Source organism: Ranitomeya variabilis, chromosome 2, assembly GCF_051348905.1.
Source record: "Ranitomeya variabilis isolate aRanVar5 chromosome 2, aRanVar5.hap1, whole genome shotgun sequence".
NCBI lineage: Eukaryota > Metazoa > Chordata > Amphibia > Anura > Dendrobatidae > Ranitomeya > Ranitomeya variabilis.
Window position 1 is genome coordinate 1,057,731,345 of NC_135233.1, and position 72,089 is coordinate 1,057,803,433.

At 44.8% G+C, this 72,089-nt stretch overlaps 1 protein-coding gene across 1 annotated transcript; it reads right to left on the bottom strand.

Annotated features, from left to right (window-relative positions):
• Window positions 1-23,894: 23,894 nt before the first annotated feature.
• LOC143804043 (microtubule-associated serine/threonine-protein kinase 4-like) lies at window positions 23,895-45,376 on the bottom strand. Its single transcript, XM_077281786.1, has 18 exons — window positions 45,149-45,376; window positions 33,360-33,461; window positions 32,809-32,902; window positions 31,934-32,004; window positions 31,492-31,565; window positions 30,472-30,680; window positions 29,871-30,009; window positions 29,638-29,770; window positions 29,333-29,498; window positions 29,101-29,202; window positions 28,736-28,858; window positions 28,473-28,582; window positions 28,288-28,379; window positions 27,871-27,969; window positions 26,104-26,202; window positions 25,676-25,764; window positions 24,990-25,079; window positions 23,895-24,223 (listed from the first exon to the last, which is right to left on the bottom strand). The coding sequence occupies exons 1-18, from the start codon at window positions 45,374-45,376 to the stop codon at window positions 24,075-24,077; spliced, it is 2,169 nt and encodes a 722-aa protein (XP_077137901.1). The 3' UTR covers window positions 23,895-24,074.
• Between the last annotated feature and the right edge of the window lie 26,713 nt (window positions 45,377-72,089).

Here is a 72,089-nt window from a genome sequence, read left to right on the forward strand (position 1 = left end):
GTGGTTTTAATATGTAGTCTGGACATGATGTGGCGGTATTTGTTTTTTGTATGTGGTATTATAGGTCACTATGTGGTGGTAATATGGTGTCTGGTCATGGTACGGTGGTATTTGTCCCTTGTGTGTGATATTATTGGTCATTTTAAAGATTTAAAAATACACTTAAATTGCGTTGCATATTTTAACAAATGTTTAATAGGTTAGAGTAGAGTAGGGCCCGGCCAAAAGAGTCTACCGTGTCGTGGTGGCTGCTTAAAAAATCTTTTGCCCAAAACAAAGGCTGCTGGTTATATGTGTGAGTTAGCTCACCAGAGTTAGCCATCTGCTAAAGCACAGGATCTACATGTCACCTACTCCAAGAGTGACACAGTGCAAAAATGCCAATATCAGAACTTATTTTCCAGAACACACACGTGGACTAGTAAGTGACTAAGTGACCAATCATTACTGTATATTAGGTCAGACTCAGAGTTCCACTTGCGAGAGCCTCGCATCACTTCACCCTGCACAGCCGCCCTTTCTTTGGACAAGAGTGAGCAGCTGCATAGAAATACAGACGTTTCGGGTGATGCAATGCAAGGCTCGCGCATCGCTCTTGCATAATTTGCATATAAGTGGTTGACTTATACAACGTCCCTCTGCTGTATGGTATTGTAGAATTTACAATAGCTATCACTCATGTAAGAAGTGAAATCTGGCATTGTGCTAGACCTATATTTCTCTGCTGTATCTGTGCATCATGAATTGTGGTATGTGTTAAAGGGGGGGCCCACTGAGACTCTTTCGCCCGGGGCCCTCAAAAACCTGGAGCCGGCCCTGGTTGTGGGTCCCAGCAGTTGGACATCTAGCAATCAGCAAATTATCCACTATCCCATGCACAGGTGATAGCTTGTGATTTGGGAAATTACCCTTTAACTGTAAATTCCATAATGGGGTGTTCAAATAGGACATGTCTTTAGGTCAAAAGTGAACAGTTTTTTTCTCTTATTTTATTCCCTAAAAATTCAATTTTTATTTTTTTTTAAATCTTTTTATTTGGTGCTAATTTTTATGATATTTACAAGGGGTGTGGCTCACATGATTCCTCAGGGGCGTGTTTTAGGCTGCTCTGAGTTATTACGCTGTGGGCCACACCCCCAGTAAAGACCATAAAAATCAGTACTAAATTAAACCATGTGGCAGGTTTCAATAATATTAAAAGTAGAATAATAAGGGGAGAGGCGAGAATACAACAAAAGCAAAAACTGGACACTATTGACCTGGTTACATCTCCTCTTTAAAGCAGTTTGTCCGAGTAACAGATTAAAATCTGCGACAACTAGAAATGAGCCGATCAGTTGATTGTCATGCATTTTCCAGATTGCTGCTCGCTGGCCTTAAAGAAGCAAAATGCCTCCCATTAAGAAATTATGGTTTTCTCCAAAAAAAATCAACTTGACGTTACAAGTCTAAATAACTGGAGGTGCGTGTGTACGAATTCTCTTCATGGCTTCATAGAAAATAATTCTAGAACAACAAATAAACCCCCATTATAGTATTATCCGGAGCTAGAACCAGACTTTAGCCCTGTGGGAAAACTGGCTGTTGCTATGTTATAAATTCTTTGACTTTGTGGGTGGTATTGGTCAGAACAATGTGAAAAACCACAGCCATGCACATTGTAAGTGACAACTACGGCCATTTCTTCCTGCACACACGTAGAATCGGAGGAAAATACATCATAATTTGGGGGGTGAATCAGCCCCAAGTCATCTTGATTCAATCTTGATGCAAATAATTGACTTTAATCTTTCCTTTTTTTCACATTGTTTTTACCTTTCTAATACATTAGCAGATCTCAAAACAGTTTGATTTTTTAAGGTTAATTATTACCCACATTTCTTAGATGAATCAGAATCCGAAATACTTCATTCTTTCATGTTCTATTTGTTCTCGAAAGTCTCTGATTGCAATTATTACTTGAAACAAACACAAAACTCATTGACAAAAACAATAAAATATAATACAAGAAAATGTACTAAAATAATGGAAAATACATAAAAGATACCTGACATGTTGGAAACAAAAATACAATGTAGAATATTCTAAAGCAGATTGGGTTAAAAAGATTTTCATATTTCGGCTACAGCTTTGGTATCGGTTCACTTGTCACATCACTTTCCCTCCATATTTTTTATACCATAGAGGAGGGAAAAAATGATGCATGACGGCATACAGTATAAGACCTTACAGAGGTTTTCCAGTTTATAAAAAAAACTTCTATCCAGGCTGCAATTTCTTTATTTTTTTTACCTCTTAATGACACAGATACGCCTTTTAACGGCAGCAGTTAAGGGTATTTATTCCACAGCGCTGCTTTTTAACGGCACTGAGAAACAAGGGTATAGCGCCCCCCCAACGTCAGAAAATCTCCGGGGTCTTGGTTACCGGGGGTAGCTGAGACCCCGGAAAACATGATTCGAGTTGGTTTTTACCGTCCCCTGTCACGTGATTGCTGTTATTCACTGAATAACGGCGGTTGTAAGAGGGTGAACTGTAGTCACACTGAGAGAGCACTAGGACCCTGTGGTTTCTGCCTGCTGCAGCAAGGGACAAATTCTGATACTGCCAGAATCCCGGAGACAATCTGGGCTGGTGGGTGGGGTCTGGTGTCTTCTGTGTAAAAATGAAACAAGGAAGTGAGAGAAAAAGTGCGGGAAGAGAAGACAGAAGCTGCGGTGATATTGCAAGGAGTCAGTGTGTGGACTTTACTGCGAGTGTGTAGAGAAAAGAAGCTGTGGAGAGACTTAGTCTTGCTAACGTTCCCCTGGAGAAGAGCCAATCTTTTGTTAACCTTTGAGAGACTTCGTTGCCAGCGTATTCTGAAGAAGAGCTAATCCATTATCTAAAAAGACTGAGACTTGACTAAAGACCCACTACGTGTTTGAGAGTCTGTGATTCCCTGTGCATTGATTGGAGAAACAAGTCTGACCGATTGCTGATACAGAGACTGACGGGTTGTCGTGGAAGCATTCCTAGGAGCTACAGAAGAAGAGACAATATCGTGAGGCCACTAACTAAGTCCCCGGCGTTTGGGCTCGGCATCCGCCGATCAGACAAGAGGAGCTTGCTGTAACTTATTGGCGCTGAAGATATAGACTGGGCTGCAGCCTGTGCGGATTCTTACCTGAGAGGAGATCTATCTCAGGATACGGTACCAATAGTCATAGATACCCGGGTATCCCTGCGCAGAGTGTTTAATTGTTACTTTAGAGGTGTATCTAATATTAGAGTTGTGTAAGTTATACTCAGTGTGCCGTTCCAGGGACTCCCTTTATAACATTACAATCAATTTACACTTGTTCCTGTTTTAGTTTCCTTGTTAGGTAAATTTCTTACTAGTCTTTTGTAGCATACAGTTCTCAGGAGACCTTGGAGTGGCAAAGTGATTTCAGCTGATGCTGAGCTGGTGTATCTTTGGGGTGCATCTACTTTAATATTCTCCATATTACCTTTATTATTTTGCCTTTGAGTAAATACCGTTTGGAGATTTCTGCCTTAGTCTTGGTTTGTGACTCACTGGATCTTATTCGGACCTCTGGTCATTACATTTTTGGCGTAGTCGGCAGGATCCAGTGTTTGTCATGGACGAGGGCGAGGGTAGAAATGACCCCGCTGTATCCGCATCCTCCTCGGGGGTTGGGGTTCCCCTGGCAGCCGCGGCGATTTCGGGAGGGTATGTGCCTGTAGGAGCTTTACTTCAGCACATGCCGAAATACGACGGGCGCAATATGGCGTTGCAAGATTGGGCTGAGAGAATCCGGAGTATTCTGCGCATGTGTAATTTGACCCCCGCATTACGTGCTGAGCTGGCATTAAATGCACTGGAGGGCGATATTAGACGTATGGTGATGGTGCGCCCAGAATCAGAGAGGGATACGTTAGAAAAGATTTTGGAACTGTTAGAGGGGAGTTTGGGGGGCCGAGCGCGTGTGGCCCAGCTTCGGTCCCTATTCTTTAATCGCCCCCAGAGAGAGTGTGAGTCCCTAATGCAGTACTCTAATATCTTGCAAGAGACGCTGAATGAGATGCAGCGACTAGACCAGGGGGCCATGGGAGCGTTCCGGGAGGTAGACCGCTTGCTCCGGGATCAATTCATCACCGGTTTAGCTAATAGACTTCTCCGGGACAAACTGTTGGAAATGGCCCGGGCTGCACCAGAATTATCCTTCTGGCAGATTTACAGAGCTGCAGTGGAAAGGGAAGAGAAATCTGCCCATGTGCCCGAGGGGTCAGTGAACAGTGCCCAGCTGGAAGAAGGTGGGTCATCAGGGTCAGGGGGAGAGGGGCTGGTGAGCGTGGTACAAGCTTTGCGTGCTGAGGTCAAGGAGTTGAGGCTGAAATTGTCTCAACTGACAGTTGATCTCGCCTCTACCCCCTCACGGGGGCCTCCTGCCCCACCCCCTGGAACGGTGACCCCACGGACGGCCAGGTCGTCCTATCAGAATGAGTCAAGCCCTCGTCCACGAGGAGCAATCACCTGCTGGAAGTGTGGACGCCAGGGACACATCTCTCGTTACTGCCGGACGCTTGCAGCCCCAGAAACTCCGTCGCCAGCTTTAAACTTCCGGCCGCTGCCATGAGAGGGCAAGCAGCAGCGGCCCCACTCACACAAAGCCCTCGACGGAATGAGCAAGATTTGTTTGCATGTAGTCCAGTGATAGAAGCAGAATTTGAAGGGCGGAAGATGAGGTGCTTGGTTGACACGGGATCCGAATGTACTATAATGCCACTAGAAATATATGAGAGATACTTCAGTCGACTAGTGATTCCAGAGGATGGCCGAGTGATACGACTGACCGCCGCAAATAATGGTCAACTGTCAGTCAAGGGAATCGTGTGGATGCAACTAAAAATGTTTGGTCAAGAGCTGGGGCAGAAAGGGGTAGTACTGGTGGATCACCCCCCTAGAAGAGGGATGGAAGTGACGCTCGGAATGAACGTGCTGCGAGACTTGAATCACCAGATGTATGCCAGTGAAGGACCCCGATACTGGGCCCGTGCGACAAGACACCGACCCACACAGAGAATTCTACACCGTCTAGTGCTGAGTTGCGACTTGCTGAAAAGTGCGGTCCCAGGCGGCCGGGTGGGCCGGGTCCGAGTGCCATCGAGGGCCCCGATCCTGCTGGGACCAAGACAAGAGGAACTCTTAATGCTGCCTGTGGGAGCTGCACAGAGATTGAATGGGCTTGAAGTGCTACTTGAGCCCGTCCGAGAGGGTTCCTCATTCACCAAGGTACATGTGGCCCGGTCTCTGGCGATTGTGAAGAATGGACGAGTGCCGGTCCGATGCATCAATGTTTTAGATGAAGCTGTTGCAATTCCTGCTGGAACCATACTGGCTGAACTGTTCGTGCCGACAGAAAAGGTGCCGGAAAATGCCGGATTCGAACTGCGACCAGACCAACAGTCATCCTGGACCTTTGCGGTCGAGGTAGGCCGGGCTGAGCCTCCTACGGAGTAATGGAATGGTCATGTGATCATGGAACAGATGGGAGTGGATCGGGAGAAGCTGACTCCCGCGCAGTTGGAGCAGTTGGAGAGAGTTTTGTGGGAACATCAAGAGACCTTTTCCCGACATGGAGAGGATTTCGGGTGTACCCAGATGATTGAGCATGAGATTCCAACGGGGGATACTCCACCCATTAGAGAAAGATATCGGCAAATTCCTCCAGCGCTTTATCAAGAGGTGAAGAGCATGGTGGCCAGTATGCTGGACAACCAAGTGATCCGAGAGAGCCGGAGTCCCTGGGCGGCTCCTGTAGTCTTGGTCCGCAAGAAGGATGGGACACTCCGATTTTGTGTGGACTATCGGAAATTGAACGCCCACACCGTACGGGACGCATATCCTTTACCCCGTATTGAAGAATCCCTGTCGGCCCTGGGTCGGGCCAAGTATTTCTCAACGTTGGATTTGGCAAGCGGGTACTGGCAGGTCCCAATGGCTGAAAAAGATCGGGCCAAGACGGCGTTTGTCTTGCCAATGGGGCTCTTCGAGTTCAACCGGATGCCCTTTGGCCTCGCTACCGCCCCGGGAACCTTCCAACGACTGATGGAACATTGCTTGGGCGATCTAAATTTTGAATCAGTCTTGATATATCTAGACGACATTGTGGTGTTCGGAACCTCATTTGAAGATCATCTGGAGAAGCTGCGTCAAGTTCTCCGGCGGCTCAAGAGCTACGGCCTGAAAATAAAGCCAAAAAAATGTCAACTGTTACGAAACCAGATTGAATATTTGGGGCATCTGGTGACCCCGGACGGGGTACTACCTTTAGACAGTAAGATCAAGGCGGTACAAGAGTGGCCACCTCCTTGTGACTTGCGAGAAGTGCGGGCCTTCCTGGGTCTAGCAGGATACTATCGGCGGTTTGTGCCTAAATTCTCACAAGTGGTGAGTCCCTTGAATGAACTTTTGAGAGGGACAGCGCTGGGTCCTTGAAATCGCCCCATCCCATGGGGGCCCCTACAGAAAAAGGCATTTGATGAAGTGAAAACCGCCCTAACGAGTGCCCCATTGCTGGCCTACGCCCGGTTTGACACCCCTTTTTTGTTGTATACCGATGGTAGTCTTCATGGGTTGGGGGCAGTGCTAGCACAGGTGCAGGACGGCCGAGAGCGAGTGATTTCTTATGGTAGCAGATCTTTAAGAGACTCCGAGCGAAATCCGGCTAACTACAGCTCATTCCGGCTGGAATTGCTGGCCCTGGTGTGGGCAATGACAGAACGCTTCGCCGAGTATCTAACAGGAGCGGAGGTGCTAGTCATGACAGATAACAACCCGCTAGCTCACTTAGAGAATGCAAAACTTGGGGCGTTGGAGCAGCGGTGGGTCGCCAGACTAGCCAAGTTCAATTACCGCATTAAATTTCGTTCTGGTCGAGAAAACGGCAATGCAGATGCATTGTCAAGAGTGCCCCTTGGGTCATCAGGGGAAGATGTTGACGAACAACTGGAGGACACTGAAACTCCAGTTTTGGGGCAGATACCTATCTTCCAAAGTGTGGTACACTCAAGTGGGGTGGCCACCGGGATGCCCTGTGTCCTGGGTAAAACATCCTCAGATTGGATAAGAGTCCAGGATGAGTGTCCGGACGTTGCACTTGTGCGCCGTTGGGTACAAAACAAGGCCTGGCCCAGTGCAGAGGACAAGGCTCAGTTGTCCATGGAAGGAATGAAACTCCTTCGACAATGGGATAAATTGTGTGTGGAACAAGGTCTTTTGTATCGTAAGGTGTACCTGCCATCGGAGCTGCAGCATCGGTACCAACTGATAATCCCTGTGGGGATGGGTCCAGTGGTCGCTCGTGAGGCGCATGAGAAGGGCGCCCATTTTGGAAGTGAAAAGACACTCCAGTGGTTGCAGCGAGTCCTCTACTGCCCTGAGTTGGGAGGGATGGTGGCCGACGCGTGTCGGCAGTGCCGAATTTGTGGGCTCAACAAAAGCCCTGAGCAGCGGGCTCCCACACAATCTATTAAAACTTCAGCTCCGCTGGAGCTACTCATGATTGACTACGTGTTGATAGGGTACTCTACGTCAGGGTACTCCTATTGCCTGGTGATGACAGATCACTTTACCAAGTATGCTGTAGCGGTGCCGACAAGAGATCAGACGGCCAAGTCGGCGGCTGAGGCAGTGTGCCGACATTTCTTCCAAGTGTTCGGGTGTCCGCAGAGAATACATTCAGATCAAGGGGCCTGCTTTCAGGGGACGCTGATGAAAGAGTTGCACCAGCTCTATGGTATCGAGCAGTCGAGAACAACGCCTTACCACCCTCAGGGTAATGGGGCATGTGAGCGTTTTAATCGGACCTTGTTGCAAATGTTGCGGTCCTTAGAGAGTCAGCAACAGACATGCTGGCCTGAGTATCTCCCCGAATTGATGTGGGCTTACAATAACAGGGTGCATAGTACTACTGGTTACTCGCCACACATGTTGATGTTTGGTAGACCTGGCCGAGACATTGAGGATTTGAACATGCCAGATCCCTCCTCCGTTCCCCCCCGGACTGCATCCGAGTGGGTACGAGAACATCGGCGACGGTTAAGGGTGGTGCATCAGGTGGTGGGCGACCGTCTTCGCCAGGTGGTTCATAGGGACACGCGACCCGTGCAAACAGAATTGTTCTCTCCGGGAGGCAGAGTGTTGGTGAGGACAAAGCGACGGTCAGGAAAGCTGAGTGACCGATGGGAGGCGATACCGTATCTGATAAAAAAACAAGTGAATCCTGAGATTCCAGTGTACGAAGTTGAACCGGTGGGGACAGGGGGGCCAACCCGTAATTTGCACCGTAACATGCTACAACGGTGCTGGTTTGAAGATTCGGCGCCTATTCCCCCAGAGCCAGAGGCCATGTCCCAAGGGGCGGGAACTCTGAATGATCTTGAGTTTGATGGTGTGCTTATTCCTGCGCCTGCTTATTTGCCCCCTGTGACCAATCTTGCCTCGTGTGATGAGAATGTTGAGAATGTGGCGGATGCTGTTGAGGAGAGCGCATCAGGTCAACTGCTTGGTCCTGACGCTGTATCGCGGAACATCGAGCCGCGGAAGGAGGCAACTCCACTTGCGCCCACTAACACGATCACGGAAGAGACTTTAGCTCCCTCTAGGGTTGCACCTGTTGATGTAGGACTCAGGAGAACTACACGATCTACGGCAGGAATACCGCCTCAGCGATATGCTCAGGATGAATTTGAGTGGGAAGGTGTGTCGAGGACGCCAACCTCTAGTGGGGTGGCATGTAAGAGGGTGAACTGTAGTCACACTGAGAGAGCACTAGGACCCTGTGGTTTCTGCCTGCTGCAGCAAGGGACAAATTCTGATACTGCCAGAATCCCGGAGACAATCTGGGCTGGTGGGTGGGGTCTGGTGTCTTCTGTGTAAAAATGAAACAAGGAAGTGAGAGAAAAAGTGCGGGAAGAGAAGACAGAAGCTGCGGTGATATTGCAAGGAGTCAGTGTGTGGACTTTACTGCGAGTGTGTAGAGAAAAGAAGCTGTGGAGAGACTTAGTCTTGCTAACGTTCCCCTGGAGAAGAGCCAATCTTTTGTTAACCTTTGAGAGACTTCGTTGCCAGCGTATTCTGAAGAAGAGCTAATCCATTATCTAAAAAGACTGAGACTTGACTAAAGACCCACTACGTGTTTGAGAGTCTGTGATTCCCTGTGCATTGATTGGAGAAACAAGTCTGACCGATTGCTGATACAGAGACTGACGGGTTGTCGTGGAAGCATTCCTAGGAGCTACAGAAGAAGAGACAATATCGTGAGGCCACTAACTAAGTCCCCGGCGTTTGGGCTCGGCATCCGCCGATCAGACAAGAGGAGCTTGCTGTAACTTATTGGCGCTGAAGATATAGACTGGGCTGCAGCCTGTGCGGATTCTTACCTGAGAGGAGATCTATCTCAGGATACGGTACCAATAGTCATAGATACCCGGGTATCCCTGCGCAGAGTGTTTAATTGTTACTTTAGAGGTGTATCTAATATTAGAGTTGTGTAAGTTATACTCGGTGTGCCGTTCCAGGGACTCCCTTTATAACATTACAATCAATTTACACTTGTTCCTGTTTTAGTTTCCTTGTTAGGTAAATTTCTTACTAGTCTTTTGTAGCATACAGTTCTCAGGAGACCTTGGAGTGGCAAAGTGATTTCAGCTGCTGCTGAGCTGGTGTATCTTTGGGGTGCATCTACTTTAATATTCTCCATATTACCTTTATTATTTTGCCTTTGAGTAAATACCGTTTGGAGATTTCTGCCTTAGTCTTGGTTTGTGACTCACTGGATCTTATTCGGACCTCTGGTCATTACAGCGGTCACAAAAAAGGTCAGATTTTCCATTCATTTCTCTCTCCTCTGATATGATTTAGCACACCAGACAAAAGAGAAATGGGGTCCCCCGAGCCCACCCAGTACCTCTGCCATGCCCATATCCTCCTGCTCCATCCCCGTATCCTCCTTCTCCATTCCCCTGCCCTCCACATCATCTTCCTGGAAGAAAATGGCGGGCGCATGCGCAGTGTGCCTGCCGACATCTGCCGGTCAGTACCCGGCAACAATCGGAGATTTTTCCTATTGGTTCATTTTGATCACTATGATAGACCCTATCAGAGTGAACAAAATAAAAAAAATTGAAAATTAAACCCCCCTTTGTCACCCCCTTAGTTAGATAAAAATAATAAAATAAGGTTGGGGTTAGGGTTGGGGTTAGAGCTGGGGTTAGGGTTGTGTTAGTTTTAGGGTTGTGGTTAGGGTTGTGTTGGGGTTAGGGTTGTGATGGAGTTATGGGTTAGGGTTGTCTTAGTTGTTTTTAAATAAAAATGAAAAAGTGTGTTTTGTTTTATTTCTAATAAAAGACTTGCTGTGTGTTTATTTACCATATGACTTTAGGATTAGTAATGGATAGATGTCTTATAGACACCTCTTCATTACTAATCCGTGGGCTTGATGTCACCAGACAATACAAAGGTGACATTAATCCCACAAATATTACCCCACTTGCCACGGCTACAGGGCCAATGGGAAGAGCAAGGCAAAGCTCCAGAATTGGCACATCTAATAGATGTGCCTTTTCTGGGTGGCTGTGAGCTGCTATTTTTAGGCTGGGGGGTCTATAGCCATGGCACCATACCAGCCTGAAGTACCAGCCCCTAACTATCAGCTTTAGCTTGGCTGGCTGTCAAAAATGGGGGGACCCCACACTGTTTTTTTTTTAATTATTTATTTATAGCACAGGTGGCGGATGATGAATACTCCCATCAGCCACCACCTGCTCACACTGTTATTAGCGGCAGCAGGTGTATGCTGATGAGAGTAATACCCCCAGCCTGCTGTCATTGTTATGAGTTGAATTCAACTCTCATCATTCTCCCCTGCTTGCGCTGATTGCCAGCAGAGCAGGGGAGAATGATGAGAGCGGTCTTCAGCACCCGGCATTGCGGAACAGCGCTAACTGTACAGCTGCTTCTCAGACGCCAGTGCATGTTGCACTGATGCGGCACATGGGCGGCACACAGTTGCCACATGTGTGCTACAAGTGTTACACACACGGACATCTCCGGTACCGTTTTTCCCAGTACCGGAAATATCAGTACTTGTGAAACCGGCCTTAGTTGGTTGTTTCTACGGTTACTGAAGTTCAATTATCAGCATTTCATACGTTTTTACACTTTAATTCACCATTACATCAAATTTATGCAAAGACTCAATATTTACAGCGCTAACCTTTATTTTTCAAGACTTCTGCCCTTCGCCCTGGCATTTGGATTTCAGCTTCAGGGCCAAATACTGACTGATAACCACCCATTCTTGTCTCATCAGTGCTTGGAGTTTATCACAAATTCTGTACTTTTCTTCTCAGGTGCGATCATTCTTCTAGATGTCCCAAACAGTCTGCAGGGGGCTTCATCAAAGAAAATAACTTTACAGAAAGTACAGGGATTGGACTACAGAGGATGTAAAGTTTTGCACAGGTAATATGTGACCCATCGAAAACTGCAGTCACATTCTGCAACTCCTAGTGCCTTTAACTGCTCCCTAATAAACTCTTTGGACTTTGTGTACTTCCATACAGGCACTACGCAAATTTGCCATATGCATTAGGCCAATGTAAACATTAACATTTATTAATACGTTTAGCCCTTTATCTCAAGTGCGGACTTTCCATTGGTGCAACCTGTGCACAGGGACCTCAGAGGTAAGGAGGTCCTTTTTCATCTCCAAAACAGGTGGATTGGTGCCTCATGGTGAGCTATTGCACTGCAAAGGGCCCATACTTTGTTCTTACACAAGGACTTTCTTATCTCTTTTTCCACCAATGCAATATCCAACCAACACCCTTTACACGAAATAAGGTTATGGCTTTATGACCATTGCAGGATTACAGGGAACACTATGCAACCTCAGCAAAAGGTGTTCTTGCCTACCAAGCTGATTTGAAGCAGCATGGCATTCCAAAGAGCCCTTGTGGTCTGAAAGAAGAAGAAGAGGTCGAGATCTGTCCTGAGAGATATGTTGACTTTTGTCATAGCAGGGTAAAATAATGGTCAGAGGAGCGCTAGGAACTACAGGACACAGGTGTATTAGATGAATCCAATCATTAGGTGGAAGACGGAGTATCGTCGAAACGCATTGTGGATTCATCTAATACACCTGTGCCCTGTAGTTCCTAGCGCTCGTCTGACATTTATTTGACCCTACTATGACTGCATCAATCCTCCGCTGGAGGCACACGGCTGGAGCTGCGGTGGACTTTTCACTCTACCTGACGTATCTGCTTCCTCTGTGCTCCCCAGAGACCGCAATCTACTTGACTGATGTTGACTTTTGTGACTTCTAAGAAACCAATCTGCTATTGGAGAAAGTCAGATCACGGACACCCATTATAGACAGAAACTGAGCCTGGTGATGTTGAGTAAAAGCTGTCAATCCAAACTTTTATTTTTACATCCATACCTCATGCTCACTAGCTCTTTCCAAGCCAAACAAATTTTTAAGGTGTCTGTTTATTAGACTAACATGATACCCATCTATTGGGTGTGCCTAAAAGGACATTACAGTAAACTTCCAAAAATAGGAAGGAGTAACTAATATTTTTTAATAACAGAGTGATACTCCTGATCATTGGCTGTCTCTCAGGTGCTGCAGCTAAACACAATGGTCATAAATTTGGCTGAGCTACAATACCAGTCATAGTCCATGCACCTGAATGGTGATCTTTTTTTTGGAAAAAAATATAAACCCCTTTTTTATAACTCTTTTTAGCCATTTTAACCCATTACTTTATTTTGGGATCTCCCATGGGGCCACCATCTCATTTTGTGAGCTGAGTGTAGTCCTTGGTGAAATTACACAAAGCCACCCAGGTCCTCAACCATCCATGAACCTCTTCTATTCAGGATAGATGGACATTATAATATAGTTACACAACTTTCCTACCATTGACTCCATTCTTAAGTGTCTTTGCACCAAAAATAATGACATTTAATTGAAACCCGTACATTAGACTCCATTCATTTGGCGTTTTCCAGGCAACTTTTCTTGTCATTGCTAGAATGGGGAGGTAACTCAATATACTTGTCCAGCTTAAAGAGATTTGCTCCGTATTTTTTTGTTTACAAAGGTCTTTTCTCACACATGTATTGTGTTGGGTTTCTTAATTTGATGACCTGCTGAGCTCCTGCAGGTTCCCACTCACACTTTATGTCAACCCAACTGAACATTCAACTCCGAGACTTTCTTTTACAAATGGCTTTTAAGCAGATGTGTGGCACACTTTATTAACTTAAGTACCCGCTAGTTAAGAATTTAATTAGTTTGAGGGAAAGGGGATATGTTCCTCCACTGTAACCAGCATAGGTGGACTCTTTGTGATAAAGTGACCCATATCAAAATGGATTATTGTTGTAAGTGAGACAAGTGACCTAATGTTGGGCCAGCAATGTAGCAGTGATCTACAGCCTTTTAAAGATCTAGTGTGGGAAAACTGCACACTTCACCGAGTTCCCAACCTTGAATTCTTTACACGGAGCAATCTCTCACCTAGCAACATTTCTTTTACAATGTCTGGATCAGTATATGAATTATCAGAGGTTACAGTTTCCTACTAGGTAGGTATCCAGGGAAAATCTAGGATGGTAATGAGGAGGACATTTCATAAAAGGGTTTTCTTCGGGTATGTGAACTTTGTCTACACAGTAGTGCCACCATCTGACAAAACACCCAAAATACATGATGGTACCTTTACGGTTATAGGAAACAGACTTATGGTGGTTCATAAGAGCATTTTGTATTTTTTATGTTGTGTCAGGTTGGAGTATCAAAAGGCCTCCATACACATTAGATTAATGTCAGCTGAACTCGCAGATATCGACAGGCTTGACTGACAGTCTAATGCCTCATTCACACATCATTTTTTTTCTTGTATGAGAAGAACGGACCAAGTTACTTCAGAGATTTCCATCAAAGTTTGGTCCGAGTTCTTTCTTGTACATGAAAAAAAAGTTTCTCCATCCTTCTTCTTTTAGAAGTCCATGAAAATCAGACCACAGTTGGATGGTTTCTGATTTTTTTCGAGGACTTGCATTACTGATTTAGATCCGACACTCTGATCAAAATCGGACATGCCTTGGAGATTTTGCACGGATCACTCAGTCCTTGAAAAATCATAGACATGTGAATGACTCCATTTGCTATTATAGGTATTAGTGCTATATGCCAAAAATGGACGTCTGAATGAGCTCTAATGTGTACAAGGCTCTCCTATTTCTTGATAGGTCGTGTTGGGGGACATAAGAATTTGCCCTCTCTATTTTCGGACTGCCAAACCTTTTCTTCTAGGAGAGATAAGTCAACGCCAAAGGAGTCTGGCAGCGACTCTCTCGTAGAGAACAAAGCAACGTTCGGCAAAAGCATGGGGGAGTCAGGAGAGAAACCTCCTGGCCGAACGACAGCTGGAAAATTTTGGTAAGGACTCACACAAATTCCTTATATTATCACAGCATGTTGGCGAAAATCTTCAAACCTTCAATTTAATTGCCAACTGAACTTATGGGTGGCCACACAAATTGTCTCAAATAGCATAAACATCTCCTGTCACATTTTTTCTTTTTTGAGGCTGGTCATCTCACGCCACTCAAATGGGGATATGTTAAGCCAAGAGAAATGAGAAGGAAGGACAGATTTGTACATTGTTATCATGATGTACACAGACTGTATCATCATCAATAAAAAAAATCATAAAATAAAAAAAATGATCAACCTTATATGAAGTTTTCCTCTACTAGACTTCATAATTTACTGTTTATTGCAAAAGATTGTGAAGCAGTGATGGTGCAAGCACAGGTATTATACAACTGATAGCCCATTCTAATTGCCGAGATCTGAACCTTAAAGGGAACCTGTCACCCCCCCAGGCGTTTTTAACTAAAAGAGCCACCTTGTGCAGCAGTACTGCTGCATTCTGACAAGGTGGCTCTTTTAGTTCTGGGTGCTGTAACTGCCGAAATAATCAGTTTTATAATTTGTCCAAAATACCTTGTCTTCAGACAAGGAGGCAGGCCTTTCCCCCCTGCTTTAGGCGCCACACAGCCGTCACTCATATGTTCTTGGCGCCGCCTCCTCACCGCTGTTTTGAAATGATGCGGCGCCTGCTCTCTTTTCTCCTGCCTTGGGCAGGTGCAGTGAGCGCTGGCCGTCTGTCCTCTGTGCGTACGTACGCCCTGCCTGTGAATCCCAGCCCCGCAGTGTCTTATGATTTATTCATACTACGGGGCTGGGATTCCTGGGCATGCGCATTGCGTGTCTAAGCCTCTCACCCTCTCCCACCGCCTGCTACACACACACACACCAGCTGTGAGGAATTGGCAAGGTTCCAGGCGATTGCACGGAGGAGGGATCACCTGAGGATGCACATGCTGTAGCAGGCGGTGGGAGAGGGTGAGAGGCTTAGACACGCAATGCGCATGCCCAGGAATCCCAGCCCCGTAGTATGAATAAATCATAAGACACTGCGGGGCTGGGCTTCACAGGCAGGGCGTAAGTACGCACAGAGGACAGACGGCCAGCGCTCACTGCACCTGCCCAAGGCAGGAGAAAAGAGCGCAGGGGCTGCATCATTTCAAAACAGCGCCCGGCGCCAAGAAGATGTGAGTGACGGCTGTGTGGCGTCTAAAGCAGAGGGGAAACGCCTGCCTCCTTGACTGAAGACAAGGTATTCTGGACAAATTATAAAACTGATTATTTCGGCAATTACAGCACCCAGAACTAAAAGAGCCACCTTGTCAGAATGCAGCATTACTGCTGCACAAGGTGGCTTTTAGATAAAAACGCCTGGGGGGGGGGGTGTGAAAGGTTCCCTTTAAGGTCCCCATACACATTAGAATGATGTCAGCCAAACCCACCAATGTCAAGAAGTTCGGCCACAACTAATATTTTTAGGGTGGCACCATCTGACTGACCATTGATGGAGATGTAGATCTGGCATGTCCAACTTCAGACTGTCGATCACTTTGTTCTCCCAGAAATAAGCCCCCCTGCAGAGATGTCATTTCGCCGCTTTCTCAGAGAGAACACAAAAGCGCTTTGCCGACCTATTGCTCCTGTCTATGGGAGCGAAGGATGAGAAGGCTGAGGGCTGAGCCTTCACTTGAAGTACCGTTTGGCCATCAGCCAGCTAATGTGTATGGCCATCTTTAGGCTCCCCATTCACATTGGGTCAAAGTCTGACAAACTTGCTGATTACTATACTGTAGGAATAGCCAACTAGAGGTTTTACAAAGCTGCCCAACAGATAATGTAAGTAGAAAAAAAAGAGGAGGGTGGATTTCAACAAGCCTAAATCTTTTTTTTTCATGGAAGCTAGGTTTTTTCTTCAGAACACATGGACACTTGGCCAAACCAAGTATGCGTGTGTATAATTGAGCATTTGGCCAACAGTTACTGAAGGTGTCTGCCATTGGTTCGTGTTTTTTTTAGGCTCTTCCTCTACAATAATCACATATGACAGAGCGGGTTTGGACTTGCAGAGCTGGTTGTAAATGGGGTTTTCAATAATTTCCACGAAAAACAAGCCATTATACGGCTATGTCAGTGAAAGAATAAAGGTTACGGCTCTCAGCAAGAAGCTACACTAAATTATTGTTTTCCCCCCATGAAACAGTCTTTTATTGCGCTATGAACTATGGCCCCTTTTATCAAAGTTTTTTCCACATAAAACATTTTCAAAAGTCACAAAATGTATGCTGGAGGCGTATTTGGAAAATAAGTTTTCAACTTTCGGTATTTTCTAGCAGCTCTGCCAAAATCAGAAAAGCTGGGGAAGAGCCGGGTAGGGACGAGGCGTATCATTTGCCAGATGGGGCTTGGCTACACCTGCCCGTCAAATTCATCAGGAGTGGTGAATGTTAGTAGCATTTCTACTGAGATACAAGGAGGTACACACCAATGAGAAGATGCACCAAATGAATTTAGTGGAGTCATTAAACCAGTCTTAATGAATCAGGCCCTATGTGCAGTGATGAGTAAAAGGGTAACAATGTTTTGAACTTTCTACTTTCAGGCTCCATATCTCTTTTTCCCTTGTTTCTTCGGGGCCCATTTGCACCCATCAGAGCCTAGTCTATTGACTTTCATCTCATCGATCCAAATCTCCCATTTCCAATCTTCTACCGTCCACTTTTCTGCAAGCTAGAGCTGATGTTTCTCATGACGATATTGAGGTTGAGGTTTCTTCACCTTTTTTCGAGCCACCATTCCAGACTTGTGTAATGTGCTTGCATGGACATCTGTGATCTCACTATTATGAAGCATACGAGCCTCCTCCACTGCCGGGTTTGTTGCACCAGAACTGATAGACCTCGTGATGAGCCAACTTATTGACTCCGATATTTTGCCTGGACGCCCACCTCTTGGCTTTTGAATGGATGGGCGGACTTCATTTCATATTCTTCCAAGCCCTCATGGCTCTCACATGATGCAGTTTAGCAATTTTCTTGGCCGAGACACCTCTATCCCTTTTGCTCCTCACTGTATATTTTGTTACTACCATAATTTTAACAACCTCTAACATTGAATAGAACATTCATAAAATCTATCATAAAAATAAAGGCAATAAAACATCAAAGTGCAAATAAGAAAAATTCTTAAAGGGGTTGTCCTCTACTTTAACTTTTTTTGATAAACGGATCCATGGTTGTGCTAATATACAAAAAAAACCACCAAATACTCTTCCATTGGACTCCTGTTTCGATTTTCCATACCATTTCCTGTGTCTCTGCGATCTCCTGGCTTCTTTCCATATGATGGGTGGGATGTCAGGTGACCACTTCAGCCAATCAGCAGTCACGTTATGTCCAAACTGGAAGAAAGAATGAAGAGACTGGCTGAGATGTAAAGGAAGCACACCGGCCAATCAGTGACTGCTGATTGGCTGTATTAATCAATTGATGGCTCCCACCGGAAGAGGAAGATTGGGAGATTAGCAGCAGTGCTGGCGAGAGGTGTGGTTAGGGGTAAGGCACGGTAGGGGAGCATATGTCATTTGATATGGTCGCACCACCATTGTTCTTACATTTGGATTTCAACAGATACTCTGCTCTAAATAAGTTCCCACAAAAATGCTTCCTATTGTTCGGAATGTTAAATCCACGTTGCCATCAATACAGCTGCAGAGTTTTCTAGCTGATTCAAGTGAAATTTTACTAATTAAAACAATTTCTGGTGGAATCAGTCCATAATCGTTGATGATGAGACATGCTAGAGCAGGTCCATTGAATGGGGCTAATCTACTTGCGGACGTGTGAATGATGAGAAATTGAGCTTTTACTGTAAACCACTTTGTAAATAGCCTTGAAAAGTATTAACAACTCCCCAGTGCAGTTCCAGTCTAATTAGCATGTGCCTTAAAGTGAATCTGGCAGATCTAGCAGAACCTGGAATGCTGAGCTGTATATAACCCCGACAACATCACTGATTGCACCCAATCAGTGCTGGGGGCGTGGCTGGACCAACTGGCACAAGGCACCTAGTCCTGCAGTGATAATCTCCTGCTGATAAAACACTGATTTTATTGAAACAGCAACACATATCTCAGTAAGTGATACATATCTGGAATAGGGTCCCTGCCCCAACATCATGCTGCTCTCACATTACATATCAAAAACAGATTCCCTATAAAAGTTCGATTTCTCAGTGCTGGCACATAGCATTAATACAAGACAGGCATAATTTTATTATTGTCCTTCTATCTGTACAACTATACCACTAATTTGATTTGTAAAATCGTTGTGACAGGTTCCCTTTACATTGAAAAATAAGATACTAATATGAAAAACTAAAATAAATATGATATCATTAACACCTTATTTCAATAATATAGGAAACACTTGTTTTTTTTTCTCTCTATGTTAACATTTCTGCTGCCGAACATTCTGGAGTGAGAGCTACAGTGATGAGTTCTCTGACTATACTTGTATTCGATCAGACAGATCCCCAGGGAAGTGTGACTCATGCCTCTAGCATAGGAAGCATCGAGCGACCATACAATAGACCTTGCCTTCACAATGGCTTACAGCTATCATTCAGAGTTAACCATAGAGCCCTTCACGTTCCTAGAATAATCTTCATCAACTTCATTATCTCCTCTTTATAAATGAGACCAAACTATGAAAGGTGAGTTTTTATGCATATTCTTTTAACCCCTCTCCTGTTGCTTTCATGTGGCATGACGGGCCACAGAAATTAAGAATTATCCATCTTCATTTATTTTCCAATATTGTTTATAAAGGTGACCCATCAGGATGATTGTCTAATCAAACTAGTAGCATGACTGCATAGATCATTAAACAACAATAAAATTTGTACTAGTTTTATGAAAATCCGATGTGCCACTGTAAGGTGCCCAGGACATTAGCTGTGGGTGAGCTGCTGCTCCATAACACCCCAGGACCCCACAAATATACAGAGTCCCAGTCCTCATGTGTTGCGCTGTGTATGGTACATTTCAATCACAGAGAAAAAAAGCAGAGATGGTTACCTGCTGAAGCCTCCAAACAAATGCACTAGCAGGGCGCATCGGACCCGATTAATGATGGCAAAAACACAGGTGCAAAAAATACCGATGAAACAACCACTTTCAATCCAGTATTGGTTGTTTGGCATTAGTGCACAAAAAGATAAACGATAATAGTCTGTATGTGGCATTGTTCACACAAGCAATGCAAAGCCAAGATGGCTCTGTAAACTGTAGGCCTTTATTCACACAGCATGCATTTTATAGCACTGGGCGGCCCGCCTGTATGTGCGTTAAGGTACCTTCACATTAAGCGACGCTGCAGCGATAGCGACAACAATGCCGATCGCTGCAGCGTCGCTGTTTGATCGCTGGAGAGCTGTCACACAGACCGCTCTCCAGCGACCAACGATGCCGAGGTCCCCGGGTAACCAGGGTAAACATCGGGTTGCTAAGCGCAGGGCCGCGCTTAGTAACCCGATGTTTACCCTGGTTACCAGTGTAAAATGTAAAAAAAACAAACAGTACATACTTACATTCGCGTCCCCCGGCGTCCGCTTCCTGCACTGTGTGAGCGCCGGCCCTAACAGCAGAGCGGTGACGTCACCACTGTGCTGTACTTTCACTTTCACTTTACGGCGCTCAGTCAGTGTGGGAAGCGGACGCCGGGGGATGCGAAGGTGAGTATGTACTGTTTGTTTTTTTTACATTTTACACTGGTAACCAGGGTAAACATCGGGTTACTAAGCGCGGCCCTGCGCTTAGTAACCCGATGTTTACCCTGGTTACCAGTGTAAAACATCGCTGGTATCGTTGCTTTTGGTGTCAAACACCACGATACACGCCGGTCTGACGACCAAATAAAGTTCTGAACTTTGTTCAACGACCAGCGATATCACAGCAGGATCCAGATCGATGCTGCGTGTCAAACTAAACGATATCGCTATCCAGGACGCTGCAACGTCACGGATCGCTAGCGATATCGTTTAGTGTGAAGGTACCTTTAGTAATAGGCTGTAGACCAGATGCTCTGCATTGCCTGTGTGAACAATGCCACATACAGACTATTATTTTATCTCTTTATGCACTAATGCCAAACAACCAATACTGGATTGAAAGTGGTTGTTTCATCAGTATTTTTTGCACCTGTTTTTTGCCATCATTAATCAGGTCCGATGCGCCCTGCTGGTGCATTTGTTTGGAGGCTTCAGCAGGTAACTATCTCTGCTTGTTTTCTCTGTGATTTTTTTTGTCAATTTTCTGGAGGATTTTTACATCCTCTTTGGTGCGTCTGTGAGCTTTTACCCATATGGTACATTTCACTCACTTCCAGGCCAGAGGCCTTCGCTGTAGCCACATCTTCAGCTCCAGAAACAGACGCACACTCATCAGGGGACACCCGGGTCCATTTTAAGAAGTTCAACGTTACTGGACAACCCAAGTACATCAGACTTTCACATGCAGTATCGGGCACAGCATCAACACAGCACGTTTCAAGCATCTGCTTGCATTGAGCCCATACTGTCCCTACTTTAGCAGCTCCTGTTAGCCCTAGAGACTCCCCGTCTGGCACCACAGCATTCCGGAGATCCGCTATGCTTCTCTCATGGCTTCCTCTGTATGGAAGGGATTAAGGCACTCTCCTCAGTGCCTTGTTCTGGCCGTAATCCCCGGATGTTAAAGGAAGGTCCACAGGAAATTTTGTACAACCTCATGCTGACAGAATGATATGTACTCTACGTGCCTCCAGCCCACTGCACCCTGAACTTGATCTTGACAAGAACCTCACATAGCTCAGACTACTCACTCAACCAAGAAGTAGTTCCCTTTTTTACTTGTCTTAGACCCTTCCCAATCTGGCCTAGACCAGCATTAACTGTCTCTTTACTCTGTTTGCCCAGCAGTCTGTGGCGGGGCAAACTTAACCTTTCACCCACATTCTAGCATCACTACTTAAAGCAAACATGTCAGCAGGATTGTGGTAAGTAAACTACAGACACTGTCAGGTTGGCACTGTAATACTGATTAAAATGATATCTTGGTTGATGGAATTCATCTTGTGGTTGTTGTTTAGTTTGTATTTGTAGTTTTCAGTTAATGAGATTCTCGTGCTCCGGGGTGTCCTGTGGGCGTGGCTGTCAGTGGGATTGTGGGTGGGGCTTTATGTGGTGCTTTGCTTACATATGCATCTTTATTAGCTTATAACAGGCCATTGATCCTTCACTGACCTACCCCCTATTTTACATATAGCATATAATAGTGTTAATATTACTGTTGATAATATTCTTGATATGTAATATTCTTGAGAATACCTATAATATTGTCGCTATTGTAAGGCTTAGAAAAAAAATTGCATCCAGAAAGCTAGCACAGGAGGTGGTGCTTGTGCAGTAGCATCTATCTCTTAGTGATAGATGCTACTGTGGAAGCGCCATCGGTGGCACCATTTTGTTGAAGGAAAAATAATGGCTTCAGCAAAATGGCGGTGGCACATTCACAGTAGCATCTATTGCGTGCCGATCAGTGACCTGTCATAAGCCAATACAGATGAATAAGTAAGCAGAACACCACATAAAGCCCCACCCACAGCCCCACCCACAGCTCCACCCACAGAGCACGAGAATGTCATTAACTGAAAAGTACAAATAAAGATTAAACAACAACCACAAGACGGATTTCATCCACCAAGGTATCATTGTAATCAGTATAACGGCGCCAACCTGACAGTGTGTGTAGTTTACTGAGCAAAATTCTTCTGACAGGTTCCCTTTAACTACAGTCACAATCTTCTAACAGCATGCACTAAGTATAGTACACTTACAATGCCTATCACACTCTATCTTACGCCCTCAGGTTCCTAAAGTCACTAGCTATCTTCTATCCTAAACACTAAACTATGTCCTATGCTTTCCTTACCCCTGAGCTGAGTGTACCAGACTTACCTTAGGCATTACCCTGCAGCACCCTCACGGCAGCATCAACGCTGTTCATCAGTTACACTACACTCTACACATTTCACATTAGGCTGTGTGCACACGTTGCTGATTTTTCGCAGTTTTTTCACGTTTTTTCGCTATAAAAACGATATAAAACCGCAAAAAAACAGCATACAATATGCATCCCATCATTTAGAATGAATTCCGCATGTTTTGTGCACATGATGCGTTTTTTTTCCGTGAAAAAAACGCATCGCGGTAAAAACGCAGCATGTTCATTAATTTTGCGTTTTTTTTGCGGATTTCCCACTATAAAATGCATTGGTAAATGTCCGGAAAAAACGCACTAAAAACGCGTCAAAAACGAGGCAAAACCGCAGCAAAAACGCATGCAGATTTCTTGCAGATTTCTTGCAGAAAATTTCAGGTTTTTCTCAGGAATTTTCTGCAAGAAATCCTGACGTGTGCACATAGCCTTACACAGTAAAACACAATAGAACTGCATGTCAATATTCACATACAAAACTGGTATTATTTTTAATGCTATATTAGGACCGTACAGTCACGCCATTAGTTCCAGTAATAAAATCATCCTGACAGATTACTTTTAATGTAAACCTATCACATTGAAAATGCAGTCTAATTTGCAGTTTGTTTTGAAATAAGAGATTTGGACCACCCAGGGGCGGTGGTGCCCATACTGGATAGGGGGCTGTGGTGAATATCATACTGTTTGGGGTGTTGCTTGTGGGTCACAATACTGTATGGGGTGTTGAGGGGATCATAGTATATATGGGGGCTGTTTTGAACATCGTACTATATATGGGGGCCTGTGGTGAACATCATACTATATATAGGGGGCCCTGGTGGTGACCATATTTTTGTTGATATAATACTGTATGGGTGGCTGTAGTGACCATCATACTGTGTAGGGAGACAGAGTGAGGAGTGGTTACAGTACGAAGAAAGCAGTGTGGTGGGCAGTATGTGGGCATAGTGTGAAAAGGGGCACGGAATGGATTTGGAGAGGAGACAGTGTGAAATGGAGGCACGATATGGAGAGGGGTTAGCATGCTGGGGGGACTGTGTGGAGATATAGAGAGTGTAATGAAAAATTAGAGATGGGACTACTGTCGGCGGTGCACATCTCTGGGCAGTGAGATTTCCTAAAGCTCTGCTTCTAGCAGTACAGAATGGTATGCTGGCGTCTACAAGGCTCTCTGTGTATGTACCCTTAGGAATAACACAACCTCTGGTCCTCTCCTCCACTTTTGTCTAGGGTTTAGAGGAGTAATGGGAGACATAGAACCGCTGTTCTAAAGTTTGGGATCCAACCCTTAAGACATGCTCTATATGAAGTGTAGTATTGATTTACCAAAAATGTCAGTAGTAATCAATTAAATTCAAAAAGACATTAATCAATTTTAATTTATTTTTAGATAAATAAAAAATAGCATGGAAGGATGAAGACATGTTCCTGGAGGAGCCTTCTACTTTTGCAGGTGTAGTTGCTGGTCAGGAGGCCACAGGTAGATGGTACATGTCCTTCCACACAGGTACAGCATTGATGGTGGACGTGCTGTAGTGTCTTCAGGGCGCTAGATGTGGGGGGATTTCTGTCATAGAGATGTTATAGCTGCCATGCTGACAAGGTGCAAAAATGCAGTTTTCTCTGACAGCGCGAGCAGCCCTGGATAATCCACGCCGGCAGGATGATATCATCCGGCGGAAGAGAGAACCTATGAGAAAAGATGTAAAAGTAATGTAAGGAATGGGGCTCCATATTAGAGGGTACTACTGTGGTGTCACTGAGACAGAACGGTAGAGGAATCTTCTTCATACACAGTTGCGGGATCATTGTCAGTCATCACACATGTGACAATCCCACCACTGACGTCAGTCATCATACATGTGACAATCCCACCACTGACGTCAGTCATCATACATGTGACAATCCCACCACTGACGTCAGTCATCATACATGTGACAATCCCACCACTGACGTCAGTCATCACACATGTGACAATCCCACCACTGACGTCAGTCATCATACATGTGACAATCCCACCACTGACGTCAGTCATCATACATGTGACAATCCCACCACTGACGTCAGTCATCATACGTGTGACAATCCCACCACTGACGTCAGTCATCATACGTGTGACAATCCCACCGCTGACGTCAGTCATCATACATGTGACAATCCCACCGCTGACGTCAGTCATCATACGTGTGACAATCCCACCACTGACATCAGTCATCACACATGTGACAATCCCACCACTCATGTCAGTCATCATACATGTGACAATCCCACCACAGACGTCAGTCATCATACATGTGACAATCCCACCACTGATGTCAGTCATCATACATGTGACAATCCCACCACTGACGTCAGTCATCATACATGTGACAATCCCACCACTGATAGATAACATCTGCTCCACATGAATTCTTCTCACTGATATCATACAACATGGGGCTTATTGTCACACTTACCTCGCCTTCTTTCCCCTTCTTCTACTTTCTCTGTTTTCTTTTGTTTTCTCAGTGTTAAAAATAATGTTCTTTTCTTCTGAACTGGAGATTCTAATAAAAAAGTCACAAAAAATATTGATTATAAAGTCGTAATAGATTAGCTTTGTATTTTTATAGCGTTATGCAAACTGATTAATATGCAGCTTTTCTGTGTGCCGCCATGTGGTGTCTCCCAAAGGAACCATGTCCCCTTATTATCACGACATTACTTGCACCAAGCCTCAGTGTTATTATATAATCAGTAGGATAAGACTTCAATGTCACCAGATCAAAGGTGTCTGAGATTCACTCTTACTTTGTGTCAGCTGCTCCACTGAGTGCTCTATTTGTTTTGTTAAAATCCACCACATGGGTGTAGAGATATGGGTCTTTTTATTTAGTGCTAACTTCGATGGTCTTTACCGTGGGGGCGTGGCTCACAGCTTAATATGGCATAGCAACCTAAAGTCACGCCCCTGAGGATCCTGAGAGCACCGCCCTCTTGGTAAAGACCATAGCACTAAATAAAAAGTCCCATAACTCAAAAACAGAATACTCAAGGGAGCAATGGGAATTAAGTAAGTAATTTTTGAAGCCTTCATGTGTTAAAATGCATTATAATTTTGGATAATAGGCTATGATTGGACGGACTATAAATCTGTACATACCTGACAATGAGGGCGAGGAGGACTCGCTGGTTTTCTCATTGAAACACTGATTGTCTCCATTAGTTTTGGAAGAGGAAGATTCTTTCTGCCTGTTTGGTAGAAGAAAGACAAGTAAATTACAAGCATAAACAATAAAAAAAAGGGAAGAACACCTGTCTGAAAGCCAAGTAGGACAATATAGAGGGGATGCCTTCTACCGCCTTCTACCAGCAAGAATGGAGTCTAACTAGTAATATTGGCCTGTAAATGAGCTGGAAATGAATGGCTGGTCATAATGATCAGCTGTTATTGCAGTATGAACACAATCGATACCCATAGACATCAGCAATCACGGGGTGGTGGATGCTGGATTTAGATTTGTTACTCGTGTCTTGTGTTTGGTTCTGGACATATATCAGAACTAAATCCCATAATAATAATCTACTCACATGTCTGAGTGTTTTTCACGGTTCTCTTGGGAACACTGTGGAGGTGACATTAGCTCTTCATTGTTTCCATCAGTTTTGGAAGAGGAAGATTCCTTCAGCCTTTTTGGTAGAAGAAAAACAAGTAAATTACAAATAAAAACAATACAAAAGAGAAAAAGAACACCTGTCTGTAAGGCCAATTAGGACAACATGGAGGAGATACCCTTCTCAGGACCCCAACTAGTAATATTAGCCAGTAATAAGCTGGAAATTAATGGCTGGTCAAAATACTGAGCTGTTATGGCCGTGTTATCACGAGCCAGACCCGCAGAGATCATCAATGATGGGGTGGTGGATTCTGGATTTAGTTTTGTGTTTCTCGTGACTTGTATTTGGTTCTGAACATACCGTATATACTCGAGTATAAGCCGACCCGAGTATAAGCCGACCCCCCTAATTTTGCCACAAAAAACTGGGAAAACTTAATGACTCGAGTATAAGCCTAGGGTGGGAAATGCAGCAGCTACAAAATACGCCCCATATAATGCTCCATACAGTTTATGATGGGCTCCATAAGATGCTCCGTATTAAAATATGCCCCATATAATGCTGCACAAATGTTGATTATGGCCCCATAAGATGCTCCATACAGACATTTGCCCCATATAATGCTGCACAAATGCTGATTATGGCCCCATAAGATGCTCCATAGACACATTTGCCCTGTATTATGCTCCACAAATGCGGATTATGGCCCCATAAGATGCTCCATAGAGATATTTGCCCCATATAATGCTGCACATATGCTGATTATGGCCCCATAAGATGCTCCATAGAGATATTTACCCTATATAATTCTGCAGATATGCTGATTATGGCCCCATAAGATGCTCCATAGAGATATTTTCCCCGTATAATGCTGCACATATGCTGATTATGGCTCCATAAGATGCTCCATAGAGATATTTACCACATATAATGCTGCACATGGCCCCATACAGATATTTGCCCCATATAATGCTGCACATGGCCCCATAAGATACTCCATACAGATATTTGCCCCCATATAATGCTGCACATGGCCCCATAAGATGCTCCATACAGATATTTGCCCCATATGCTGTTGCTGTGATTAAAAAAATAAAAAAATTACATACTTACCTCTCAGGCCCCTGGCACTTGCTATATTCCTCTGCTCCCCATTCCACCGCCGACCACCGCTGTGTCTTCCCCGTCCTCTGCACTGACTGTTCAGGCAGAGGGCAGCTCGCACTAATCGCGTCATCGCGCCATCTGACCTGAGCGTCACTGCAGAGGACGGGAAAGAAGCAGCGGCGCCGACGGTGGAATGTGGAGCAGGTGAATATCGCGCACTGCGTTATACTCACCTGCTCCTGGCGCTATCCCTGCACGTCTGTTCCCCGGCACCGGTAGCTTCTTCCTGTAGTGAGTGGTCACATGGTACCGCTCATTACAGTAATGAATATGTGGCTCCACCCCTATGGGAGTGGAGTTGGGTCCATATTCATTACTGTAATGAGCGGTGACCGCTCAATACAGGAAGAAGCTGCCAATGCCCGGAGAACCAGGGAAGGCAGGGACCGCGCCAGGAGCAGGTGAGTATTGTTACACAGCTGCTGCTCCCCCTCCTTTGTCGACCCCTGGGTATAACTCGAGTATAAGCCGAGAGGGGCACTTTCAGCCTAACAAATTGGGCTGAAATTCTCAGCTTTTACTCGAGTATATAAGGTATATCAGAACTAAATCTTATAATAATAATCTACTCACATGTCGGAGTGTTTTTCATGGTTCTCTTGGGAACACTGTCGAGGTGACATTGGCCCTTCATTGTTTCCATCAGTTTTGGAAGAGGAAGATTCCTTCAGCCTTTTTGGTAGAAAAAATAAGTAAATTACAAATAAAAACAATACAAAAGGGAAGAACGCCTATCTGTAAAGCCAATTAGGTCAACATGGAGGAGATACCCTTCTCAGGACCCCAACTAGTAATATTGGCCTGTAATGAGCTGGTAATTAATGGCTGGTCAAAATAATGAGATGTTATGGCCATGTTAACACAAGCCAGACCCACAGAGATTATCAATCATGGGGTGGTGGATTCTGGATTTAGTTTTGTGTTTCTTGTGTCTTGTGTTTGGTTCTGAACATATATCAGAACTAAATCTCAAAATAATAATCTACTCACATGTCTGACTGTTTTTCGCTGTTCTCTTGGGAACACTGTGGAGGTGAAGAAAGCTCTACATTGGTCATCATCCTAGGATTGGTGATATGTAGCTAAAACACACAGAGAAATATAAAACATAGATATTTTTAAGCTTTTTTTTAAATAATTATAGGTTTCACACCTTTTATTGGCTGCATACTTACTTTAGAAAACCTTTGATAAGGTGATACAAAGTTTTTCATTTCTGGCCAGTCATTGTCGTCACTTGTGTCCCCCTCATCTGAATTCATATGTTTGCATCTGCTACAACCAACTACAAAGTACAAGTGTTATCAGAAATTATTAGAAAAAGTCCTGTTCAGGCAGTCACCATGTTATCACTATTAATGATGGGAAATGATTTTTACATAAAATGAAAGACAGGACACACAGCAGTTTTTTGCAGATGATGTCTCATTTTACTTACTGTTAAAGTAGCGGGTGTCCTCATCTGACTTTAGATCAGGCACAAACATGGGTTTCTGACTTAGAAGTTTGTTAAAGTCTAAAACACGTAGAAATGGATGAGCTTTGATCTCATTCGCTCCTCCTGGAAAAGGAAGACAAGAAAGAAATTGATACAGTCACTATCAGAGAAACTGCTCTGTTTATGTAAACCTGAACTGAGGACATTACAGAGCGGACATGAAGGAAATGTACTGAAAGTCATAGCATGAAGAATGGAGAATGGACAATCAGGTACAGTACAGAACCTCAGTGCTGAACCTCATGGACATGACCATTTGTTCAGTCACAGAGGTGTAATAAGTCATAATACTATTATAATATTACCTGTCCCAAGTCTATATGCTGGATTTTTCCTGAGTAGCTCAGTGATCAGGTGACGAGCATAGGGAGGAGCAGAGTACTTATGATGTGTCCAAGTTATGTTATCTGTAAAAATCAAAGATTGCAGGAAATAAAATCTCTTCATTTATTTTCATTAAAAAAAAATCCTTATTAAAGCTAGAAACTAAACGACAGAACCAATAAAGCCAAATAACACTCAGATTATTTTACTTACCCTCAAGGACACTGCGTAAAATAGCTCTTTTGGAAGCCCCTCGAAATGGTGTAATTGCAAACAGAAATTTATACAGGATGATCCCTACTGACCACCAGTCAACAGGCCTTCCATAGCCTTTCCTTAGGATAACTTCTGGGGCCTTGTAGTTAGGGGTGCCAAAAGCCTGGAAACCAACAGAAGAATGAGATGATGATCAATAAACATTATTGCGATAAATAACGTCAATGTTAACGTTTTATAGAGAAATTATCAGAGAAAGAGATGAGATCTATAAAGTACAAGATCTTGTCAGTAAAGCCAACCTCGCCATCAAGGAACTCGTGGGTGATGTCCTCAGTTGGGGCCTTGTAGATATCTGATGTCGGTCTCATGAGGCCGAGTTTTGAAAGCCCAAAATCCGTGACCTTAATATGTCCTGTTGATGTTATCAGGATACTGTCAAAGAAAAGATGGTGTCAGCCCCAAGTAATAACCCATAGACTGTACAACAAACTCTAACTTTCTTCCCCTTTATTATACTACAGGGGGCACTTACTTGTCAGGCTTCAGGTCTCTGTGCACCACACCAAAGCTGTGCAGATATTCCACAGCAAGAATGGTTTCCGCAATGTACAGTCGTGCCAAGGGGACTGGTAAAGGACCCCTGTGCTTTATAAGACTGTCACAGTCTCCTCCTGCGGGAGAAAGCAAATATGACAGGTTAGGGTTTGTTACAGTGTAAATTACACATTATGAGGGTGAATGCGAAATAAGCAGAGACATTGGGACAGGATGGCCTACATAGAGATATACTGTGTGATGTAGAGCGTATACTGTATACTACACAGTGACCCTATACAAAGAGACCGCGCCGGGCCTCATCTACAAGCCTCTCATTTACTTCCCTTTGAAGTTCTCATCTATAAAAACTGTTTAAGAGGCAGATCTTCCTCTAGTGGAAGTTGCTGCCGTGCTCAGTGAGGACATATAGGGGGACTTCAGGGAGATCAATGGTTTTTCAGTCTTCTTGGTAACAGATAACGTGTAGTAAATGCAGAGTGGGCATGTAACCGTGCATGTGGGCACATTATAGCCATATATAGAAGCTCGAATTCAGCAGACGAGGGCTGGATATAGATACTATGGAAGTGTCCTACCTGGTACATACTCCATGACCATACACAGATGAAGTTTAGTAGGAAAGGAGCAGAACATGGAGGCCACAAAGGGACAATCGACGAATGTTAAGATGTCCCTCTCCAGAAAGGCCAATTCAAGTTTCCTTGGCTTTTTCAGGTTCTCCTTGTCAATTTTCTTCACAGCACATATCTGGTCTGTGTCTTTATGGCGAACTAAGTGGACGGCCCTGGAGAGGAAGAAAATCCATGATTTATTGTGAATTCTTACTAAGGCTGGGGTCACACTTACTGTATGGAAAATCAGTCTGAGTCTCCCTGCCAAGAATCGCACAAGTGTTCTCCGTATGGTCAACCGTGTGTAATGCGTTTGCAATGCGATTATGCGATTTTCTCTTACCTATGTATCCGTATGACATGCATATGGCTTTACATTTCTCACTGACTTTCCCCGGTCAATTAAATTGATCAATGGGCTGAAATGAGGAAAATGTGTGCATATTTCTCGCAAGCTACACAGATGGTCCGTGTTGTGTCTGATTTTTTCTCGCACCCATAGGCTTGCATTGGCGAGACTCAGCCATTATACGCTTAAAATCGCAGCATGCTGCAGTTTTACATGCACGCTGAATACACCCAAGAAAATAAACGGTGATGTGCTGCCCCGTAAATTAACAGTGGTCCGAGTGCAATGCGATGTTTTCTTGCATAGCACTCGTCCGTATTTTACTCTAGTGTGACCCCGGCCTAACAGTCCGTCTATAGACCTCATTAAGTGATCTCCTGTACTAATGATTAATACTAGATGTTCAGCCATCACTAGAAATCCAGAAATACATAAAATAACCCTTCATAAATGATCACCTATGGGGGTCCTCATCCACACCGCATCCTAACTGACCTGAATAGTGACAGACAGATGTGGACAGTGATGTGGACTCATCATTTCTCTATGGGAACATTGCACGGGCAGGACGCAGAGACATAGGCATCGTTATAAGGAGCCCTGAGAAATAAATATTATACCAAAGTAAAGCTCACCCAAAGGCTCCACTGCTGATCAGTTTGATGGGTTTATAGTCGCTCTTACAAGGATTCAATGATCCGATCAAGGCCTAAAAAGGAATAAAAAACGACTTTAGGACATAGAAACTGCAGGAAGATAAAAGCTCAAGATGCAGGAACGTCTCCTTCTATATCACATCCCCGCTGATTACACTGCAGCAGATGCAGGGATGTGATACAAGCCGGACCCTCCACAGACCCTATTATAGGAGATATCCCCCATACACATAAATCATTACTGCTGGGGGGGGATAAGGGGCATCACACAGAGAAGGCAGGAATAATAATGTCATCATCACACATAATAGGTCCGATCTACATGGCGAACAGAGATATCCCATTATCATATGAGGTATAATATGGGACGTGTAGTTCACACCCCGTCCTCTGATGATACAGACGTCCCTCTGATACTTACACTGGCAGATTCGTGGCTGATCCCTGAGGTCTCACATATTCCACTATCAGCATTTGCCGGCAGAGTTATTTCTAAAGTAATGATAAAATAATGAAGAGAAGTCATCATGTATTAGTCTATATCAGAACTTAATAACCAAAAGAAAAGAAAGCAAAAAGCCAAATATAAAAAATGTAACAAGTTTTATTTGATTAATTAGAATAATTCATGATAAAAGTATAAAAACAGAATGTAAGACGTAGAGAACGCTTCCCCACCTTTTCATACCAAGAAAGGGTCATCAAAATCACATCAAAACATATTCAGAATCGTATTTGTACAAGTTTGTGTCTTTCTAGAATTTAGAAGACACAGGAACAATCTATAGGCCTCAAAATAAACAAGACAAATAAATAAGAGAAATTTGTTCTGTCTGGCAGGAAGGAGAGCAAGACTGCGACACGTGTTTCGCATAGGCTTCTTCCAAGGACTACTGAAGACGTTTTGTGTAGGCTTCTTCCAGGGGATATTGAAGAAGGTCCACTTTGTCATCATTGAGTGGATGTGGAAGACGCCTACAGGAAATGCGAGTCTTGATCCCTCCACTTCCAGGCCATGCAGGTTTCTCTTATTTATTTGTGTATTTTGAGGCACACAGATTGATATTGCTCAGGATCTAATTGAATCCGGAACGATGACATGATTGGGGACATATGACCAACCTTGTGAGATGAGAAGACCAGAGAGGAGAGAAGCAGAATTACGTGAGCCCCCTCGTAGTTTATAAGGGGTTCAGGAGCCGTCACCGGCCTCATACAGAGGATGAAGAATAAATCCACATATTCTCTGCTCTTCTCTATAACTTGATACTTGTATGTAAAATATGATCGGCTTACCTTCTGTCAGATCAGAGTTTAGCCCCGGCTCACTGGTATCGGGGTCAGCAATATTTAGGTTTTGCCCCTCTTTGGAGTCACCGTCTGATGTTTCCTGATGGATGAAATATATACAATTAATATAACATTTCTCAAACACTAAATTACGGTATAAATAAAGCAGGAAGGACTAAACCTGGATTTATTTGATAATTTCAGTATAGGACGGACTATTCACGGCCGCTCCCCCCAGTAAATCCACATTAATATAACGGATTTATATCTACAACTGTTCTCTAATAACTTCTATCAGAACTGCAGCATTTACCAGGAGGAAGATTGTGATGATCGAGCGAGAAAGAGGAAGAAATACAAACTCTGCACCGCTGAGTACAGGCTGTCATCACAGAGGATGGAGCCGCAGAGACAGGCTGCCATAAAGTATCCTGTGTCTGACCAGTGCGGACAAGGAGGCCTCTACCATCATAAATCTGAGCTCCTGCTATATGACTGGTGATCTGGAGAAGATCAGACAACAAGGACATGAGATGTAGAAGATGATGGATCCTTACCAGGCGCTCCAGTGAGTAGGCCGGATACTCCAGTACAAGCAGGACGTTTTGGGCCAGTTGTTTAAAAAAGGCCAATTCTCCACTTTGGGATTTTTCTTCAGCCTATAGAGATGAGAAAAAACAAGAAATGAAAATCATGAGAAAAAGTGCTGAATGGAGGAGGCCATTTATGTCACCATGTTTCTCTACAAGTGCTACATGACAGCTGGCGAGGGAACCGGTCACCTGTAAACCTTTACATCTCCACGTCCTCCCGCTATACTCAATGCATGAAAATAAGACACATGGCTGCTTGTGACCTGTGTAAAATGGCCACAGACCAGAAGAAAGCCAACACCTAATTAAGAGTTAGACCCTACAAGCTCCACACCGGCACACTGAGCAATGTATTTATATCCCACATTGATACCCCCATCCTCACAGGACCTAAGTCTGCTAGTTATATTGAGATGTTACTGAAGTCAACATTCTCCCAAGAGTAACTTCCCTCCAAAGGACATGACATCTAACAAGCCTCTGACCAAAACCTTTCCCCCACCACTGTGACCTCCCCAAAACCTCTACTTATGAAGTACCATCTTTTCAAGCCTGCTTCTTTTCCTCCCCATCTCTTTATAAGGGCTGGTTGGATGCTGGAACGTGAAACTGCGACAAGGAGGCATTTCCCCAACCTCTTTCTATTTATTGTCCCCCTGCAACCCAGTCCCTTATCCCGTTCCCACAAATGTACGGGGGCTGAACTCCCCAAACCTGCTGCATATACAGCTATATTAGATAGCCATCATCTGTCTCTAAGAGCTGCGGATGGCACGGAGTTCTGGCAGCGGCTGTTTTACTGTTAACCATTTAAATAATGCTGTCAATCTCTCTTACAGCAGCTTTTAAAGGGTGCCAACACCGGTACGTGGGCTCACATGCTTTCATTGGCCCTCCACAATGCGGTTGCGGGGTCTGATAGGTTACTATGACAAATAGGGGTCTGCTGAAGACCCTGTCGCTGGAACTTTGGTCCTCCTCTAAAGCTCAGCTGTAGGCCTACACCGAGACTTTCACTGTATACTGCAATACTGTAGCAATGCCAGGGCCGGCGTCAGAACCCAGCGCACCCGGGCAAGTGCCGGGGCCCTGGCGAGACGGGGGCCCATTTACAGTAGTAACGGTACAAATACTGTACACACACAGACACACTTATGCACTCCTGCAATATACTGTATAGTATGAGCGATGGTAGGTCATTAAGGGTACTAACGCTTTTTAATGACACTAAGGAATAAGAGAGTAGTGGCGCCGTACATTACAACTGACATCCTGCAGTATCAGAACCGACTCGTTTTATGACCAATTGAGGCCGATTAACCCTTAAATACTGCTGTCAATCGCGACAGCGGTATTTAAGATGTTACAAGGCCTTAGTAACAATCGGACTCCCGCTATGAGAATCACAGGTCCCGATGGTTACCATGGTACCCTGAAGTCATGTGATGACCCCAGGGTATGATAGCCTGTGAGATCCAGCAATAAGCTGAGTCTCACAGGCACAGTCACTGAGTGTCAGTGTGACACTGACCACTCTCATACAGCAATGTATGAGACCAGTGATCAAAGTAAATATTATACATGTCCCACAGTGAAAAAGTGCCAAAAATTAAATTAAAATATGTAAAAAAGTGAAAAAAAACCACATAAAAATGAGTACACAAATCACTAAAATCCATTTCGCTGCTCAAAATGCAGCGTTTCTGATAAAACAATAATGGACAAAAAAAGTACATATAATTGGTATCGCTGTGTCTGTAATGTCCCGCTCTGTAAAAGTGGCATGTTATTTATTCCTTTTGGCGAATGCCGTAAAAAAAAAAAAAAAAAAAAAAAAAAAGTGCCTAAAATGATGCTTTTTCATCATAGTGACTCACAAAAAGTGAATAAAAAGCAATCAAAAAGTCATGTGTAAAACATATGATAAAAATGAAAACACCAAACTGTCCCTCAAAAATCAAGCAATAATATGGCTCATTAGGCAAAAAAATAAAAAAGTTACAGCTCTCAGAATAGGACGATGTAAAATCAAATTCATTTTTCTAAAATATTGTTTTTAATGTGTAAAAATTTCAAATCATAAAAATTTTATAAATCTGGTATTGCTGTAATTGTACCAACCCAATGAACAAATTGGTCTTATCACTTTTACAACATGGTGAATGGTACAAAAAAATAAAAATAAAAACAGATCCTGCCTATGAGGCTGCATTATACTATAGAGTCTGCCTATGGGGCTGCATTATACTATAGAGTCTGTCTATGGGGCTGCATTATACTATGGAGTCTGTCTATGGGGCTGCATTATACTATAGAGGCTGCCTATGGGGCTGCATTATAATATAGAGTCTGCCAATGGGGCTGCATTATACTATAGAGTCTGCCTATGGGGGTGCATTACACTATAGAGGCTGCCTATGGGGGTGCATTGTACTATAGAGTCTGAATATGAGGGTGTATTACACTATAGAGGCTGTCTATGGGGGCTGCATTATATTATAGAGTCTGCCTATGGGGTGCATTACATTATAGAGGCTCCAATAGGGGTGCATTATATTATAGTCTGCCTATGGGGGTGCATTGTACTATAGAGTCTGAATATGGGGGTGCATTACACTATAGAGGCTGCCTATGGTGGGCTGCATTGTATTATAGAGCCTGCCTATGGAGGAGCATTACATTATAGAGGCTGCCTATGGGGGTGCATTACACTATAGAGTCTGCCTATGGGGAGTGTATTATACTATATTGAAGACTATGTGGTACTGTATACTATATGGAAGCTATCTAGGGGGCCATCATACAGTGTGGAGATTACAATGATGGGGCCATCGTACAGTGTTGGAGCCATTAAACAGTTTGGGGGATATAAAGGGGTCAGTATATATACAGTGAGGGGGCATTATACTGTATATAAGAGAGCATCATACTGTGTATAGGGGAACTCTACAGGGGGGAGACTCGGGACATTATTAAATCTAAAGTGGGCACTTATTGTTACAGGGGAACTTAGGTTACTGTGACTGTCAAAGAGGCACAAAGGGCAATATTGCTTTTTAGGGGAAAAAATGTGGGCACTGTTTTCTAGGGCAGTTGCACCTGGCATTACTTTATTCTGGAGGGTTGCTTTAGAATTTAGAGGGCACAGAGAACCACACAGCAGGTGCAGTAATAGGGACACATACGGCAGCAGCGTCTCAGTATTGAGGTATCAGGTGCAGTAATAGGGACACATACGGCAGTAGCGGCTCAGTATTGGGGTATCAGATGCAGTAATAGGGACACATACGGCAGCAGCGGCTCAGTATTGGGGTATCAGGTGCAGTAATAGGGACACATACGGCAGCAGCGGCTCAGTATTGGGGTATCAGGTGCAGTAATAGGGACACATAGGGCAGCAGTGGCTCAGTATTGGGGTATCAGGTGCAGTAATAGGGACACATACGGCAGCAGCGGCTCAGTATTGGGATATCAGGGGCAGTAATAGGGACACATACGGCAGCAGCGGCTCAGTATTGGGGTATCAGGGGCAGTAATAGGGACACATACGGCAGCAGAGGCTCAGTATTGGGGTATCAGGTGCAGTAATAGGGTCACATACGGCAGTAGCGGCTCAGTATTGGGGTATCAGGTGCAGTAATAGGGACACATACGGCAGCAGCGGCTCAGTATTGGGGTATCAGGTGCAGTAATAGGGACACATACGGCAGCAGCGGCTCAGTATTGGGGTATCAGGTGCAGTAATAGGGTCACATACGGCAGTAGCGGCTCAGTATTGGGGTATCAGGTGCAGTAATAGGGACACATACAGCAGCAGTGGCTCAGTATTGGGGTATCAGGGGCAGTAATAGGGACACGTACGGCAGCAGCGGCTCAGTATTGTTGTATCAGGTGCAGTAATAGGGACACATACGGCAGTAGCGGCTCAGTATTGGGGTATCAGGTGCAGTAATAGGGACACATACAGCATCAGTGGCTCAGCATTGGGGTATCAGGGGCAGTAATAGGGTCACATACGGCAGCAGCGGCTTAGTATTGGGGTATCAGGGGCAGTAATAGGGACACATACGGCAGCAGTGGCTCAGTATTGGGGTATCAGGTGCAGTAATAGGGACATACGGCAGCAGAGGCTCAGTATTGGGGTATCAGGGGCAGTAATAGGGTCACATACGGCAGTAGTGGCTCAGTATCGGGGTATCAGGGGCAGTAATAGGGACACATACGGCAGCAGTGGCTCAGTATTGGGGTATCAGGTGCAGTAATAGGGACACATACGGCAGTAGCGGCTCAGTATTGGGGTATCAGGGGCAGTAATAGGGTCACATACGGCAGTAGTGGCTCAGTATCGGGGTATCAGGGGCAGTAATAGGGACACATACGGCAGCAGTGGCTCAGTATTGGGGTATCAGGTGCAGTAATAGGGACACATACGGCAGCAGCGGCTCAGTATTGGGGTATCAGGTGCAGTAATATGGACACATACGGCAGCAGCGGCTCAGGATTGGGGTATCAGGTGCAGTAATAGGGACACATACAGCAGCAGCGGCTCAGTATTGGGGTATCAGGGGCAGTAATAGGGACACATACAGCAGCAGCGGCTCAGTATTGGGGTATCAGGTGCAGTAATAGGGACACATACGGCAGCAGTGGCTCAGTATTGGGGTATCAGGTGCAGTAATAGAGACACATATGGCAGCAGTGACTCAGTATTGGGGTATCAGGGGCAGTAATAGGGACACATACGGCAGCAGAGGCTCAGTATTGGGGTATCAGGTGTAGTAATAGGGACACATATGGCAGCAGCGGCTCAGTATTGGGGTATCAGGTGCAGTAATAGGGTCACATACGGCAGCAGCGGCTCAGTATTGGGGTATCAGGTGCAGTAATAGGGACACATATGGCAGCAGAGGCTCAGTATTGGGGTATCAGGTGCAGTAATAGGGTCACATACGGCAGCAGCGGCTCAGTATTGGGGTATCAGGTGCAGTAATAGGGACACATACGGCAGCAGAGGCTCAGTATTGGGGTATCGGGCAGTAATAGGGACACATACAGCAGCAGAGGCTCAGTATTGGGGTATCAGGTGCAGTAATAGGGACACATACGGCAGCAATGGCTCAGTATTGGGGTATCAGGGGCAGTAATAGGGTCACATACGGCAGCAGTGGCTCAGTATTGGGGTATCAGGTGCAGTAATAGGGACACATATGGCAGCAGCGGCTCAGTATTGGGGTATCAGGTGCAGTAATAGGGACACATACGGCAGCAGCGGCTCAGTATTGGGGTATCAGGTGCAGTAGTAGGGACACATACAGCAGCAGCGGCTCAGTATTGGGATATCAGGGGCAGTAATAGGGACACATACGGCAGCAGTGGCTCAGTATTGGGGTATCAGGGGCAGTAATAGGGACACATACGGCAGCAGCGGCTCAGTATTTGGGTATCAGGTGCAGTAATAGGGTCACATACGGCAGCAGCGGCTCAGTATTGGGGTATCAGGTGCAGTAATAGGGACACATACGGCAGAAGCGGCTCAGTATTGGGGTATCAGGGGCTGTAATAGGGACACATACGGCAGCAGTGGCTCAGTATTGGGGTATCAGGGGCAGTAATAGGGACACATACGGCAGCAGTGGCTCAGTATTGGGGTATCAGGGGCAGTAATAGGGACACATACGGCAGCAGTGGCTCAGTATTGGGGTATCAGGTGCAGTAATAGGGACACATACGGCAGCAGCGGCTCAGTATTGGGGTATCAGGGGCAGTAATAGGGACACATACGGCAGCAGTGGCTCAGTATTGGGGTATCAGGTGCAGTAATAGGGACACATATGGCAGCAGTGGCTCAGTATTGGGGTATCAGGTGCAGTAATAGGGACACATACGGCAGCAGTGGCTCAGTATTGGGGTATCAGGGGCAGTAATAGGGACACATATGGCAGCAGTGGCTCAGTATTGGGGTATCAGGGGCAGTAATAGGGACACATACGGCAGAAGCGGCTCAGTATTGGGGTATCAGGGGCAGTAATAGGGACACATACGGCAGCAGTGGCTCAGTATTGGGGTATCAGGGGCAGTAATAGGGACACATACGGCAGAAGTGGCTCAGTATTGGGGTATCAGGGGCAGTAATAGGGACACATACGGCAGCAGTGGCTCAGTATTGGGGTATCAGGGGCAGTAATAGGGACACATACGGCAGAAGCGGCTCAGTATTGGGGTATCAGGGGCAGTAATAGGGACACATACGGCAGCAGTGGCTCAGTATTGGGGTATCAGGTGCAGTAATAGGGACACATACGGCAGCAGCGGCTCAGTATTGGGGTATCAGGGGCAGTAATAGGGACACATACGGCAGCAGCGGCTCAGGATTGGGGTATCAGGTGCAGTAATAGGGACACATATGGCAGCAGCGGCTCAGTATTGGGGTATCAGGGGCAGTAATAGGGACACATACAGCAGCAGCGGCTCAGTATTGGGGTATCAGGTGCAGTAATAGGGACACATACGGCAGCAGTGGCTCAGTATTGGGGTATCAGGTGCAGTAATAGGGACACATACGGCAGCAGTGGCTCAGTATTGGGGTATCAGGTACAGTAATATGGACACATACGGCAGCAGCGGCTCAGTATTGGGGTATCAGGGGCAGTAATAGGGACACATACAGCAGCAGTGGCTCAGTATTGGGGTATCAGGTGCAGTAATAGGGACACCTACGGCAGCAGAGGCTCAGTATTGGGGTATCAGGTGCAGTTAGGGACACATATGGCAGCAGCGGCTCAGTATTGGGGTATCAGGTGCAGTAATAGGGACACCTACGGCAGCAGAGGCTCAGTATTGGGGTATCAGGTGCAGTAATAGGGACACATACAGCAGCAGTGGCTCAGTATTGGGGTATCAGGTGCAGTAATAGGGACACCTACGGCAGCAGAGGCTCAGTATTGGGGTATCAGGGGCAGTAATATGGTAACATATGGCAGCAGCGGCTCAGTATTGGAGTATCAGGTGCAGTAATAGGGACACATACGGCAGCAGTGGCTCAGTATTGGGGTATCAGGTGCAGTAATAGGGACACATACGGCAGCAGAGGCTCAGTATTGGGGTATCAGGTGCAGTAATAGGGACACATACGGCAGCAGCGGCTCAGTATTGGGGTATCAGGGGCAGTAATATGGTCACATATGGCAGCAGCGGCTCAGTATTGGGGTATCAGGTGCAGTAATAGGGACACATACGGCAGCAGTGGCTCAGTATTGGGGTATCAGGTGCAGTAATAGGGACACATACAGCAGCAGCGGCTCAGTATTGGGGTATCAGGGGCAGTAATATGGTCACATATGGCAGCAGCGGCTCAGTATTGGGGTATCAGGGGCAGTAATAGGGACACATACGGCAGCAGCGGCTCAGTATTGGGGTATCAGGTGCAGTAATAGGGTCACATACGGCAGCAGCGGCTCAGTATTGGGGTATCAGGTGCAGTAATAGGGACACATACGGCAGAAGCGGCTCAGTATTGGGGTATCAGGGGCAGTAATAGGGACACATACGGCAGCAGTGGCTCAGTATTGGGGTATCAGGGGCAGTAATAGGGACACATACGGCAGCAGTGGCTCAGTATTGGGGTATCAGGGGCAGTAATAGGGACACATACGGCAGCAGTGGCTCAGTATTGGGGTATCAGGTGCAGTAATAGGGACACATACGGCAGCAGCGGCTCAGTATTGGGGTATCAGGGGCAGTAATAGGGACACATACGGCAGCAGTGGCTCAGTATTGGGGTATCAGGTGCAGTAATAGGGACACATATGGCAGCAGTGGCTCAGTATTGGGGTATCAGGTGCAGTAATAGGGACACATACGGCAGCAGTGGCTCAGTATTGGGGTATCAGGGGCAGTAATAGGGACACATATGGCAGCAGTGGCTCAGTATTGGGGTATCAGGGGCAGTAATAGGGACACATACGGCAGAAGCGGCTCAGTATTGGGGTATCAGGGGCAGTAATAGGGACACATACGGCAGCAGTGGCTCAGTATTGGGGTATCAGGGGCAGTAATAGGGACACATACGGCAGAAGTGGCTCAGTATTGGGGTATCAGGGGCAGTAATAGGGACACATACGGCAGCAGTGGCTCAGTATTGGGGTATCAGGGGCAGTAATAGGGACACATACGGCAGAAGCGGCTCAGTATTGGGGTATCAGGGGCAGTAATAGGGACACATACGGCAGCAGTGGCTCAGTATTGGGGTATCAGGTGCAGTAATAGGGACACATACGGCAGCAGCGGCTCAGTATTGGGGTATCAGGGGCAGTAATAGGGACACATACGGCAGCAGCGGCTCAGGATTGGGGTATCAGGTGCAGTAATAGGGACACATATGGCAGCAGCGGCTCAGTATTGGGGTATCAGGGGCAGTAATAGGGACACATACAGCAGCAGCGGCTCAGTATTGGGGTATCAGGTGCAGTAATAGGGACACATACGGCAGCAGTGGCTCAGTATTGGGGTATCAGGTGCAGTAATAGGGACACATACGGCAGCAGTGGCTCAGTATTGGGGTATCAGGTACAGTAATATGGACACATACGGCAGCAGCGGCTCAGTATTGGGGTATCAGGGGCAGTAATAGGGACACATACAGCAGCAGTGGCTCAGTATTGGGGTATCAGGTGCAGTAATAGGGACACCTACGGCAGCAGAGGCTCAGTATTGGGGTATCAGGTGCAGTTAGGGACACATATGGCAGCAGCGGCTCAGTATTGGGGTATCAGGTGCAGTAATAGGGACACCTACGGCAGCAGAGGCTCAGTATTGGGGTATCAGGTGCAGTAATAGGGACACATACAGCAGCAGTGGCTCAGTATTGGGGTATCAGGTGCAGTAATAGGGACACCTACGGCAGCAGAGGCTCAGTATTGGGGTATCAGGGGCAGTAATATGGTAACATATGGCAGCAGCGGCTCAGTATTGGAGTATCAGGTGCAGTAATAGGGACACATACGGCAGCAGTGGCTCAGTATTGGGGTATCAGGTGCAGTAATAGGGACACATACGGCAGCAGAGGCTCAGTATTGGGGTATCAGGTGCAGTAATAGGGACACATACGGCAGCAGCGGCTCAGTATTGGGGTATCAGGGGCAGTAATATGGTCACATATGGCAGCAGCGGCTCAGTATTGGGGTATCAGGTGCAGTAATAGGGACACATACGGCAGCAGTGGCTCAGTATTGGGGTATCAGGTGCAGTAATAGGGACACATACAGCAGCAGCGGCTCAGTATTGGGGTATCAGGGGCAGTAATATGGTCACATATGGCAGCAGCGGCTCAGTATTGGGGTATCAGGGGCAGTAATAGGGACACATACGGCAGCAGCGGCTCAGTATTGGGGTATCAGGGGCAGTAATAGGGACACATACGGCAGCAGTGGCTCAGTATTGGGGTATCAGGTGCAGTAATAGGGACACCTACGGCAGCAGAGGCTCAGTATTGGGGTATCAGGTGCAGTAATAGGGACACATACGGCAGCAGTGGCTCAGTATTGGGGTATCAGGTGCAGTAATAGGGGCACATACGGCAGCAGTGGCTCAGTATTGGGGTATCAGGTGCAGTAATAGGGACACATACGGCAGCAGTGGCTCAGTATTGGGGTATCAGGTGCAGTAATAGGGACACCTACGGCAGCAGAGGCTCAGTATTGGGGTATCAGGTGCAGTAATAGGGACACATATGGCAGCAGCGGCTCAGTATTGGGGTATCAGGTGCAGTAATAGGGACACATACAGCAGCAGTGGCTCAGTATTGGGGTATCAGGTGGAGTAATAGGGACACATACGGCAGCAGCGGCTCAGTATTGGGGTATCAGGTGCAGTAATAGGGACACATACGGCAGCAGCGGCTCAGTATTGGGGTATCAGGTGCAGTAATAGGGACACATACGGCAGAGGCTCAGTATTGGGGTATCAGGTGCAGTAATAGGGACACATATGGCAGCAGCGGCTCAGTATTGGGGTATCAGGTGCAGTAATAGGGACACATACGGCAGCAGCGGCTCAGTATTGGGGTATCAGGTGCAGTAATAGGGACACATACGGCAGCAGCAGCTCAGTATTGGGGTATCAGGTGCAGTAATAGGGACACATACGGCAGCAGTGGCTCAGTATTGGGGTATCAGGTGCAGTAATAGGGACACCTACGGCAGCAGTGGCTCAGTATTGGGGTATCAGGTGCAGTAATAGGGACACATACGGCAGCAGTGGCTCAGTATTGGGGTATCAGGTGCAGTAATAGGGACACATATGGCAGCAGCGGCTCAGTATTGGGGTATCAGGTGCAGTAATAGGGACACATACGGCAGCAGTGGCTCAGTATTGGGGTATCAGGTGCAGTAATAGGGACACATACGGCAGCAGTGGCTCAGTATTGGGGTATCAGGGGCAGTAATACGGACACATACGGCAGCAGCGGCTCAGTATTGGGGTATCAGGTGCAGTAATAGGGGCACTTACGGCAGCAGTGGCTCAGTATTGGGGTATCAGGTGCAGTAATAGGGACACCTACGGCAGCAGTGGCTCAGTATTGGGGTATCAGGTGCAGTAATAGGGACACATATGGCAGCAGTGGCTCAGTATTGGGGTATCAGGTGCAGTAATAGGTACACCTACGGCAGCAGTGGCTCAGTATTGGGGTATCAGGTGCAGTAATAGGGACACATACGGCAGCAGTGGCTCAGTATTGGGGTATCAGGTGCAGTAATAGGGACACATATGGCAGCAGTGGCTCAGTATTGGGGTATCAGGTGCAGTAATAGGGACACCTACGGCAGCAGCGGCTCAGTATTGGGGTATCAGGTGCAGTAATAGGGACACATACGGCAGCAGTGGCTCAGTATTGGGGTATCAGGTGCAGTAATAGGGACACATACGGCAGCAGTGGCTCAGTATTGGGGTATCAGGTGCAGTAATAGGGACACATACGGCAGCAGTGGCTCAGTATTGGGGTATCAGGTGCAGTAATAGGGACACCTACGGCAGCAGTGGCTCAGTATTGGGGTATCAGGTGCAGTAATAGGGACACATACGGCAGCAGTGGCTCAGTATTGGGGTATCAGGGGCAGTAATAGAGACACATACGGCAGCAGCGGCTCAGTATTTGGGGTATCAGTAGGATGAGGAGTTTGTGCAGGTTGGTAATAGATGGTGATGGGGCTGGAATATGAGAAGTGAAATGTTTCTTTGTTGTATTCTCTGCAGACGAGACGTGGCTGGAAGTTGTCATGTCGGTCTGGGCCAGATGGAAAAGACGGGAAAAGCAAAAGATTCCATCATCAAGAACGTCAGCGGTAAGAGATTATCTGTAACTGTGCTGTGATCTATGTTCTGTAGGGCTGGTATCTACCACTGACCATATGGCGGTAATATCTGTATTGGTCGTTATATAGAGATTATCTTCAGTAACAGCGCGGGCATCTGCTGAGATTCTCCTCCACTATTAGGGTGCCTCATCCAGTTGTAATCAAGGTTACCTGGTTAGGGGCCCACTCAGAAGTTACACCCCCCTGAATCAAAACCCTAGCTACGCCTCTGGTCTCGCATCTATAAGTACCAGGGCGCGGGGACGTATTATTACGGACCACATCGGAAAGGGGTTAATACACACCGAAAAGTGAAAAAAAAATTGAAAAGCTAGATTTCTATAAACTTATATTTCATTATTATTATTATGAAATGATTTGTGCAGATCGTCTGCTACTTGCCTGTTGTACTAATGTCCTGATGTTTTGTTGTAAATGCTCAAGATATTCTTGGCTTATTCGACCTTGTTGGTATTTGGTCAGGCAGTCTCTCACTAGCTTCATAACCAGCCGGTAAGTGAAGCTGAGGACGCCATCGGGCAGTGGTAGCACAATGTCAGGGGCATAGGTGGTAAGGATGCCCAGGAGTAGTGCTAACACCTGAAGTCTGTCTGGAGGAATCCCAGACATTTCAAGCAAATCAAAGCGCAGTTAGTAAATGACTAGCTAAGTAGCTTATCACACCAACAGCAATGACACCGGAATGTCAAAGTGACAACAGCAGGGAAAACACCGGGATAAGTAGTGATGGTTAATTGTGATGTCATAACGGAATCTCGTGTTCTTTTCTTAAAGCGGCATCTTCCCATCTTACCTTATAAGGAAGCTGTTTGCAACCCTTAAGGAGGCAACAATCTAAGCGGAGCATCAGTACCAGAAGCAGGCATGGAGGAAAGCGCTATGGGGGCTCTACTCTTCTGATCAGTTAGGGGATTTTTATCTTGTAAGATAAATTATTCTATATACTGTAGATATACTGTAGATATACAAAATAGCAGTGAATCAATAAAAAATTCTAATTCTGGTGGTAAAATAAGTATCTTTACTGGCATATGACATACACAGGCCCATGTTGCTCTCCCTCACCTACTTCCAAAGATGGGGGTCTCTATTACAGATATGACCCTGTCAACCATTGGAGAAAATCAAAATGTACTACTAGCAATAATATCAATTTCTGAGGGTGGCGAGAGGGTGGGCCTCTTTATAAAACTAATAGTGCCCCCTTTGGCCTCCTTATAATAATAATAGTGCCACTTGGGTCTCCTTATAATAATAATGCCCTCTGGGCCTCCTTATAATACTAATAGTGCCTCCTTGGGCCTCCTTATAATAATAGTGCCTTCTGGGCATCCTTATAATAATAATAGTGCCCCTTGGGTCTCCTTATAATAATAATAGTGCCCTCTGGGCCTCCTTATAATAATAATAGTGCCCTTCTGGGTCTCCTTATAATAATAATAAGAGTGACCCTCTGGGTCTCCTTATAATAATAACAGTGCCCCTTGGGCCTCTTTATAATAATAATAATAGTAATAATAGTGCCCTTTGGGTCTCCTTATAATAATAATAGTAGTGCCCCTTGGGCCTCCTTATAATAATAATAGTGCCCTTTGGGCCTCCTTATATAAAATAATAGTGCCCATCTGGGTCTCCTTATAATAATAATAGTGCCCCTTGGGCCTCCTTATAATAATAATCCCCCTGGGTCTCATAATAATAATAATAGTGCCCCTTAGGCCTCCTTATAATAATAATAATAGTGCCCCTTGGGTCTCCTTATTATAATAATAGTGCCCCTTGGGCCTCCTTATAATAATAGTGCCCCTCTGGATCGCCTTATAATAATAATAGTGCCCCCTTGGGTCTTCTTATAATACTAATAATAGTGTCCCCTTGGGTCTCCTTATAATAATGAGTGCCCCTTGGGTCTCCTTATAATAATAATAGTGCCCCTTGGGCCTCCTTATAATAATAATCCCCCTGGGTCTCATAATAATAATAATAGTGCCCCTTAGGCCTCCTTATAATAATAATAATAGTGCCCCTTGGGTCTCCTTATTATAATAATAGTGCCCCTTGGGCCTCCTTATAATAATAGTGCCCCTCTGGATCGCCTTATAATAATAATAGTGCCCCCTTGGGTCTTCTTATAATACTAATAATAGTGTCCCCTTGGGTCTCCTTATAATAATGAGTGCCCCTTGGGCCTCCTTATAATACTAACTAGATTGTGGCCCGATTCTAACGCATCGGGTATTCTAGAATATGCATGTCCCCGTAGTATATGGGCAATGATGATTCCAGAATTCGCGGCAGACTGTGCCCGTCGCTGATTGGTCGAGGCAACCTTTATGACATCATCGTCGCCATGGCAACCATTATGACATCTACATCGATACTGTGCCCGTCGCTGATTGGTCGAGGCCTGGCGGCCTCGACCAATCAGAGACGCGGGATTTCCAGGACAGACAGACAGGCAGACAGACAGACAGAAAGACAGACAGACAGACAGACGGAAAAACCCTTAGACAATTATATATATAGATAGATAGTGCCCATCTGGGTATCCTTATAATAATAGTGCCCCTTGGGCCTCCTTATATTAATAGTGCCCCTCTGGGTCTCTTTATAATAATAATAGTGCCCCCTTGGGTCTCCTTACAATAATAATAGTGCCCCTTGGGCCTCCTTATAATAATAGTTCCCAAATGGATCTCCTTATAATAATAATAGTGCCCCCTTGGGTCTCCTTATAATAATTAGTGCCCCTTGGATATCCTTATAATAATAATAGTGCCCCTGGGGCCTCCTTATAATACTAATAGTGCCCCTCTGGGCCTCCTTTTAATAATAGTGCCCCTCTGGGTCTCCTTATAATAATAATAGTGCCCCCTTGAGTTTCCTTACAATAATAATAGTGACTCTCTGGGCCTCCTTATAATAATAGTGCCCCTCTGGGTCTCCTTATAATAATAATAGTGCCCCCTTGGGCCTCCTTATAATAATAGTGCCCCTCTGGGTCTCATAATAATAATAGTGCCCCCTTGTGTCTCCTTATCATAATAATAGTTACTCCTTGGGTCTCTTTATAATAATCATAATAGTGCCCCTTGGACCCCCTTATAATAATAGTCCCTCTGGTTCTCCTAACAATAATAATAGTGCCCCCTTGGGCTTCTTTATAATAATAATAGTGCCCCTCTGGGTCTCATATTAATAATAGTGCCCCCTTGGGTCTCCTTCTCATAATAATAGTGCCCCCTTGGGTCTCTTTATAATAATAATAGTGCCCCTTGGACCTCCTTATAATAATAGTGCCCCTCTGGGTCTTCTTATAATAATAATAGTGCCCCCTTGGGCCTCCTTATAATAATAGTGCCCCTTGGGGTCTCATAATGATAATAGTGCCCCCTTGGATCTCCTTATCATAATAATAGTGCCCCCTTGGGGCTCCTCATAATAATAATAATAATAATAATAATAATAATAATAATAGTGCCCTCTGGGTCTTCTTATAATAATAATAGTGCCCTCTGGGTCTCCTTATAATAATAATAGTGCCCTCTGGGTCTCCTTATAATAATTGTGCCCCTTGGGCCTCCTTATAATAATAATAGTGCCCTCTGGGCCTCCTTATAATAATAATAGTGCCCCTTGGGCCTACTTATAATAATAATAATAGTGCCCCTTGGGTCTCCTTATAATAATAATAATGCCCATCTGGGTCTCCTTATAATAATAGTGCCCCTTGGGCCTCCTTATATTAATAATATTGCCCCTCTGGGTCTCCTTATAGCAATAATAGTGCCCCCTTGGGCCTCCTTATAACAATGATAGTGCCCTCTGGGTGTTCTTATAAAAATAATAGTGCCCTCTGGGTCTCCTTATAATAATCGTGCCCTTCTGGGCCTCTTTATAATAATAATAATAGTGCATTCTGGGCCTCCTTATAATAATAATAGTGCCCTCTTATAATAATAATAATAATAATAGTGCCCTCTGGGTCTCCTTATAATAATAGTGCCCATCTGGGTCTCCTTATAATAATAGTGCCCCTTGGGCCTCCCTATATTAATAATATTGCCCCTCTGGGTATCCTCATAGCAATAATAGTGCCCCCTTGGGCCTCCTTATAACAATAATAGTGCCCTCTGGGTCTTCTTATAATAATAATAGTGCCATCTGGGTCTCCTTATAATAATCGTGCCCCTCTGGGCCTCCTTATAATAATAATAGTGCCTTCTGGGCCTCCTTATAATAATAATAGTGCCCTCTGGGCCCTCTTATAATAATAATAATAGTGCCCTCTGGGTCTTTTTATAATAATAATAGTGCCCTCTGGGTCTCCTTATAATAATAATAGTGCCCCTCTGGGCCTCCTTATAATAATAATAGTGCCCTCTGGGCCCTCTTATAATAATAATAATAATAGTGCCCTCTGGGTCTCCTTATAATAATAATAGTGCCCATCTGGGTCTCCTTATAATAATAGTGCCCCTTGGGCCTCCCTATATTAATAATATTGCCCCTCTGGGTATCCTCATAGCAATAATAGTGCCCCCTTGGGCCTCCTTATAACAATAATAGTGCCCTCTGGGTCTTCTTATAATAATAATAGTGCCCTCTGGGTCTCCTTATAATAATCGTGTCCCTCTGGGCCTCCTTATAATAATAATAGTGCCTTCTGGGCCTCCTTATAATAATAATAGTGCCCTCTGGGCCCTCTTATAATAATAATAATAGTGCCCTCTGGGTCTTTTTATAATAATAATAGTGCCCTCTGGGTCTCCTTATAATAATAATAGTGCCCCTCTGGGCCTCCTTATAATAATAATAGTGCCCTCTGGGCCCTCTTATAATAATAATAATAGTGCCCTCTGGGCCCTCTTATAATAATAATAATAATAGTGCCCTCTGGGTCTCCTTATAATAATAATAGTGCCACTCTATCAGTGGGATAAACCCTCCTACACCGTCTATAGGGGCATACGTTATAGAAGTGAGGATGGTGATTAGGATAAGAAAATCATCCAACGAGAAGCTCGATGCATTTTCAGGATGGAGTCCATGAGCCCTGGAGGACTCAATGAGCAGCTTAGATTTACAAGCTGTATCCAGTGCCCTATTGTTATAGTGTAGTCACTATTCAGTATCGTTCTTTTCCATGGACGATCACCAGACAGCGTATCGGCCATTTGTGGCTGCCCTTTTGCATACGGCATAGTTTGGACTGGCTTCTTTTCTTTATCTATACTTTCTTTTTATTTATCTTTTTTTAAGTATAGATGAAGGGTTAAATGACTTTCCTTTGTGTGCATTGATTATATCTGGTAAATTTATACTAGATTTATCCATCCTCTATACTTATAATCTATCTATACACCTACAGTATGGTGGAACTACATTTTCCTCCCTTTTCTGTTGGATACATATTATGTGTCTGCATTTACAATTCTACAGAGGTTTCTCTGTGACTTTTGCATTTCCTTTTTTATTTTTATAGGCTATCCAAATTATTCACCACAGACCTGGTGGGTGGTGGTATAGGATTGTGGGGTCAGAAAAACAGTACATGAAGGTTATCCAGGGATATTCGATGTTAAGTTTGTTATGATCTTAAAGGGACATCTTACCTTAAAAGGAAGTTGCCTATCAACCTTTAAAGGGAAGGAGCCGCAATTTTGTTTTTGTATTAAAAATGATTGTTTATATAAACAATTATTTTTAATACAAAATAATTTTTTTTAACTTTAATATCTTTTTTATTATTAATTATTTTTGCAGCCACTGGGCGCCGCCATTTTGCTTTGCAGGAGTGTAAGTGTAGCTGCACGACACTTACACTCTGCAAATACGGCAGCCCTGGGCATAGGAGGCTGCGGTCAGCCTCCTACCCCATACCTATCATTGTGATGCTCCCTGCTGTGATCTGGCCACGCCCCCTGGGCTGTCTCCACATCACAGCAGAGGCAGGAGGTCGGCGCCATCTTTCTTCAGCCCACAGTGTGTGAGCTCTACTGTGACTTGAGAGCTGTGCTGTTATAGGATGGACAGCTCCAGCTGCCTCTCCTTTCACACTGTCAGCAGCGGCTGTTCCCTGTCCTCTGCTGCCTGGTGTGTGGCTGTGATCTCTAGAATCGCTAGAGAGGATGAAGTGCTGCATTCTGATGTCCTCTATCAGGAGCTGCAGAGAGGTAACAGGGGGGATGAGGAGGCTCTCTGCTGCTCCGACCTTGCCTCTCACTGCAGCTCCTCACAGGACGTCAAACCGTGCTTCTATCACTATACTGTGCTGAGCCGTGTATCTAATCCTCTCCTGTGTGATACTGTCTGCTGAGCTGTGTATCTAATCCTCTCCTGTGTGATACTGTCTGCTGAGCCGTGTATCTAATCCTCTCCTGTGTGATACTGACTGCTGAGCAGTGTATCAAATCCTATCCTGTATGATACTGTCTGCTGCGCCGTGTATCTAATCCTATACTGTGTGATACTATGCTGAGCCGTGTATCTAATCCTATACTGTGTGATACTGTCTGCTGAGCCATGTATCTAATCCTATCCTGTGTGATACGGTCTGCTGAGCCATGTATCTAATCCTATCCTGTGTGATACTATGCTGAGCCGTGTATCTAATCCTATCCTGTGTGATACTATGCTGAGCCGTGTATCTAATCCTATACTGTGTGATACTGTCTGCTAGCCATGCATCTAATCCTATACTGTGTGATACTATGCTGAGCCGTGTATCTAATCCTAACGGGGCCATCGCAAACCGTCAGCCCGACGTACCGGCGGACGTTGTGCTAAATGTAGCACAACGTGGGTAGCGGATGCAGTCTTACGATGCATCCGCTGCCCATTGTGATGTCTGGGGAGGAGGGGGTGGAGTTCCGGCCGCGCATGCGCGGTCAGAAAAAGCAGAACCGACGGACAAAAAAATGTTACATTGAACGTTTTTTTTGTACAATCGATGCGACGTGTGGCCATACGTCACAATGCGTCGCTAATGTAAGTCTATGGGGAAAAAAGCATCCTGCGGGCAACTTTGCAGGATGCGTTTTTTCTCCAAAACGACGCATTGAGACGTATCCCTAAAGAAGGAAGTGTGAAAGTAGCCTGAGCCGTGTATCTAATCCGCTCCTGTGTGATACTGTCTGCTGAGCCATGTATCTCATAATCCTCTCCTGTGTGATACTGTCTGGTGAACCGTGTATCTAATCCTCTCCTATGCACTCCTCTCCCCCCTGCATGTCTTTCCCCATTGCACACACAACTCAATGCGTGCGATAACAGGAGCTGCAGGGGTCATGCTGTATTATGGCATTATGTGAGATCTATATGACGGTATTATGTGATCTGTATGGTGGTATTATGCTTGATCAGTATTGTGAGAATTATATGATGGTATTGTGTGTGATGTATATGGCGGTATTATGTGAGATCTATGTGGCGGCATTGTGAGAAGTATGTAGCGGTATTGTGTGATCTATATGGCGGTATTATGTGAGAACACTGGCAGCATTATGTGTGATCTATATGGCGGTATTATGTGTGATCTATATGGCGGTATGTGAGAACACTGGCGGTATTATGTGTGATCTATATGATGGTATTATGTGAGAACTATATGACAGTATTGTGTGATCTATTTGATAGTATTGTGTGTGATCTATATGGTGGTATTATGTGTGATCTATATGGCGGTATTATGTGAGAACACTATGGCAGTATTATCTTCAGAAAGCGGACCCATTCTAGGGTGGTTCTGCCTGAGTAGCTGCACGCGGGTCTGGGGTAATAGAGGGGGCAACATGACCTCCAGTTAGGTGCAGTCAGGGCTGGTGAGGCAGCTGAAGAGAGGGGTCTCATGTTTATCTTTACTATATGGCTACATTTCCCCCCAGCGTCACCCCGGACTGCACCTGTCACCTCGCTTTCACACCTCGCCAGGACAGGATGGAGAAGACAGGATCTGAGGAGGGGAATGGGGTCTGCATGCGAAGTCTGGATCAGAACAGGCCATCAATCCGCAGAAATGTTTCCTGGATTTCTGTGGAGCAGACGGCCCATCCATGTGTATAAGGCCGGCCTCACACTAGCGAGTTTTACGGACGTAAGAGCGCAGAAATTACGTCCGTAAAACTCGCAAAATAAACGGCACAATTATTCTCAATGGGGCTGCTCCTATTAGCCGTATATTACGGTTCAGTATTATACGGCTTTCTACGGCCGTACAAGATCGCAGCATGCTGCGTTTGTCAGCGTATTGCGCAAAAAATTCGCCAATGAAAGTCTATGGGGGCGAGAAAAATACGGATTCCACATGGAGCAGCAGTGTGACTTGCGAGAAATACGCAGCGGTGTTAGTGAAAAGTCGGTAATTCAATTGCCGGCTTTTCATTTCTCCTTCACAAACCCGACAGGATATGAGACATGATTTACATACAGTAAACCATCTCATATCCCCTTTTTTTTTTGCATATTCCGCATTACTAATATTAGTAGTGTGTATGTGCAAAATTTCAGCGCTGTAGCTGCTAAAATAAAGGGTTAAATGGCGGAAAAAATTGGCGTGGGCTCCCACGCAATTTTCTCCGCCAGAATGGTAAAGCCAGTGACTGAGGGCAGATATTAATAGCCAGGAGAGGGTCCATGGTTATTGCCCCCCCTGGCTACAAACATCTGCCCCCAGCCACCCCAGAAAAGGCACATCTGGAAGATGCGCCTATTCTGGCACTTGGCCACTCTCTTCCCACTCCCTGTAGCGGTGGGATATGGGGTAATGAAGGGTTAATGCCACCTTGCTATTGTAAGGTGACATTAAGCCAGATTAATAATGGAGAGGCGTCAATTATGACACCTATCCATTATTAATCCAATTGTATGAAAGGGTTAAAAAACACACACACACACACATGATTTAAAAGTATTTTAATGAAATAAACACACAGGTTGTTTTAATAATTTATTGCTCTCTCAATCCATTTCCAGGCCCTCGCTTGGCAAAATAATAAACGCACAAGATACATACCCTCAGCTGAACCGTCACGTCCCACGAGGTAATCCATCTGAAGGGGTTAATTATTTTACAGGCACGAGCCCTGCTAATGCACTCGCTCGTGCTTGTAATTCCCCGGCGAATGAATGAAATGTAGGTCATTGACCTACATTTCCTTCAGTCGCGGTGATGCGCCCCCTGGTGGATGTCCTCATATGACCTGGAGCGTGGGAAAAAGTTCCCAGGCTGCAGTTCATGAGAACATCCAGCAGGGGCGCATCACCGCGACTCAATGTAAGTATAGATCACTCTGCTTTCCTTTCAGCACCCGGGGATTACAGGCACGAGCGAGTGGTTTATCGCAGCTCGTGCCTGTAATATTAGTTAACCCCTTCAGATGGATTACATCATGGGACGTGATCGGACATCAGAAGGTATGTATCTTGTGCGTTTATTATTTTGCCAAGCGAGGGCCTGGAAATGGATTGAGAGAGCAATAAATTATTAAAACAACCGCTGTGTTTATTTCATTAAAATACTTTTAAATCATGTGTGTGTGTGTTTTTTAACCCTTCCAAACAATTGCATTAATAATGGATAGGTGTCATAATTGACGCCTCTCCATTATTAATCTGGCTTAATGTCACCTTACAATAGCAAGGTGGCATTAACCCTTCATTACCCCATATCCCACCGCTACAGGGAGTGGGAAGAGAGTGGCCAAGTGCCAGAATAGGCGCATCTTCCAGATGTGCCTTTTCTGGGGTGGCTGGGGGCAGATGTTTTTAGTCACGGGGGGGCCAATAACCATGGACCCTCTCTAGGCTATTAAGATCTGCCCTCAGTCACTGGCTTTACCACTCTGGCGGAGAAAATTGCGCGGGAGCCCACGCCAATTTTTTCCGCCATTTAACCCTTTATTTTAGCAGCTACAGCGCTGAAATTTTGCACATACACACTACTAACATTAGTAGCGTGGAATATGCAAAAAAAAGGGGGATATGAGATGGTTTACTGTATGTAATCATGTCTCATATCCTGTCGGGTTTGTGCAGGAGAAATGAAAAGCCGGCAATTGAATTACCGGCTTTTCACAGATATCGCGCTGAATGAAATCTAAATACAGAATATATATATATGTGTCTCAATGACATATATATTTATATATATATATATATATATACTGTATATATGTTTTCCCGAACATTTGAGCACATAAATCCATTAGATGTCGGTTTTGCAAGCCTGCGCGAAAATCTCGCAGTACGGATGCCATACGGATTACATACGGAGGATGCGATGCGCAAAATACGCTGACACACCCTGACTACGGATCACTATTTTGGGGACATTTCTCTGTATTACGGCCGTAGTACGGACGTATAATACGTGGCGTATTGTCTTACGCCCAGTGTGAGGCCGGCCTTAAAGACAGCGCTCTATATACAATCCCTGGCTGCTCCGCGCACTGAACAGGATGCCCTCCATAGACCAGCACACTGCTCTCCTGAAATACTCTGTGCTGCTGTCACCCTGCTCCCTCCACCACATATCTCCCAGAATCCTTGCTGCCTGCCATCCTCGGTGACTGTCTACTTGTCAGTATAACTCTGAAGTCACCAACAAAATGGCTGCTCACTGTGTTCCTGAATATCATCCTCTCTTATCCCTTAGTAAACACCCAGAAGGGGAGGAGAGGAGACATCACACACGTCAGCAGATCCCGCCCATAATTACTGCAGTGCAGTAATGTGAGCTAATTGTACACTAGGTTTTTGTCAAATTTCAGCAGCTGCTCCCCCTAGTGTTTAAAAGTGGAAATTCCAAAACTTTTCAAATTATTTTTCATATTTTACTAAATTATAAACAAATGATAATATTTTTTAAGAAAATCTCCAAAACTAATGGAAGAAATGGAGAATATCCTCGTAAAGCAAATAGATGAAGCTGCGACTCAAGGAGAAGTCATTATTATGGGGGACTTCAACTACCCTGAAATAGATTGGGGAACAGAAACCTGCAGTTCCAGCAAAGGTAATCGGTTTTTGACAACTATGAGAGACAATTACCTTTCACAACTGGTTCAGGACCCAACAAGGAGGGGGGCACTGCTAGACCTAATATTAACCAACAGGCCAGACCGCATATCAAATATAAGGGTTGGGGGTCAATTGGGGAATAGTGATCACAAAATAATAAGTTTTCATGTAACCTTTAATAAGATGGGTAGTAGGGGGGTGACAAGGACACTAAACTTCAGGAGGGCAAATTTCCAACGGATGAGAGAGGATCTTGGTGCAATTAACTGGGACGATATCCTGAGACACAAAAATACACAAAGAAAATGGGAGACATTTATTAGCATCCTGGATAGGACCTGTGCACAGTACATACCGTATGGGAATAAACATACTAGAAATAGGAGGAAACCAATATGGCTAAATAAAGCTGTAAGGGGCGCAATAAGTGACAAAAAGAAAGCATTTAGAGAATTAAAGGAAGTAGGTAGTGAGGAGGCATTAAATAAATACAGAAAATTAAATACATTCTGTAAAAAGCAAATCAAGGCAGCAAAGATTGAGACAGAGAGACTCATTGCCAGAGAGAGCAAAAATAACCCCAAAATATTCTTTAACTATATAAATAGTAAGAAACTAAAAAATGACAGTGTTGGCCCCCTTAAAAATAGTCTGGGTGAAATGGTGGATGAGGATGAGGAAAAAGCCAATATGCTAAATGACTTTTTTTCATCAGTATTTACAAAAGAAAATCCCATGGCGGACAAAATGACTAGTGATAAAAATTCCCCATTAAATGTCGCCTGCTTAACCCAGCAGGAAGTACAGCGGCGTCTAAAAATAACTAAAATTGACAAATCTCCGGGCCCGGATGGGATACACCCCCGAGTACTGCAGGAACTAAGTACAGTCATTGATAGACCATTATTTTTAATCTTTAAAGACTCCATAATAACAGGGTCTGTACCACAGGACTGGCGTATAGCAAATGTGGTGCCAATATTCAAAAAAGGGGCAAAAACTGAACTCGGTAATTATAGGCCAGTAAGTTTAACCTCTACTGTGGGTAAAATCCTGGAGGGCATTCTAAGGGATGCTATGCTGGAGTATCTGAAGAGGAATAACCTCATGACCCAGTATCAGCACGGGTTTACTAGGGACCGTTCATGTCAGACTAATTTGATCAGCTTCTATGAAGAGGTAAGTTCCGGACTGGACCAAGGGAACCCAGTGGACGTAGTATATATGGACTTTTCCAAAGCTTTTGATACGGTGCCACACAAAAGGTTGTTACATAAAATGAGAGTAATGGGGATAGGGGAAAATATGTGTAAGTGGGTTGAGAGCTGGCTCAGGGATAGGAAACAAAGGGTGGTTATTAATGGAGCACACTCGGACTGGGTCACGGTTAGCAGTGGGGTACCACAGGGGTCAGTATTGGGCCCTCTTCTTTTTAACATATTTATTAATGACCTTGTAGGGGGCATTCAGAGTAAAATTTCAATATTTGCAGATGACACTAAACTCTGCAGGGTAATCAATACAGGGGAGGACAATTTTATATTACAGGATGATTTATGTAAACTAGAAGCTTGGGCTGATAAATGGCAAATGAGCTTTAATGGGGATAAATGTAAGGTCATGCACTTGGGTAGAAGTAATAAGATGTATAACTATGTGCTTAATTCTAAAACTCTGGGCAAAACCGTCAATGAAAAAGACCTGGGTGTATGGGTGGATGACAAACTCATATTCAGTGGCCAGTGTCAGGCAGCTGCTACAAAGGCAAATAAAATAATGGGATGTATTAAAAGAGGCATAGATGCTCATGAGGAGAACATAATTTTACCTCTATACAAGTCACTAGTTCGACCACACTTAGAATACTGTGCACAGTTCTGGTCTCCGGTGTATAAGAAAGACATAGCTGAACTGGAGCGGGTGCAGAGAAGAGCGACCAAGGTTATTAGAGGACTGAGGGGTCTGCAATACCAAGATAGGTTATTACACTTGGGGCTATTTAGTTTGGAAAAACGAAGACTAAGGGGTGATCTTATGTTAATGTATAAATATATGAGGGGACAGTACAAAGACCTTTCTGATGATCTTTTTAATCATAGACCTGAGACAGGGACAAGGGGGCATCCTCTACGTCTGGAGGAAAGAAGGTTTAAGCATAATAACAGACGCGGATTCTTTACTGTAAGAGCAGTGAGACTATGGAACTCTCTGCCGTATGATGTTGTAATGAGTGATTCATTAATTAAATTTAAGAGGGGACTGGATACCTTTCTGGAAAAGTATAATGTTACAGGGTATATACACTAGATTCCTTGATAAGGCGTTGATCCAGGGAACTAGTCTGATTGCCGTATGTGGAGTCGGGAAGGAATTTTTTTCCCCATGGTGGAGTTACTCTTTGCCACATGGGTTTTTTTTGCCTTCCTCTGGATCAACATGTTAGGGCATGTTAGGTTAGGCTATGGGTTGAACTAGATGGACTTACAGTCTTCCTTCAACCTTAATAACTATGTAACTATGTAACTATGTAATGTAAACATCAATTCTTTACATTTTTACAATTGCGGTAAAAAAAATTTTTTTGATGGCACCTTCCCTTTAACCCCTTCCTGACATCAGACGTACTATCCCGTCGAGGTGGGGTGGGCCCGTATGACCGCCGACGGGATAGTACGTCATCACCGATCAGCGGCGCTCACGGGGGGAGCGCGGCCGATCGCGGCCGGGTGTCAGCTGCATATCGCAGCTGACATCCGGCACTATGTGCCAGGAGCGGTCACGGACCGCCCCCGGCACATTAACCCCCGGCACACCGCGATCAAACATGATCGCAGTGTACCGGCGGTATAGGGAAGCATCGCGCAGGGAGGGGGCTCCCTGCGGGCTTCCCTGAGACCCCCGGAGCAACGCGATGTGATCGCGTTGCTGCGAGGGTCTCCTACCTCCTTCCTGGCTGCAGGTCCCGGATCCAAGATGGCCGCGGCATCCGGGTCCTGCAGGGAAGGAGGTGGCTTACCGAGTGTCTGCTCAGAGCAGACACTTGGTAAGCCTGCAGCCCTGCACAGCAGATCGTCGATCTGGCAGAGTGCTGTGCACACTGCCAGATCAATGATCTGTGATGTCCCCCCCTGGGACAAAGTAAAAAAGTAAAAAAAAAATTTTTCCACATGTGTAAAAAAAAAATAAAAAAAAATTCCTAAATAAATAATAAAAACAAAATATATATTATTCCCATAAATACATTTCTTTATCTAAATAAAAAAAACAAAACAATAAAAGTACACAAATTTAGTATCGCCGCGTCCGTAACGACCCAACCTATAAAACTGCCCCACTAGTTAACCCCTTCAGTAAACACCGTAAGAAAAAAAAAAAAAAACGAGGCAAAAAACAACGCTTTATTACCATACCGCCGAACAAAAAGTGGAATAACACACGATCAAAAAGACTGATATAAATATCCATGGTACCGCTGAAAACGTCATCTTGTCCTGCAAAAAACAAGCCGCCATACAGCATCATCAGCAAAAAAAATAAAAAAGTTATAGTCCTGAGAATAAAGCGATACCAAAATAATTATTTTTTCTATATTTTAGTTTTTATCGTATAAAAGCGCCAAAACATAAAAAAATTATATAAATGAGGTATCGCTGTAATCGTACTGACCCGAAGAATAAAACTGCTTTATCAATTTTACCAAACGAGGAACGGTATAAACGCCTCCCCCAAAAGAAATTCATGAATAGCTGGTTTTTGGTCATTCTGCCTCACACAAATCGGAATAAAAAGCGATCAAAAATGGTCACGTGTCCGAAAATGTTACCAATAAAAACGTCAACTCGTCCCGCAAAAAACAAGACCTCACATGACTCTGTGGAGCAAAATGTGGAAAAATTATAGGTCTCAAAATGTGGAGACGCAAAAACTTTTTTGCTATAAAAAGCGTCGCTGGTTTCACACTTGCGTTTTTGTCTGCAGCGTTTTTTGCACAAAAAACGCATGCGTTTTTTCCCTATATTTAACATTGAAAACGCATGCGGTTTTTTTGTACGCGTTTGGTCGCGTTTTCAAACGCATGCGGTTTTTTTCTGCATGCGTTCATTTTCAGAAATACAACCTGCAGTATTTTCTTGCGTTTTTAAGCACATGCGTTTGTTTGCGTTAAAAACGCATTCATTTTTTCGAAAAAAAACAGAAAACACACTGAAAAGCCACCCACCACCATCAAGGTGATAAAGGGATCCAAACCCTAACCCTAACTCTACCCCTAACCTCACCCCTAACCGTTTAATGAACATTTTCTGACAGTCATAGTGCCACGTATTTCAGTGCCACGTATTTCAGTGCCACGTATTTCAGTGCCACGTATTTCAGTGCCACGTGTTTCAGTGCCACGTATTTCAGTGCCACGTATCACGTATTTCAGTGCCACGTATCACGTATTTCAGTGCCACGTATCACGTATTTCAGTGCCACATATTTTAGTACCACGTATTTCAGTTGCACGTATTTCAGTGCCACGTATTTCAGTGCCACGTATTTCAGTGCCACGTATTTCAGTGCCACGTATTTCAGTGCCACGTATCACGTATTTCAGTGCCACGTGTTTCAGTGCCATGTATTTAAGTGCCACGTATCACATATTTCAGTGCCACGTATTTCAGTGCCACGTATTTCAGTGCCATGTATCACATATTTCAGTGCCACGTATTTCAGTGCCACCTATTTCAGTGCCACGTATTTCAGTGCCACGTATCACATATTTCAGTGCCACGTATTTCCGTGCCACGTATTTCCGTGCCACGTATTTCAGTGCCACGTATTTCAGTGCCACGTATTTCAGTGCCACGTATCACGTATTTCAGTGCCACGTGTTTCAGTGCCACGTATTTAAGTGCCACGTATTTCAGTGCCACGTATTTCAGTGCCACGTATTTCAGTGCCACGTATTTCAGTGCCACGTATTTCAGTCACGTTTAGGGTTAGGGTTAGGGGTAGGGTTAGGGTTAGGGTTAGGGCTAGGGTTGGAGGTAAAGTTAGGGTTGGGGCTAAAGTTAGGGTTGGGGCTAAAGTTAGGGTTAGGGTTTGGATTACATTTACGTTTGGATTAGGGTTGGGATTAGAATTATGGGTGTGTCAGGGCTAGGGGTGTGGTTAGGGTTACCGTTGGGATTAGGGTTAGGGGTGTGTTTGGGTTAGGGTTTCAGGTAGAATTGGGGAGTTTCCACTGTCCAGGCACATCAGGGGCTCTCCAAGCGCGACATGGCGTCCAATCTCAATTCCAGCCAATTCTGCGTTGAAAAAGTAAAACAGTGCTCCTTCCCTTCCGAGCTCTCCCGTGCGCCCAAAAAGGGGTTTACCCCAACATATGTGTTATCAGCGTACTCGGGACAAATTGAACAACAACTTCTGGGGTCCAAGTTCTCTTGTTATCCTTAGGAAAATAAAAATTTGGGGGGCTAAAAATCATTTTTGTGGGAAAAAAAAGATGTTTTATTTTCACGGCTCTGCGTTATAAACTGTAGTGAAACACTTGGGGGTTCAAAGTTCTCACAACACATCTAGATAAGTTCCTTGGGAGGTCTAGTTTCCAATATGGGGTCACTTGTGGGGGGTTTGTACTGTTTGGGTACATCAGGGGCTCTGCAAATGCAACGTGACGCCTGCAGACCAATCCATTTAAGGCTGCATTCCAAATGGCGCTCCTTCCCTTCCGAGCTCTGTCATGCACCCAAACAGTGATTCCCCCCCACATATGGGGTATCAGCGTACTCAGGACAAATTGGACAACAACTTTTGGGGTCTAATTTATCCTGTTACCCTTGTGAAAATACAAAACTGGGGGCTAAAAAATCATTTTTGTGAAAAAAAAAAAGAATTTTTATTTTCACGGCTTTGCGCTATAAACTTTAGTGAAACACTTGGGGGTTCAAAGTTCTCAAAACACATCTAGATAAGTTCCTTGGGAGGTCTAGTTTCCAATATGGGGTCACTTGTGGGGGGTTTGTACTGTTTGGGTACATCAGGGGCTCTGCAAATGCAACGTGACGGCTGCTGACCAATCCATTTAAGTCTGCATTCCAAATGGCGCTCCTTCCCTTCCGAGCTCTGTCATGCGCCCAAACAGTGGTTCCCCCCCACATATGGGGTATCAGCGTACTCAGGACAAATTGGAAAACAAATTTTGGGGTCCAATTTATTCTGTTACCCTTGTAAAAATACAAAGCTGGGTGCTAAAAAATCATTTTTGAGAAAAAAAATAAAAATTATTTTCACGGCTCTGCGTTATAATCTGTAGTGAAACACTTGGGGGTTCAAAGCTCTCAAAACACATCTAGATAAGTTCCTTAGGGGGTCTACTTTCCAAAATGGTGTCACTTGTAGGGAGTTTCAATGTTTAGGCACATCAGGGGCTCTCCAAACGCAACATGGCGTCCCATCTCAATTCCAGTCAATTTTGCATTGAAAAGTCAAATGGCGCTCCTTCCCTTCCAAGCTCTGCCATGCGCCCAAACAATGGTTTACACCCACATATGGGGTATCATCGTACTCAGGACAAATTGCACAACATTTTTTGGGGTCCAATTTCTTCTCTTACCCTTGGGAAAATAAAAAATTGGGGGCAAAAATATAATTTTTGTGAAAAAATATGATTTTTTATTTTTACGGCTCTGCATTATAAACTTCTGTGAAGCACTTGGTGGGTCAAAGTGCTCACCACACATCTAGATAAGTTCCTTAGGGGGTCTACTTTCCAAAATGGTGTCACTTGTAGGGAGTTTCAATGTTTAGGCACATCAGGGGCTCTCCAAACGCAACATGGCGTCCCATCTCAATTCCAGTCAATTTTGCATTGAAAAGTCAAATGGCGCTCCTTCCCTTCCAAGCTCTGCCATGCGCCCAAACAATGGTTTACACCCACATATGGGGTATCATCGTACTCAGGACAAATTGCACAACATTTTTTGGGGTCCAATTTCTTCTCTTACCCTTGGGAAAATAAAAAATTGGGGGCAAAAATATAATTTTTGTGAAAAAATATGATTTTTTATTTTTACGGCTCTGCATTATAAACTTCTGTGAAGCACTTGGTGGGTCAAAGTGCTCACCACACATCTAGATAAGTTCCTTAGGGGGTCTACTTTCCAAAATGGTGTCACTTGTAGGGAGTTTCAATGTTTAGGCACATCAGGGGCTCTCCAAACGCAACATGGCGTCCCATCTCAATTCCAGTCAATTTTGCATTGAAAAGTCAAATGGCGCTCCTTCCCTTCCAAGCTCTGCCATGCGCCCAAACAATGGTTTACACCCACATATGGGGTATCATCGTACTCAGGACAAATTGCACAACATTTTTTGGGGTCCAATTTCTTCTCTTACCCTTGGGAAAATAAAAAATTGGGGGCAAAAAGATCATTTTTGTGAAAAAATATGATTTTTTATTTTTACGGCTCTGCATTATAAACTTCTGTGAAGCACTTGGTGGGTCAAAGTGCTCACCACACATCTAGATAAGTTCCTTAGGGGGTCTACTTTCCAAAATGGTGTCACTTGTAGGGAGTTTCAATGTTTAGGCACATCAGGGGCTCTCCAAACGCAACATGGCGTCCCATCTCAATTCCAGTCAATTTTGCATTGAAAAGTCAAATGGCGCTCCTTCCCTTCAAAGCTCTGCCATGCGCCCAAACAATGGTTTACACCCACTTATGGGGTATCAGCGTACTCAGGACAAATTGCACAACATTTTTTGGGGTCCAATTTCTTCTCTTACCATTGGGAAAATAAAAAATTGGGGGCAAAAAGATCATTTTTGTGAAAAAATATGATTTTTTATTTTTACGGCTCTGCATTATAAACTTCTGTGAAGCACTTGGTGGGTCAAAGTGCTCACCACACATCAAGATAAGTTCCTTAGGGGGTCTACTTTCCAAAATGGTGTCACTTGTAGGGGGTTTCAGTGTTTAGGCACATCAGGGGCTCTCCAAACGCAACATGGCGTCCCATCTCAATTCCAGTCAATTTTGCATTGAAAAGTCAAATGGCGCTCCTTTCCTTCCGAGCTCTGCCATACGCCCAAACAGTGGTTTACCCTCACATATGGGGTATCAGCGTACTCAGGACAAACTGTACAACAACTTTGGGGGTCCATTTTCTCCTGTTACCCTTGGTAAAATAAAACAAATTGGAGCTGAAATAAATTGTGTGTGAAAAAAAGTTAAATGTTCATTTTTATTTAAACATTCCAAAAATTCCTGTGAAACACCTGAAGGGTTAATAAACTTCTTGAATGTGGTTTTGAGCACCTTGAGGGGTGCAGTTTTTAGAATGGTGTCACACTTGGGTATTTTCTATCATATAGACCCCTCAAAATGACTTCAAATGAGATGTGGTCCCTAAAAAAAAATGGTGTTGTAAAAATGAGAAATTGCTGGTCAACTTTTAACCCTTATAACTCTGTCACAAAAAAAAATTTGGTTCCAAAATTGTACTGATGTAAAGTAGACATGTGGGAAATGTTACTTATTAAGTATTTTGCGTGACATATGTCTGTGATTTAAGGGCATAAAAATTCAAAGTTGGAAAATTGCAAAATTTTCAAAATTTTCGCCAAATTTCCATTTTTTTCACAAATAAACGCAAGTTATATCGAATAAATTTTACAACTAACATGAAGTACAATATGTCACGAGAAAACAATGTCAGAATCGCCAAGATCCGTCAAAGCGTTCCAGAGTTATAGCCTCATAAAGGGACAGTGGTCAGAATTGTAAAAATTGGCCCGGTCATTAACGTGCAAACCACCCTTGGGGGTGAAGGGGTTAAGGAGGCAACAGTATAGGCTGAGCATCAGCACCAGATGCGGGCATGGAGGAAAGCGCTATGAGGGCTTTATTCTTCTGATCAGTTAGGGGATTTTTATGTTGTAAGTTAAAATATTTTATATGGATATACACAATAAAATTATAGCGTTTTGTATAAGAAATTCAAATCCAGGTGCTTAAAAAGTATATTTACTGTGTGAACAGGGCCGGAATGGATCTGCATCCAGTACTGGAATATGAAGCACACAGGCCCATGTTACTCTCCCTCACCCTCTTCCAAAGATGGGGGTCTCTATTACAAATATGACCCTCCATACCATAGTAGAAAATCAAAATTTACTACTCCCAATAATGCGAATTTATGAGGGTGGCCACATAGGTCTCTTCATACTACTAATAGTGCCCCCTTGGGCCTCCTTATATTAATAATAGTGTCCGTCTGGGTCTCCTTGTAATAATAATAATAGTGCCCCTCTTGGTCTCCTTATAATATTAAAAGGAATCCGTCAGTATGATCATTCCTCCTACACCGTCTATATGGGCATGTATACAACTATCAAAAGACTAACCATCACTTCCAAACAGAAATCAGGTGTGAACAGGTGCTTACTAAGAGTAGCCACCTCTATATGTAACCAAACAAATAAAGTTGCACTCTGTAGCGTTTTTGCAAGCAAGTATGAAATATACAAAATTTGAATAGCATTACTACACTAGAAAACATGAAAAATTGAGAATATCTAGCTCATAAATTGGCCAATTAATGTGTACCCAGCAGCCACAATAAGGCGAGTCTCGTTGCTGGGACCTGCCTGTCTGAATCCTCTCTAAGGCCGGGGTCACACTAGACCATAATACGGACGAGTGCTATGCGATAAAAAATCGCATAGCACTCGGCCCAATGTTAATCTATGGTCCAGCTCCCATCATCCGATATTTTCTCCACCGTATTTCGGATCCGAGGGAACTCGCAGCAGGCTGCGATTGTCAGCGTATCTCAGCCGAGACTCGCCAATGCAAGTCTATGGGTGCGAGAAAAAATCGGATTACACACGGACCATGCGTGTGCATTGCGAGAAATACGCAGCGGTGTTCTATAGAAAAGCCGGTAATTCAATTGCCGGCTTTGCATTTCTCCTTCACAAACCCGACAGGATATGAGACATGGTTTACATACAGTAAACCATCTCATATCCCCTTTTTTTTTGCATATTCCACACTACTAATGTTAGCAGTGTGTATGTGCAAAATTTCAGCGCTGTAGCTGCTAAAATAAAGGGTTAAATGGCGGAAAAAATTGGCGTGGGCTCCCGCGCAATTTTCTCCGCCAGAGTGGTAAAGCCAGTGACTGAGGGCAGATATTAATAGCCAGGAGAGGGTCCATGGTTATTGGCCCCCCCTGGCTACAAACATCTGCCCCCAGCCACCCCAGAAAAGGCACATCTGGAAGATGCGCCTATTCTGGCACTTGGCCACTCTCTTCCCACTCCCGTGTAGCGGTGGGATATGGGGTAATGAAGGGTTAATGCCACCTTGCTATTGTAAGGTGACATTAAGCCAGATTAGTAATGGAGAGGCGTCAATTATGACACCTATCCATTATTAATCCAATTGTATGAAAGGGTTAAAAAACACACACACACATGATTTAAAAGTATTTTAATGAAATAAACAAACAGGTTGTTTTAATAATTTATTGCTCTCTCAATCCATCAGCAACACCCTCGCTTGGAAAAATAATAAACGCACAAGATACATACCTTCTGATGTCCTATCATGTCCCACGCGGTAATCCATCTGAAGGGGTTAACTAATATTACAGGCACGAGCTGCGATAAACCACTCGCTCGTGCCTGTAATCCCCCGGGTGCTGAAAGGAAAGCAGTGATCTATACTTACATTGAGTCGCGGTGAGGCGCCCTCTGGTGGATGTTCTCATGAACTGCAGCTTGGGAACTTTTTCCCACGCTCCAGGTCATATGAGGACATCCACCAGGGGGCGCATCACCGCGACTGTAGGAAATGTAGGTCAATGACCTACATTTCATTCATTCGCCGGGGATTACAGGCACGGAGCACAGCTGCATTTGCAGGGCTCCTGCTTGTAAAATATTTTAACCCCTTCAGATCATGGATTACCTCGTGGGACGTGACGGTTCAGCTGAGGGTATGTATCTTGTGCGTTTATTATTTTTCCAAGCGAGGGTGTTGCTGATGGATTGAGAGAGCAATAAAATACTGAAACAACCGCTGTGTTTATTTTATTAAAATAATTTTTAATAATGTGTGTGTGTGTGTTTTTTAACCCTTTCAGACAATTGGATTAATAATGGATAGGTGTCATAATTGACGCCTCTCCATTATTAATCTGGCTTAATGTCACCTTACAATAGCAAGGTGGCATTAACCCTTCATTACCCCATATCCCACCGCTACAGGGAGTGGGAAGAGAGTGGCCAAGTGCCAGAATAGGCGCATCTTCCAGATGTGCCTTTTCTGGGGTGGCTGGGGGCAGATGTTTGTAGCCACGGGGGGGGGGGGCAATAACCATGGACCCTCTCCTGGCTATTAATATCTGCCCTCAGTCACTGGCTTTACCATTCTGGCGGAGAAAATTGCGCGGGAGCCCACGCCAATTTTTTCCGCCATTTAACCCTTTATTTTAGCAGCTACAGCGCTGAAATTTTGCACATACACACTACTAACATTAGTAGTGTGGAATATGCAAAAAAAAGGGGGATATGAGATGGTTTACTGTATGTAAACCATGTCTCAAATCCTGTCGAGCTCAGTCAGTGTCAGGAAGCAGACGCTGGGGGACGCGCAGGCGAGTATGTACTGTTTGTTTTTTTTACTTTTACGCTGGTAACCAGGGTAAACATCGGGTTACTAAGCGCGGCCCTGCGCTTAGCAACCCGATGTTTACCCTGGTTACCTGGGGACCTCGGCATCGTTGGTCGCTGGAGAGCGGTCTGTGTGACAGCTCCCCAGCGATCAAACAGCGACGCTGCAGCGATCGGCATCGTTGTCGCTATCGCTGCAGCGTCGCTTCGTGTGAAGGTACCTTAAGCCTTCTTTGATGGCAACCCTGATACCTCATGCAACAGCTCAATTTTTTTCCCACCCACACTCAGATACCACAAACATAAGGGGCATAGAATACTATTGGTAGAAAAAATGTAAGGAAAATAACACAGGTCGTTAACTGATCAATTGACCAATAGTAGAAACTTTTGTAATGACACAGAACAGTCAGTCATGGAACATGCATGAGGTATCAGGGTTTGGCCAACATTTACAGCTAAAGTTTAAATTAAGACCTTGTGGTTAAGGGAACAGCGTAAGCCTTCTTTTCTGGGAGACTTAATACCTCATGCAACAGCTTTTTTTCCAGCCACACTCATCAGATGGCACAAACATAAGTGTCATAGAGTACTGGTAGAAAAAAGGATGGCAACAGAGGTAGTTGAGTGAAAATAAGTGCAGGCCTGCCTGTGAGGGAGCACTACTTCTACAGGCAACAAATATGAAAGAGACCCAACTTGGATTCTCCACATTTCAAATAATTATTGCCACCCACCACTAAAGTGGCAAGTTTCCACAGAGTAGAAACAGTATAATAGGCCTCTGACACACCTTCCACTACAGGAATCCACCAGATGGACATCCAACTTGGAGTCTTCACATTTCAAAAAATTGTTTCTAGCACTAGCATTAGCAACTGCAGGCACAGAAGATGGAGCGCCCGCCAGGGCCGTGGGGATACTCGGTACTGGGTTCTTAAAGGGGACATGTCACTGCAGCAGTGACCCAGTCTGTGGCCCTTGGCGTCCAATAAAAGTGAAATAAAAGGGGAAATAAAGTTAATAAGATAAATATTCGTGACGTCACTTGTGGTACAGGGCAAATGCGAGATGTTAGCTAATGCTGCTTGAAGAGACCACTGGGGCTGATGGTAATGCAGCAGAGTTGGTACAGCTCTCCACAGGTAGAGCTTTAGTCCCAGGGCACTTAGTTTATAATTGGTGGTGATGGCTGTTGTGGTAGTTGTAGTGCAGGGTGGATGGTGCAGTAATTAAGTGTGAAGACACAGTGGGGTGCAGTTTCCAAAGCTTTACTCACAGTTCTTAGTTGCCTCAGCCGGGGTGCTTTGTCCTCCAGGTCTGTGGTCCAGCCAGCTTTAAAGCAATTTGGGTACACTTTCCAGAACCCTCTTACTATGTTCCTTTCTGTGGCCGTCTCTGTGCTTGATTCGCCTCTCCTGCCCTGCGCCTGCCACACAGTGTTCGAAGCCAGCAGCCGTGGATCTTGTCAGGCGGTTTGCACTAGATCCCCTGGATCCTATAAGGCTGCCTTTTCAGCAAATGTGTGCAGATGTGGCTGTGGCACATACAGATACCTGTTGTGAACTCCGTTTTCAGGCTCCCTCTTCTGGTCACAGATGGTATTGTGTGACTTTAGTTTTTTGGCTCCCCCTGGTGGTTTGGTTTATTATCCTGCGGGTCTGCTGGATCAGCTGCCTCGTTATTCACCAGGGAGGCTCCTATTTAGCTCTGCTTCACTTCCACTTGTTGCCGGCTGTCAATGTATTCAGTGCTATTCTGATTACTCCTGATTATCTCGTTTTCTGCCTCTTCAGGATAAGCTAAGTTCTGTTTGAATATTTTTTGCTCATCTGCCTGTAATATGATTTCTGTGTATGATGAGTCTAGTCCAGCTTGCTAACATGTGATTTCTTTTTGCTGGTAAGCTCTGGGGTACGGAGTTGCTTCCCCCGCACCGTTAGTTGGTGCGGGGGCTCGAGCAATCTCTGCGTGGATATTTTGAATAGGGTTTTTTATTGACCGCACAGTTTCCTTCCTATTTTCTGCTATCTAGTATTAGTGGGCCTCATTTGCTAAATCTGATTTCATCTCTGCATTTGTGCTTTCCCCTTAACTCACCGTTAATATTTGTGGGGGGCTATTCTATATCTTTGGGGTCTTCCACTGAGGCAAGTGAGGACTTACTTTCCCTCCAGGAATAGTCAGTTTCTCAGGCCGTGACGAGACGTCTAGGATTTTTAGGTAACGTTCCACGGCTGCCTATAGTTGTTTGCGGATAGGATCAGGTTGCGGTCAATCTAGTTACCACTTCCCCAGAGCTAGTAGTCTGTTCAGTTACTTAGCTAGTCCGACCTGCGATCCTTGCCACTAGGATCATAACAGATACCACAGCCTCCGGTTAACTAGCTGAGTCCTTAGTTTCTCCACTAGAATGGGACCGGTCCCCTTGCCTGCGACCTGGTCCCTCCACTTCTGGATATGAGCCCCAGGGGTGGATTTCTCACTAGCCGTGCCTCTATGACCCCTTCTGTCTCTTCCTGTAATACTATTGTAGGAACTCAAGGATTCTGTTAGCGTGGGGCAATGAACAGACAGAGACAGGTTTCTTTAGTGCAAAAAGTGTATTTGTACAACAGCAGATAACACACAAAACAATATACCGATAACTCGCAGTGACCTGCAATGAAACAAGTCCTTGAAACATATACAGCAAAATGGCAGAGTTCTTAAGACAGTGTCCTCAGCAAGGTGATCAAAACGTGAGTGTCACTGGTGACGTGGTGCAGATCAAAACACTGGCAGTGCAGAAAGAGTCAAATCCAGGTGTGAAGTAAACACAGGGAAGTCCATAATAAGTCCTCAGGATAATCCCAGGTATGACATGAACACGGGTAAGTCCAGAAACTAGTTCATAAGTTGATCTCAGATGTGGCAGGAACACGGGTAAGTCCAGAAACAGGTTCACATTTAAGTATTATACTGGTGTTGGTTCCAGCAGCTCCCACCGGGGGGAGTAATGAAGGATTAAGTAGCAACACAGTTCTGAAACACAGTTCTTACCAGGAGGAGTGAACCAAGGATTAAGTTCCAAAGTCAACAGACTAAAGATAACATGCAGAGAATGTCCAGAGTCATGGGTAGAAGCACAATAAGAACAAGCAGCTGAGCTGAAGGGGAACGGAAGCAGAATACTCCAGCAAGGAAGCTGACACCTGAGTCGGGTTTTAAACAAACGAGCAGGAAGTAGGCAGACAAAACAGCAAACTCCATCTTAACAAAGGGCAAGATCATTCACAAGGTGACTTGGAAAACCCGGAATACTGACACTTCCTTCTATCGTTTTACTTCCTTCAGTTCCCTCTCTTTGGGAACTCCTTTCTGTCCTTCTCACACTTTCTGCTTCCTTCCTCTCACTCACGTCTGCTTTCCTCTCTTTCCCCCTGCAGACTTTTTGTCTTCTGTTCTCTGCTGCTGGGATGAAATCCTCACAGCTCCAATTCCCAGCTCCAACTGCCTTCTAGACTGTTCTAACCCCTCCCTGCTGTTTCCATGACTACTCTCTCTCCACCCACACCCTCTACCTATTATCCCTCTCCAGCCTGGGATGAGGCCATCCTCCCTTAGGGTACGCCCAGATGCCCTGACTGGAGAAGTGTGGTGATGGATGCGAGTGTTAGGGTTCTGTGCAATGCCTCCTCCTTACCTGAGAGTGGAATACCACACCTCTGGATGAGGTGCAGTACTCTGTAGTGACTGGATCCTCAGGGGTGCCACATATTCCCCTGTTGTGAATTTGCTTTTTGCTCCCTCTAGTGGTTACTAGTTTTTTGACTCTGGTTTTTCTGTCATTCCTTTTATCCGCACCTGGGTCGTTAGTTAGGGGTGTTGCTATATAAGCTCCCTGGACCTTCAGTTCAATGCCTGGCAACGTAGTTATCAGAGCTAGTCTGCTGTGCTCTTGTCTACTGATCCTGGTTCCAGTTATATCAGCTAAGTCTGCCTTTTGCTTTTTGCTATTTGTTTTGGTTTTGTATTTTTGTCCAGCTTGTTCCAAATCTATATCCTGACCTTTGCTGGAAGCTCTAGGGGGCTGGTGTTCTCCCCCCGGACCGTTAGACGGTTCGGGGGTTCTTGAATTTCCAGTGTGGATTTTGATAGGGTTTTTGTTGACCATATAAGTTACCTTTCTTTATTCTGCTATCAGTAAGCGGGCCTCTCTGTGCTAAACCTGGTTCATTTCTGTGTTTGTCATTTCCTCTTACCTCACCGTCATTATTTGTGGGGGGCTTCTATCCAGCTTTGGGGTCCCCTTCTCTGGAGGCAAGAAAGGTCTTTGTTTTCCTCTACTAGGGGTAGCTAGATTCTCCGGCTGGCGCGTGTCATCTAGAATCAACGTAGGAATGATCCCCGGCTACTTCTAGTGTTGGCGTTAGGAGTAGATATATGGTCAACCCAGTTACCACTGCCCTATGAGCTGGATTTTTGTATTCTGCAGACTTCCACGTTCCTCTGAGACCCTCGCCATTGGGGTCATAACAGTTTGCCAGGCCAGTATTAAATGTTTAATGCATTGCAGAAGAGGGATTATAAGAAAGAAGATTCTGAGTTTTTTTTTTTCTCCTTCCCCTTTACCTCAGAGTGGCTATGCTTGCTGCA

Coding starts and splice junctions, on each gene's coding strand:
- LOC143804043 (XM_077281786.1), bottom strand. CDS start 45,376: ATGTCTGGGATTCCTCCAGACAGACTTCAGGTGTTAGCACTACTCCTG. Junction 28,380..28,472: donor CTTATCAAAGGTTTTCTAAA/GTAAGTATGCAG, acceptor TGTGTGTTTTAG/CTACATATCACCAATCCTAG. Junction 26,203..27,870: donor CATGAAAAACACTCCGACAT/GTGAGTAGATTA, acceptor TCTACCAAAAAG/GCTGAAGGAATCTTCCTCTT.